Below are 69,755 nucleotides of genomic sequence, written 5' to 3'. Positions count from 1 at the left end.
GACATATAATCTTAACACAGCTTTAATCAGAAAAATATGTTCTACAAATTGGCAGGGAAACCAGCAGTGAATGAGTGATGGCACAGCCACCTTGTGGTCTCAGGTGTTCTGGGGACTGTTGCCTTTGCTGGGATGGAGGTTTCTATGCTTTTGTGCATGTTTTTGTTCACACAACACAGGTTTAGGTTAGTCATACCTCTGACTCAGGAGACTCTCCCCTTCCTGGAAGTGAGTTCACCTTCAGTAATTCTGTACTTCCCAAAGCCACAATTTCACAACCGGCACCGTGTCCAGTTTTAGGTCTGCAGAGACGGGCTGTATGCACTCTTAAACCCAGAAAAGGAGGCCCGGAGTTCAGAGTTTGCTCAGAGTTCCAGAACCAACTCCATAGAAAAGGGAAGTGTGGGTCCAGTGCCTGGCTCTTCGGCCAGTAGTTTTGTGGTTTTTGTTGTTCTTGTTCAGTTCATAAGGTAGACATGAGTCCACTGTGTGCACTGATCCCCTAGGTTACTCCACCACGTGGGGCACTGATGCAAAGTGATGACTCAAGAGATGTCCCCTGTGACTCTCTCTCCACTGACAGCTCTCCAGGACACTCTCCTGGTCGTGACTCACGGCCACTCTTCTCGTGGACCACGTGCCATCCTGGACCTATCCTGATGGTTAAACATTTCATGCACTCACAGAATCCTGGTCCCCTGACTTACTTCCAATATGTGTAAAATCTAATTATTTAATGAAATTAAATGTTGAAAATATAAGTTAAATACTCTCTTGGGATGGTCAGGGTTTTTTTTAAACAAAGTCCTCATAGCCTTGAGAAGACCATATAATCCCATCTGCTTTCTCAGGGAGGGGTGTTTGTACCAACAATCCCTAATAACTAAATGGAAGTCAGACAATGCAGGCATATTCTTAGTAATTCATAAATGATGAATTTCCCTGGGAAATCCTGGAGCTTTGGCCCAGGGTCTGCATCAGGAGATCTCATTTATGTGGAGAAACATGATAATAGAGCAGAAAGAACCAGTTCATTCTGGAAATGAGTGTTCTTCATACAAAACTCTTAATGGTGAGAATTAGAATTTATATATATTATAGAAAGGCATATAACTTAAAGGAACTTGTCACCTCTAAGTTAAATACTCTATGAAGTCTGCTTAAAAAAAAAAAGAAAAGAAAATTCAACCAAGTAAACTTGAAAATCTAATTGGCTTTACTAAATGCTTCATGAATCAGGCAGTTTCCCATTTGACAACCAGGTCACTCCAAAGACTGTGACAAAGATGTTAAAAGGGTGAATTTTTTCAGACAATGTGACCTTCACTTAGGGGAAGTCAGGGGTCTTATCACACAAATTAGTTTCCTAGTGCTGACCAGGAATTCCTAACTGGTGAGAAAAGAGTGAAGATGTGAAGTATGTAAAATAGAGTCACTTTAACCAAGCTGCTGGAATTAACATTAGGAGGGTGGAGACACAAGGAACGACCCTGGGAAGCTAAGCTTTTGGAGGTTTCTGGTCCTGTGTCAGTGCCTGAATGTTCACCTGGATGTGGGTCAGATTTCCAGATAACCTCGGCTCAGCCTGAAGGATCCAGACCATGTGAAGCCACTCGATAGCCATCACCCCAACTACAGGATGTGACGAGATACCCTGGCATCTGTCATCAGCCCCTTAACATCTGACTGATGAGCCTCCTGGACCAGGGCTAGTGCTGAAAAAGCAGGACTTTGAACTATAAGAACTCTTAAATTTTCCATCTTTTAAGAACACTTCTAGGTTTTTGTCCAGCTTTGTTCCCAGTTCGCAAATTCTAAGACTCTTGAATAAATCTTTAACATGTATTCATAGCACAGACTCTTTGAATTAGTTCAACGTTGGTTTAAAATTACATTCCTGGGAGAGGCTGAAACTGCAATTAGTTTAGTTATTATTCTTGGTGGGACTTAACAAAAGTGACTCCATTTTGGGTCTGTTGTTTCTTTAACATGTCAAACCAAAAAATTTACCTCACAGCTGCAAAGTGCTGAAGCCTAAAGCTGTCAGAGTCCATGACATATTTTGAGGATTTATTTGAAGTTACTAAATATGTTTCTTAAGGTTTTCAGCCTCTCACATGTCCACTGCATATATGTTTTTAATTACAGGAATATTTGAGAATCTCACTGATGTTACAGAATGTATTGCAGGAATGTAAAGATGAATGAAATGGATAAACGATTAAATTGAGCATGTATATTTCTGCCAATTGGATATCAGTTTCAACACTCATTAGGGTGAGAAGAGCTAAATTCAGAGAAAGACATTTCAGAGTTTTGATAAACTCTTCAATGCAAATTGCTCTGTAATGCTACATTAGCCCAGAAGAATACTTTATTGCTATTACCAGTTCTGATAAAAATTGCTGCAGGGGCAGTGACTCCTTCTGCCTTTAGCTTCACAGGTTTGATTCTTGGAAAAAGTCAGTAGGAGTTACACCCACGTCCCTGCAGACACTGTTTCCTGGGGCTGTGATGCTCCCCAGGATGTGAGGCAATTCTAGGAAGAGCCGCTGGCCTCTGAGAAGATGCCCCACGGACAGCATGGCTCAGAGGCCGACCACGGTAAGTGATCACAGGATAAAAAGGGTTTGGCCACAGGCCCTACAAAGTGTAAAGAGGAGTGTTTACTGAAGTTAGAAAAAAAAATCTCTTTTGGAGAATTGGCAATTTTCGTATGAAGTGGAGTATGACATCAGAATGAGTCACTTTCTGTGAGCACCTGACCTCCGCCCTGTTGGGCAATATCCCTGACTGCACTGTGAGCAAGAAGCCCGGCACACACTTAAACTCTCTTATTTTGTTTTGAACAGGAATATATAATTTATCAAGTGTCAAGGTCGACAGCTCCCTTTGAAGAATGTCCCGGAACTTTCTTGCTGTTTTGAACCATGAATGTAACGGGACACCCCGGGATTGGGCAACAGGAGAGGAGGAGGCGTTCTGATGAAGACGCTCCAAACCAAGGCTGAGCTGTGTGGACCTAAGGCTCCTGCATGATGACAAAAATAAGATTTCATACGAAGATTCTCATGACTGAGAAGAATGCGCATTTGCAGTTGTCTATTATGATTAAAAAAAACACACATATATACACACACACAAAAAAAAAAACCAAGTTCATCGTGAACATTTTAAAATTCAACTATTTTGAGTTCCTAGTAGGTCTTCTTATTTTAAAACGTTTGATTAAAACCAAAGCCTCCGTAATCAGCAGCAGCAGCAGTATATTACTGAGAGCTCACTGCAGAGCTGGCCCTTTGCTTCATACCCAACATAAGCGATTCCATTTCCCGTGGCTGCTCCCTGATGAGACCCATTTCCAGGCAGCACAGCAGTGATGAGCAGCACAGAGCACTCACATTCTGTCCTTCACTTGCTTACAGTCTAGGAGCACAGTAAGTTAGGGCTAATAACGGCCATGACCTCGAAGAATAAGTGAGTGGAAAAGTAAAACACTTGGAAAATGCTCACTACTGTTAATGAAAACTGAGGCTGAGACCAGGTAAGTAACTTGCTCAAAGCAACATTGATAAGAGGAGGAAATACGAGAATTTAAACCCCCTAGGCAGTCCAATTTCAGAGAACTCTCTCAGCTACTCCATTATCCTATAAGAAACATTTAACAGTTTACATTAAATTACTTGAAGTCATGTTCTCTTCCTGAGCACACAGCCAGATCAAATTTGCAAGCATTTTTTGCAGGTAGATGAGAATATGAGAAAAAATGGATAGGAGGATTTTTTTTGGGGGGGGGAAACAAAAACCAAACATAGAAACAACAACAACAACAAACCATGTTTGAGCTGGGTATTAAAGCTTCAGAGGTAGTTGAGTTGGCAAGTCTGAAATGCAAGGCACACTCTGCTTCTCTGTGAACTTGGGTCTTCTGGGTGATGCTGAATAAAAACTGTTTTATTCCTTTTATGGCTTTCTAGTTTTATAGAATTCTTCTTCTGAATATAATCAGAATTTGAATGTTATGCATGTTAGTCATCCAAGCTCTATTTCTAGTGTTATCAAGTTCTTTCTGGCCTGTTTATTGCAAAATTAAGTCCAAAAGCAGAAATTTCCTTATCATCAGCAGGATAAATCTTCCTTTAAGACAAACACCAGTTTATACTCATTGCACAGCAAGCTTACTCAGTAGCTACATCTAGTGGGTTTCCTGAAAATTGTTTTCTATTTTTGCCCATAGTAGATAGGCTGAAGGATCGCACATAACACAGTGCAGTTTATTAATTCAGTGTTTGAAATTTTCACTGCACAAGTCCTTGACAGCTTCATTTACTCTGTGTGTGTGTGTGTGTGTGTATGTGTGTAGGTAGGTTCCCATGTTCAAAACATTATTTTGTAACAAAAATTTTAAAAGAAATCTTGAGCCCAGCCTGTGGCTCATTGTTTGAGTGTTGTCCCATGAACCAGGAAGTCAGGATGCCATTCCGTCAGGACAGGTGCCAGGTGTCAGGTTCCCCAGCAGGAAGCAGCCGACTGATATTTCTCATGGATATTTCTCTCTTTCCCTCTCCCTTCCTCTCTCTGAAATCAATTATAACCTACTTTTTAAAAAAAATATTGATACTATGTTGTGAGTGATATTTAAATTTCAATCTTGCCTGTAAAAGGTCTTCATAATCTTGATTTGGTGAAATTGTTAAATCTTTCATTCATTTCTTCAGCTATACCAATAGCTAGCATTCACTGAAAATTTAATATGTCAAACAATGTGCTAGGTGCTTTCACCTGATTACCTTGTGTACCTTTCACAATAACACCAGGACAGAAGTGCACGTGTTCCATTTTGCTGTTGGGGAGGCTGAAGCTCCCAGGGCTGCAAGCTCCCTGGAGGCCAGTAGATGCTGTGGGGACCCGGCGTGGAGACGCCTGTCAGAGTGTCTCATCTGGAGTCTGTCTGGGTCAGAGACACAGATAACATGGGACACGGTGTCATGCTCCATGGAGCCACAAAGAGCTGGGAGGGACAGAGAAACTTTAATGTGAGACAGTGGGTGGTAATGTAGAATTGATGACATTTTCCTGAGGCGGCCAACATACCGGGAGCTGTGTGGTCCATGAGGGCTCAGGTGGGAGGACGGAGCCACACTGACCACAGGCAGCATCTCCACCAGAACACCGTCCAGGGTGATGACGAGGAGATGGGATCAGCCTGGCCTGTGCCCAAAGGGGTGACCAAACATATTTGCCTTAATTTAGAACTTTGGTTTTGAGGAATGAGGGAATTTGAACCAGACTGATCAAGGGTTATAAACTAGAAGGCAGAAGGCTGATCATAGCCCACAGATGTGTTTGTTATGGTCAAAACAATCTGCATAAGCGACTGGGCCAGCAGGACGCCCTCTGCTGATGAGACCAGGGCACTGTGCCCAGCCGGGCCAGCAGGCAGCCTGTTAGGAGGAGGTGTATTGAATATTGCCCCCCTCTCCACACACACACACACACACACACACAGAGAGAGAGAGAGAGAGAGAGCTACAGCCTTGTGTAACTCTCTGTGCCCCAGTCTGTGGGGTCATCCTTGATTCCCAGGGAGTGACCAGGGGAGGCCAAACAGGAAGCCGGAAATCAAGAGAGGGCGCCCAGCTCGGGTTCCAGGGCTGGCTAGGAAGAGCTATGATCCCTGCCTGTTCTGCCTCCCCCCTCCCTACTGACCTGAGTGAGGCCCTGCCCCAACCTTGCTCCCTCCTTTGTAAGCAGCTTCTTCCTTACCCCCTTCCCAGCCATCCTGAGGCCATGCCAGGAGTTGGGGGTCTCTCCACCCCTGGGATTTGGGAGCTGCTGGTCCTCCTGCTCTGCACAGGCTCAGCCCCAGGCCCTGCTGCTCACAGCATCCCAGTGGGTCTCACTTGTCAGCACTTTCTCTCTCCTTTTCCACTGAGCCCTTTCTTTTTGCCCAGAGCCAATAGAATCCATGCTCTACAAATCATCAAACTGCAATATAGAAATAAACCACTTCTTTTGCGTTATAGCAGCCACAGGATATACTTTACTGCCTCACAATGATGGGAACCCTTCCCGGTCAGAAGAAATTCCCTGGACAATAAATAAGCCTGCTTTTCCCACTTTACGCTCTGGCTGCTCTCCATGCTGTGGGCCTTCGGTGAGTACAAGCAGTAAATCAAATCTTGATTTGTGTGAGGATATGGAACTTTCCCCCATGATAAATGCAGAGGAAATTTGGAAGTGACTATTTGCTGGAGCATCCAGAAGCGATGATGACATTTTCCTTTCGTTTTCCATTTTACAAACACTGATTATTCGTTTTCCATGTGTGATCCCACACCTGTGACTGGTGGTGTTGAATATCCAGTTCAACTGTTAAACAGCTGCATATCAACACACCAAACCCTTAGTTTGAATCTGATTTCAACACTTTCCCACCTGGAATGGACACTTGATAATATAATTATCTGACTTCTGAAGCACAAACAAATGACCTTCTTCCTGCAGGGCACGTGGCTGTGCAAAGGCTTGGCGTGAAGTCACGTAGGAAAGGTGTGTGGCTCCAGTGGGTAAAAACACACACGTGGGTGCATGTTGAAGGGAGCACAAGTCACCAGCACCTCACAGACAACCTCCTGAAATGAGATTGGACAGAGGCCATGAGCTGCCTCCACTGTGTGTTCCCTCCCACTGGACCTGCCTTGGGTTTTAAGCTGACAACCCCCAGCAGGTACTGGATGAAGTTCTAGTTACACATGGTTGATCTTGGTTTTGAGACAAAAGAAAAGGCCACATGATATTTGCAAGGGTGCCTATTATGCTAATATCACACCGCCTGCTACATAAAGACCCCAAATGAAATGTCTTGTTCTTAGTACGCAGAGAGTATGTTTTTCTGAATGAAAACCCAAGCACTTTAGAATTATAATTCAGTTTTCATAGTTCAGGGCTCTAACACTGGGATATTTTCCAAAAGTAAAGATTTTATGACTTACTTAAATCTAAAATTACCATTAAACACTTCTATTCTGGAAATACTATTTAAAAAATAAAAGGGCAAGCTACAGACTAGGAGAAAGTATTTGCAGAACATGTGATAAAGGATTTGTATCCAAAATATACGAAGAACTCTTAAAATGACAGTAAGAAAACAACCCAATTCAAAATGGGCAGAAGATCTGAACAGACACCTCACCAAAGATGTAAAAAGATCCACAGATGACCAATAGTTACATGAAAAGGTAACATCATAGCTCATTAGGGAGAAAGGGGTTTGCATGTATGACTGTCACCAGGTGCAGCGACCAGCAGGAGGTAAAAGGTGACTTGAAACTAACACAACAGGTAAGGGAGCCAGTGTGGCGCCTCCTGGGGCTCACGCAGCAGTGAGGCACCTGGAGAACCACAGCCATCCAGAATCAGAGGAGTTAATTCTCATCGTGGATCAGCCTCACTCCCACCTCAACTCCTTGCAGGAGCCAAGCCTGGACCTTCCAGAGGGGAGGAGAGATGTTCTCTAGAGAAAGGAAATCGTGGGGGCAGGGGCGAGGTGGGGGGGGAGGGGTGGCAGGCAGAGCGGTGGTCACAGACACCGCCTTCTAATATGGGGAAATCTTCAGCATACTGACGGACTCCCATCCAATTACCCAAGAAAGCCCCTCAACAAGCCTCACAAAGGATAACACAGCCCTGCTCACCTAACTGTGAACTGGAAATGAGGCACTGCCAGACGTTTAAGGGAACCTGCCCCAATAAAACATTGGCCAAGATGAAACCTTGGGACAGCATGAGCCAGAGGTAGTGGGTAAGAGAAAGCCTTACACACAAGAACATGTGGCCATGAACCCATGTAACCAGGGAACATCATGTTGACAGCAGGCTCTTCAATTGACCCGGGGAAAACATTCACGACACGAATTCCAAGAAGGATAAACTTGAAATATTCCAGATGTGAAACATTTAAACCCTCACTCAGAAGGAATGACCCAGATAACTGCACAAAATATCCATGTCAAGAAATTAAAATGAATTTATACTCACATAAAAAATGTAGGAAAGACTTGTCAGATTTCTGGAGACTAAAATAAGCAAATGTGCCACAACACACATGCATGCACACACACACAGAAATATGTGTGCATGCACACACAAGCCATGTACACATGTACGCACACACATGCACCCATGTTCACACACACACACAAGCCACCCAGGCAAAGGACAAACACGTTACTTGGAGGCTGGGCTGTGCTTCTAACCTGGGCACCTTTGTACTCTGAGTCCCTCTTCCTTTCTCACAGCCTCTGGGACTAGGGCACTTCCTGCACGGAGGACGTGCACCGAGGATAGATGGAGACAGTGCAGAGAGTCCTTCCCAGCATATCCTGCCTCAGCAGTTTATAAGTATCCGTGTGGAGATGAAGACATGCTGACACTGGGACACACCTGCATCACAGCCTTGCTGATGGAACCTTTTGCTGTGATCTCAAAGCAACGAGAGCCAAACTGTCTTCCGAAAAGATGGAGGACCAGCCTGAAGCTTGTGCAGACAGACGTCGCACCTCCATTCACACAGCCGCTGCGGCTCACTCGTGTTTCCATTTGTGCCACCTGGAAACTGCTCCAAGGACAGGCACCCCCATACAGAAAGCGCAGGGCGGCCAGATTGCTCTTGTTCTGGACGGGAAGGGTGCCATGGCGCCGGAATCGGGGTCTGCATGGGTGCAGCGCCAGGCGAATGCTGCGCAGCCCTGGGATTGGAGCTGATTGTGTGTCATGACCTTGTCTTTATCGTTACCTTATGCTAAGCAGAGGCCACTTGCCAAGGGCCAGAGGACACAGACTGCCCAGCCAGCCGTGGAAGTTCCCGTGAGCAGAGACTTCGAGGAGCACACTGGAGACACATGGGAAACTAGTGACATCCCATAGCTGAGCCCTGAAAGTCAGGCCTGCACATTCACAGGGCACCACCCTTTCTCTTAGACGTGTGTTTAGATTTTACAGATTCCTGCTAGATTTTGTTATGTAAGCTTCATGTACTGAAAGGTCCTAATTAAATATTTTTAAATGCTGAGTAAAATGTTCACTAGTCTAGTTTGTAATACATATAATGAAACTGTCATATAATTTATTTTCCTTTAAAAGCAGACTTCTCATACAAATTGTCCATGGAACTTTTATTTAGAATTTAAGGTCATTTGGGGCTTGGTGTCATGTAAACAAAATTCTCCAAAATGCGAGGGTCCTTTTTTGGGGTGTTGCGTTCCTACAGGCCCCGGTCAGCCAGGCTGCCAGCTGTGGCAAAACAAACCTCCCTGGTCTGGGAGCTCAGCTCCTGGGGCTGTGCCCGATGCCAGTCCTGAGTCATGGACTCTGAATGCGGTGTGACAGGCAATCAGACACACCTTCCACTTCGGCGTTTTGATCTGACAAAGGCCTCACGTATTTCTACTGCAATACAATGGCCCAGACACTGTCTGGGCAGAGGGCTCCGGCCTGGCTCCCGCTCTGGCTCCAGCTCCCACTCCAGCTCCAGCTCTGAGAGAAACATGCTCTCTCAGGGCCCTGAGTTTACTGGGTTTGGAAACAGCATATCTGGGGAAGGATCATCTGCAAGCCCTTTCCCCGGGCATGGGTTTCAAAGCCTGGATGTGTGATTCTGAGCTTCAGTTCTCTTCTAGTGAAAAGAAACACAATAATATCCACTTAGGTTGGATGAGTTGCCCAGGCAATGCCTGGAACAATGTTTGACACAGAAAGATGGGTCACTACGAGGCAGGACAGTAAGAAGCTGGGAGAATGTCTTGGCAGGTGGGATGGGGAAACTGAGACAGAGCTGAACAAACTGGCCAAGCAGTGTACAGCAGGTGCATAAGGTCACCAGGTACCTGGCAACAGGCAGAGCGGGTGCCGGGCCTCGCCCCAGGGTGGCCTTTCCTTCCTGGCGCACAGCGGTCATGCGGTTTGGACCTTTCCTCTCGGAGATAACATCGAGGCCCCAGTTCTCTTTCAGGTCCAGACCCAGAGAAGCAGCAAAACCAGGCTGGTGACCAGAACGGGCTGCAATGACTAACGAGCCCTGTCCTGGTGCTGACTCATCAGTGGGGACCATGACCCTGGAAAGCATACCTGGAAAGATGATGACTGTTCTACTGAGATCTTCCCTGAGACCTCCCCAAGCTCCCAGCCTTTAAAACCCTCTCCCTCACTACCCCCTGCCCCAGGTTCCAGCAGGAGCCCTCTCCCAGGAGCTCCCACCCTGCTCCCACCCCTCCCGTCCCCTCTCCTTCCCCCACAGGGGTACATCTCTTGGTCTTTAAGGGGCCCCATGGGACTTACAATCAGGGGAGCAATAGGCAGTGACAGCTCGTCCCAGCTCAACCCCTGAACCTGTCCCCAAGTAGATTTATTTAGAGAGACTCCAGGAAATGAATTCCATAATTGATATGACAGTCAGCTCTGTGTTGGGCTCAATACTCTCTAAGCTACAAATCAAATAATTCTATGTACAATCAATAAAACATCACTGCTTTGATTTCACTGAAGCTAAATTTGGGGGCTTATAAAATACACACAATCTGAGAAATGTGACATGACAGGTGTGGAAAATTAGAATGAAGATTGGCCTTTCTGGGCCTATTCCTACTAAAAATTGTCATTAGCATGCTGAGTTTCACTATAGAGGTTCTCATGATGCTATTCTTAGATTAAGCAAGTTTTTCAGCAATTATAAATATGTAAAACAGCAGATCCGTATCTAAATATCTTCATAAACTAGAGCAAAGCAAGTCTAACATGATCCCATTTAACTGGGATAAATATGAGTCAGCATTTTCTCCCGGTCCCACAACCTGTTTCCCAAGTTGAATAAATACAAGTGGCAAAGGAATCGTTTTAAAAGGCAATCGTGATGATTTAAGAATTTCCAGACTCTTAACTCACAGTCAGCCTTCAGTGAAATATCTATTTTAGGGCAAGGAAAGGAAAAATATTATGAAGGCTAGTGATTAACAAAAAGGCAAAGTAAGGAGCTCAGCAACTCTCTCTCCAAAAAGCAATGTAGAAAGCTTGTCAAAACTGTAAAAAATAGCCATTAACCATTTCTGAACTCTAAACACTAACCAAAGGTTAAAAAAAAAAGCATTTACTCAGGAAAATTAGCAAACTTTGGGGGAAACAAAACCAAAACCAAAAACCGAGAATCTGAGTGTTTTCATGCAACCTTACATTCATCCTGCCTTACCCCGACACCACTGCTGTAGCCGACACTGGAAGCCTCAGAAAGCCCCTGGACAAGAGCATCCCACAAGAGTCATGTCCACACAGCCAGGAAGGTCACGTGACAGCTGCTTGAGGGCTTGATGGCACCCAGCACAACATGGGAGCCTGGGGTTCAAAGGGACACTGGGACCAGCAGACCCTGGCTGAGCCCCACAGGGTCCTACAGATCTGAAACTGTCTTCACGAGACACTTCATCTCCTCAGGACCCGAGAGAACTGAGCCCGCCTGGCACTCTCTCCAGGCATTTCCCCTCCAGTGCAAAGGGGAAGCTGCAGCTGTGTTGTGACTAATGGACCATCGAGGCAGCACTAACGAAATGCACCACAGATCACAGTGCATGCGGCACCACAGACGTGTCTGGTGCCAGCAGAAGGCGGGCTGGGTCTGACTCGGGTGCTCTGGAGCTGGACTGGGCGCCTGTCTGGAACCTGGCTTCTCACACAGCGTCTGTGCCTCTACAGCTCAACAGACAGCTGAGGGGCTGGGATGTTCGCACTCACCTCCAAAGAGCCATTTTCCACGAAACTGACGGCCAGTCTTCAGAGAGCCACCCTGCAAAAAAAAACCATATTTTAAACAGTATCAAAGAACATAAAAGTGCCAAAACCAGTTTGGCTCAGTGGATAGAGCATCAGCCTGTGGACTGAAAAGTCCCAGGTTCGATTCCGGTCAAGGGCATGTACCTTGGTTGTGGGCACATCCCCAGTAGGGGGTGTGCAAGAGGCAGCTGGTCGATGATTCTCTCTCATTGATGTTTCTAACTCTCTATCCCTCTCTCTTCCTCTCTGTAAAAAATCAATAAAATATGTATTTAAAAAGAAAAAAAAGAACATAAAAGTGACAAAGAACAAGAAAAAAACAAACAAAAAAAAAACACCCAGACTGGAGTTCAACTGCGGTTGAACAAGCAGAAAACACACCTCAGAGAAGTCCATGATTCCCATGACCAGCGAGATCAATTAGAGTGGCAGCAACATGAACTCGTGGTTTTGAAAATATGTACACAGATAGGCAGATGCAGGAATTGTGCACATAGGTGAGCCGACAAATACATTTCCAGCTCCAGCTGCTGGGAGGCTCTGAAGCAACGGTACCCCAGACGCTGTGAGCTCATCCAGTCCCTGATCTGGTTCCTAAATAACATTGAGATATTGAGATGCCGTCTAAACATCAGTAAGAAGGAACTGGGGTGCCTTGGAGAACATGTGGAAACGTGGAGAGGGGCACACCTGAGAGAGCTCCCAATGCCCAGAGCTGGAATCATTTAGGCAACAAAATAAATAATGAAAATTCTATTTTATAATAAAATAACATAAACATCCATGAGTTAACCCTGATATAAATAATCCTATATAATAAAATATAGGATTTATTTATAATCCTATATAATAAAAGGGTAATATGCAAATTGACCCTAACAGCAGAATGTCGCTATGTCATGCACTGACCACCAGGGGGCAGACACTCAATGCAGGAGCTGCCCCCTGATTGTCAATGCACTCCTACAGGGGGAGCTCGGCTCAGCCACAAGCCAAGCTGCTAGGTGGCCGGAGCCTCTCCTGCCTTCTTGGCAGTGCTAAGGATGTCCACCTGCAGGCTTAGGCCCACTCCCTGGGAATTGGGCCTAAGCTGGAAGCCAGACATCCCTCTGGCAGCACAGGAGACCTCGAGGGATGTTCAATTGATACCTCAGGCAGATATCCCCCGAGGAGTCCAGACTGTGAGAGGGGTCAGACTGCAGACCAGGCTGAGGGACCCCCCTCCCACAAGCGCATAAATTTTTGTACACTGGGCCTCTAGCTGAATAAATAAATGAGTAAAGAGGAGGCAGCTTTTTCTCACAGAAGTACAGAGAATAAATGTAAAAAGAATCAGGAAAATGTAAAACTGTTATTCCAACCCTACAGTAATAGTTCTTGGTGGCAAGGTCCACTATGCATGCAAAATTCATGGTCAAAGGATCTATATGTAGCATCAGAGTATCTCTGGAAGACGATTATTAACTACACAAAAAAAGGTGACCTGAGGATGGAGAATCCAGTGGATGGCACTTTAGCCAAATGGTCAGTGTGATGTCGTGCCTATGAGATACTGAGACAGTCTGCAAAGTACCTGCCAGCACCACCCAGGGGGTCTCACATGACATGCACGGGACTGAAGGCCGTCAGCTGCAGGCAAGACCAAGAAGGCACAGCTAAGCGCACAGGGACCTTCTCCTAGATCCTGGGCCTGGGATTTAATCATGGCATTGGAACATGTATTGAGGACATTTATGGGGAAACGTGAAATCCAAATAAATTGTAGTTTAATGAGTAGTTTTGAAAATTGTAGTATGATTACATAAGAGTAACATTAGAGCAAGGGTGAAAGGTGTGTGGGAAATTTATGTGTTATTTTTGCAAATTATCTGTAAGTCTAAAATTATTTCAAAATAAAAAACACAAAATTGCAATTGAATTTGGTGCATAAAGATTTTTTTTTTAAGGTTTGCATGTTTGTTTAAGCATTGCTTGAACCTGCCTCTGGGGACTGAGTTCTCCACTTGGATTCTCAGGGTCGTGGCTGAACTGCTGAGCTTGGCTGGGCCACTATTGTGGTTGGCTTTCCTGGATGTTTTTATATGCACGTTTACGTTATTTCATGACTGTGTGTTTATTATCATGCAGAGAAAACAAAGCTGTCCATCTTGGGCCCAAGTTCCTGTGGGATGACTCAGTGAAGAGGGAAGGGGAAACCAAGGAAGGAGACTGCCTGAGGCCAGGGGGCCTTCTCTGGGCTGAGGGTCACCTGAAGAGCCGGACGCAGGCTACTGGCTCAGAGAAACGGTATTTCTGGGAAAGCAACCGACCTGGACATAAATCTGAAGCAAAAAGAAACCAGTCTTGAGAGATTTCTCTCCCTTTTCTTGGTCTGGACAAGCTGGCCCGGCCCCGACCCGCTGGTTCCACGTGTGAAAGCTGGCGCCCCTGTTTAACAGGAATCACTCACGTTATACAAAGAAGAACAGTTCAGTTTAAGACAGTAAGACACAAATTTAAAGCTCCTAAAATTATCTTATGTTAAAATGGTGATTAATGTTTTTTCTTGAACATGTAAAATGTTTGCACTTTAAATCATATAAAAATACTGCATGTGTTTCAGGCCCCAGGTTAACCAGGTACTTTCAAAAACATTTCTCATTCAATCCTCCAATTCTTCTTAAAAGAAGGCAAACCGGGAAAGTGTAATTGAGAAAATCGAGGACAGCCTGGTCCTGCGCTGAGCGACACCCGGGTTCAGTCTGTTCACAGGTGGCCTGTGCGTCGCACCTGCATCCGACGGCTCGGCGTCACACACCGGAAGTCCGGGGGGAAGGCGTGTGCGGAGGAAGCCCCGTGCTCCCAGGCCGGACGTTCCTGCCGAGAAGGAAGCAGCAGCGACGTGATGGCTTCGGCGCCCCGTGGAGCCCACACAGCCCGTGGGCCCCAGAGAGGCCCGTGTGCTCCCCGCCCAGGAGCACCGGGCGCCCTGAAGGCACCCGCGGGGCCGCTGCAGGGGGAGGGGGGAAATGGCGTCTCCACGCCCAGCCCTCACCCACCAGCACAGCTTCCGGCCCCCGTGACCGTCACCCCCAGCCCGCAGGTCACGTCTGCTTCCTCCCTGCTTCCTCCAAACGCTCACCCTGTCCATTAGGTGTTCGCACGCACTCACGCAGGTACTCACAGGCACTCACACACGCATGCAGGCAGGCACTCACAGGCACGCACTCACACAGGCAGACACAGGCACGCACGCATTCACAGGCACGCACGCACGCAGGCACTCACACACGCAGACACACATGCAGGCACACACAGGCAGGCACTCACGCACTCACACAGGCAGACACACAGGCAGACACACAGGCACGCACGCAGGCACTCACACACGCAGACACACATGCAGGCACACACAGGCAGGCACTCACGCACTCACACAGGCAGACACACAGGCAGACACACAGGCACGCACGCAGGCACTCACACACGCAGACACACGTGCAGGCACACACTCACAGGCAGGCACTCACACACGCGCTCACGCATGCAGGCACGCACTCACAGGCACGTACTCACACAGGCACTCACGCATTCACGCACGCAGGCACGCACACAATCATTCACTCATGCAGGGACGGCAGGTAAGTTTATTAACCGGGACACACGGTGGTTACTGACTCTTTGCTAAATGGAAGTGGGTCCTGGTACAGGTCTTTCTTCATCCGTGTCATCTTCAAGCATAGCAGGGGGAATGGAAGGGGAGGGGAGGGGGGAGAGGAGTGGAGGGGGATTTTTGTTTCTCTAATTATTCTAAAATAACCACATCACTGTATTCCCACAAAATAAGCACAGAGAAAGGTGCCTCCTTCCACAGACCAAGTCATTCTGTGATGCACCCATCTCTCCAAAAGGCAGCCTTGATCTGAATTTATTTTCACAATTACATACATGCTATCTAAAGGAAACAAAGAACATGATAAAAATAAAGTTTGAAATAAACTTTAAACTGTGGGAATGCAGGGGACCCGGCTGAGAACAGAGAACAGGGAGAGGGAGCTTAATATCTGTTTGATATTCTAAGCCCAGCAAGATGACCCATGCAATGGAGAGTTTATATCTACTGACTAGGAATTATGGATTCAGAGATGAGATAAACTTATTTTAGTCTAAAGTATTTAATGAGTTTCAAAGTATATAAAGCACAAAGAGAAAAATGGCTATTGGTTTGGTCATGCAAGTAATACCCGTATTTTTCGGACCATAAGACGCCCTTTTCCCCCCCCAGAAGTGGGGGGGAAAAGTCCCTGCGTCTTATGGTCCAAATATAGCCTACACATATACTTTTAAAAAAAAGTTTTTTTACTTGCCCTGCTCTGTGTGGTCTCTGTGTGCTTGCCCGGCTCTAAAATAGTTCTAAATGCTGCTGTTTACTTTACAGGGTTGATTACATGTGTTTATGACTGTGATGTTGGGTTTTAATGCACATAAAATATTTTAGGACACTATTTGTTTCAGAATCTTTTTTTCTTCATTTCCCTTCTCTAAAAACTGGTGCGTCTTATGGTCCGAAAAATACGGTAATACATAACTTTTTTAAAAACTTGTTTTTATTGATTTCAAAGAGGAAGGAAGAGGAAGAGACAGAAACATCAATGATGAGAAACAATCATTGATTGTCTGCCTCCTGCATGCCCCCTACCAGGGATCAAGCCCACAACCTGGGCATGTGCCCTGACTAGAAATTGAACCTGTGACTTCCTAGTTCATGGGATGATGCTCAACCACTGAGCCACACCAGGCAGGGCAACATATAAAAAATTTTTTTTAATATATTTTATTGATTTTTACAGAGAGGAAGGGAAAGAGACAGAGAGCTAGAAACGTCGATGAGAGGGAAACATCGACCAGCTGCCTCTTGTACACCCCCTACTGAGGATGTGCCCGCAACCAATGTACATGCCCCTGACCGGAATCGAACCCGGGACCTTTCAGTCCGCAGACCGACGCTCTACCACTGAGCCAAACCGGTTTCGGCAACATATAAATTTTTAAATGCCTACAGCTTAAGGTTGTATTTTTTCCATAATGTTACAGTACTATTTTATTTATCAATATCAATATACTTTGAAATGCTACTCAACCATTAAAATTATGATGACAACTAAATAACACAAAAAGTGTTTATGATGTATTGTTCAGAGAAAATTCAGGATACACAATTGTATGGACATTTGACGAAAGCTGACTAAAATTTGTATACTTTTAGAGACTGGAATGGAAAATATTTTGCATGTTAGGGTGCTGAGATTGTGTAGTGAGAAATTTCCTTGTCCAAAATTTTATATTATGTCTTATTAATAATAACAGCTAAAAAAGAATTCAAGTAGAAATTAATTTTCCTCAAAGGTCAAAAATAAACATAATCAAACTTTTGCTCTTGCTTTATTCTCACTTAGATTTGCCAAACTAGTGGGAACTTCTCTCTTAGATTCTCCTAGATTATAATTGTAACATAAAAATGCTGAAAAAGAGACCTTCCCACAAGATACCTCTGGTGATTCCTCAGCTGCACGGTCAGGTCCTTGCAATGCGGAAAGGTTAATACATCACTTAGGTACTGAAATAGTTACCTGGAAGCCACTCCCATCAGCCCACACCTAGAGAAGAGTGCTGCTGAAGCACATGTCGATAGACAGTTCTTGTTTGAAGTCATTAACATGAATTTTCCTCTGTTTAGTACAAGTAACGTGTTCCCGGGGTGTGTGAGGACTGGAGGGAGTCATGTCCTCCTGGTCCTGCATCCTGCCGCCACGGCCCGGGCTGTTCCAGGGGCTGTGGGAACGAGGCGAGGCCCGCAAGGCCAGGTTTTTTATTTTCTGGGATGCTTGAAGGGCTTATTAGCTACAAGACTTCAATGCTGTAAAACATTTAGTTTTAAAAGATTGACTTCAATACACCGGCACAATCACGTAATTCTAGAAATGAGATGATAAAGTCCTTAAGCTTTTGTGTCCCAGGAGAATATAGGGGATTCGCTGAGCATTCTGGGTTCTACAGAACAGCGTGCTGTTCTCAGGTTAGACCCGAGGAGGAGTGTTTTCCCACAAAGACAGAGGCTCTCCCCTCTATTTAAATTTATTTTTAAAATATTTTTATTGCTTTCAGAGAGGAAGGGAGAGGGAGAGAGAGAGGAACATCAATGATGAGAAAGAATCATTGATGGGCTGCCTCCTGCACAGCCCACATTGGGGATTGAGCCCGCAACACGGGCCTGTGCCCTGACCAGGAATTGAACCCTGACCTACTGGTTCATAGGTGGATGCTCAACCACTGAGCCACGCTGGCTGGGCAAGGCTCTTCCCCTCTACAGAGAGCAGTGTCTGGCCCTGCAGAGACCGAGCACCCAGGAGCTGGTTAGACTCATGGGCTCAATCCTGCTGTGGTTGGTAAGGGTCTGAAGTAAGAATTCAATGAAACGATAGCATAGAGAACTCCATAAAAATTACGTTTGGACACAGAAGGAAATCCATCTTGGACAGAAATCCTTTCTTCTGGGACTGCTGACCTTTGCCCCAGCCCCAGGATCCCAGAGAACAGCGAACGTTGGGCATTTCCCCCTGTGGTCCAATCAAGAGCTGCCTGCAGAGAACACCTTCCTGACTCGCTCAGGTTAAGACTCCTAGAGGCCATCCACCTGCCCGTCCACCCCCTGCAAGGCCAGCTGCGGACCCTCAAACTCCCACTCGCTGTCCCATGAATGATTAGCTAAACTCCTTTGTTTCCATTGACCTAAGGAACGAAACTCTCGTTAGCCAAGGTCTGGCTAAGCTTCTCTCCTCCCCAGGCCCCTGAACCTTGGCCCTCACTCACTCAAGCATTAGAATGAGGAGCACAGCGCCCCCCCCCCCCCCCCCGCCCCGCTTCTCCAGCAAAGGCTGACCTTGGTCTAAACAGCGTCTCACCCTGCATCTGGGCTCCTCCACTGCCCACAGGTTCTTCCCACCCTTTTGACTCCTGAGAAGGAGAGCCTGCCCTGCCCAGCTGGGGGCACTGGGGCTCAGGGCCAGGGAAGCCCTATTGCTACCAGCCCCTCTTCATCTTGAGATCATCTCCTCAAAGTCAGCCCCGGCGTGGTGTTTGACTTCACGTGGTGGAGAATTGCACCAAAGCCTTAAATACAATCAGCAACAAGCCCTAGAGCAGGCTCTCTGCAACATGCCAACCAGTGCACCGGGGACCCTGCAGAGTACGCCAGGAAGTAGGAAAATGAAAACAAAGAAAGCATCTTACAACGGACAGGTGAGCCCAGGAGTCTGACCTGCAGGGACAGGCACAGGAATGTCAGTCCTTGTTTCCTTTGTTTCCACTTGGTTCAAAACAAATGTGATGAGGACATGGGAACATCTCATTGGCTTCATCGTCCAGCAACTGGGGCTGCACAAATGGGAGGGACTCGTGGGAAGTCAGTGGGCAAAGGGTTTCAGTGAAAGAAAAAAGGATCATTTGGGTGGTACCTGTTTTCTGTGGGGGAAGAGATGGGGCAGGGGCCTTATGCAGATTGCCTCTTCCTCCTGGAGAGGTGCAGAGAGTGAACTCCACTGACCCAAACCTGACCTGATGCCTGACCCACTGCAGGGAACACCGAGCTGGCTTTGTGTGTGGTCAGCAGTAGTGAGGTGGTGGTTGAAGCTCCTCAGTGTGTGCTCTGGTCCATAAAGGTGCGCGGAGGGCAGCGCAGTCATAAGGAGCCGTGGAGACAGGCTGTAGGGATGTTTAGAGACCTGCATGTGCCTGTGTACACCTCACAGGAGTCTTCCATCTGCAACTGGGAGCTGCAAGACCTCTGCACAGGTGGTGAGAGGCAATCCAGGCACTAGGAGGCTCTGCTCGGCTGCTGTCGGAGATAATGACCTGCTTGGCCTAGTTCCAGCCTCTGAAACCGACAGCAAGGGTTGGCCCTGTCCTCCTGTCTCCTGCCTCTCCGAGCCAATCAAAATACCCACAGGGCCCAGTTAAGAATTAACTTCTATTTATTTTGTTATCCATTAAACACAGGTTGTGAGCTAGGAAGAAAAGATATATTTAAGGCTGGCTAATTTTTTAAAAATCGACCTTCTTTGAGGCTTATGGAATGTTACTAGTTATGGGAAAATACCTGCATAGACCACTGAAGGGCCAAGACAGTGTAAAACTGGAAAGTTAAAAAATTCTACAGTAACCCTTTCTTTGCTTCCCCAAAGCTGGAAGTCGTGAGGAGGCAGAGTTTTCTGAAGCAGCTGACATCTCGGGGACTGATTCTGAGGGGCAGGTCTTCGCCTCTGGGCCCTGAGCTTTGGTAGAGAGAGAAGTCATTGGTGTCTCTATCTCCCTCTCCCTTCCTTTCTCTGAAATAAATAAAAACATATATTTTTTTTAAAAAAAAACTAAATTTACCAATCGGAAGACATTAGATGACTGAATGGAATTTTAAAAAGAACCAACTACATCTGAAATATTTTAAACGAAGGTAAACGTGTGAGATGATGGATGTGTTGACTCAGTGGGAGTCCTTTCCAGTGTAGGTGTGGGTCAGATTATCATGTCGTCTCCTTTACATAGTTTATATTTTATGTGTCAGTTAAATGTTAATAAAGATGAAAGGAAAGTCAGGAATTCCAATCATTGAGGTGGGTGTTAAACTGAAGACCAGGACCAGTGCTTACTTTACAAACAGAAAATAAGAAGAAAAAAAATCATCAAGACATTAATTTAGCATTTGAAAACATTTATTTAGGGACAACTAAACCATGTCAACAGAAGTTGCTTTTGCTCCTGATGGAAATGAACAAACATGACCTTATGAAGAGAAAAGTTAATAGATATTTTTAATGCATAGTGGCTGAACTTTTTGTAATAGATTTTCTACTATAAATGTTTACACACAATTTTTACAGCTATAAAGATAAATTTTAAGGATTCACATTCTAGTTAATACCTACAACTCTAACTATTACTACCACTTGCCAGGGTAGGCTGATTTCTTTTTTCTATTCACTCAAGATTCTCAAACTAAAAGAAAGTTACCATATACATTACCAAATCATTTATGATGTTTGAAAATAAACACAAAAGAACTGCAACCATATAAATTGAGGATCTTAACTATTAAATAGTATATGAAGATAAAATTAGTATAAAGCATTAAAGATATATAAGTTAATCATTTATAGGTGGAAAAATAAATCCTTCTACATAAAGGATACATGTTTATCCTTTCCAATTTGGATGTCTTCTGTTTCTTATTCTTGCCAAATTTTTAAACTTACGCTCAACATTGCTTAACTGGATAGTTTATTTCTGTCAGTGAGGAAACAATTATTTTTTGTAATTCTCCAAGAAGAGGATAGTATGAAGCTTAATTCATGGTAACATAGTTGGCTGGAAAAATGCCAGTCTGACCCCGAAGCCTTCCTTCCCACCAATCAAAATGCGAATCCGTGTTTGATGTCACTGTGATTCTGTCTCCAGCTTTAAAACTCAGATCCCCCGGCTGTTGTCCTTCAAAAGAATAAAGTGCTGTCACTTCTGTGGGTCGACTGGAATTGCCTAAAACAAGAAAAAATACTTAAATGAGTCACATTTTTATAGGAAAAACTGGGAGTATATGTAGGTGAGATAGAAATGAATGGCTTAGGGCACATGTGTCAAACACAAGGCCCGCGGGCCAAATCCGTCCCGCCAGGCCTTGCAATGTGGCCCGCACCGTGCTGTCATCACTGCACTCCGCTGCGTTTCCATCACAATGACAGTTTATGACTGTTCAGTAAACCATTCGGCCCGCGATTTAGGCTGGATTTTAGATTTTGGCCCCTTCTCTGATTGAGTTCAACACCCCTAGCTTAGGGTATTCTGAGGCCTGAAGGCCTGTGAAACCTACAGAGATGGCCTGGGTGATTGTCATCATTAGTATGCTCACTAGAGGTTTGGTACATGGACCCCGGTTTCGGCCCAATCCTTGCAGGGCAGGCCGAGGGACCCCACTAGTGCATGAACCTGTGTGCCAGGCCTCTAGTATGCATATAAGACCTTTGGTTAATCTCTTCCTGCCCTCCCCACTTCCCTCTGAGATTCGTCAGTCTGTTCCATGTTTCCATGCCTGTGCATTGAGCATCTTGCCCCCTGTGGTCAGTGCACATCATAACTACCAGTTGAATGGTTGAACGGTCACTTAGGCTTTTATAGATATAGACTGGAGGCCTGGTGCCTGGGATTCGTGCACTGGTGGTGGGTGTGGCCTGCAGGGATCGGCCCACTGTGGGAGCACCACTCATCCCAGTCAGCTGAGCGGCGCTCCCACTGTAAGAGCACACTGACCACCAGGAGGAAGCTCCTGCATTGAGCATCTGCTCCCTGGTGGTCAGTGCGCATCATAGCAACTGGTCAACCAGTCATTCTGGTTGTTCCACCATTTGGTTGCTGAGCTTTTATTATATAGGATGACTTTCCTTTTTGCAAAGAGCCAATGTTTGGTAATAACACTAAATTCACATGAGTCAAATTGCACATTATTTTATAATAGCTCCTCCTTCTGGTTCCAAGACACCTGGGATGACAGAAGGAGACAGGGAAGCGAGTACCTGTGACCATCAGGCCATCCTAGCTGCCCACACACACACACTGTGGTCACAGAAGTCAAAGTGTGCAGGAAAGAGGCATACGAAGATAGCAGCAGCAGTCACTGTTCCTGAGTTGGGCAAGGACAGGCACAGACATGACCCACTTAGCCTGCACCTCCACTGGGACAGCTCCACGGGGGAGACCTGCCCAAGGCAGTGGTTTGAACCCGAAGTCTGTTCCTGGCTCTCTGAACGACATGAGCCCCTAGTCCTCAGCAACTACATTGTGTTCCAGACAGAACACACACGCATCTGAGCATTTTACGTTTGTTAGGCACGTTTCCAAGAACTGGTGCGTTTTTCTGCATCACTGCTTTACCGAGACGACACAAGTAACTGAGCTAGTTCTTACCGGTCCTAGGAGCATAGTTTATGATGAACAATTCAAAGAAGAAAGATATTCTGAACTAGAGAGGAGGAAAGAGAGAGAATGGCAGTCTGGCCCCATGCCTGCCCGCCCTCAGGTTTTGTCTACTTCCCTCTGAGTCGCAGTTTCCAGGTGAAGCCAGGATGAAGCAGTGATGGGAAGGTGGGTAAGGCAGGGCAGGTGTTTGAGCTGCCTTAGAGAGCAAGGTAGTTCTGCTGGGCTGAGGAGGTTGATGTTTGCGACCGTGTGTCTGAGCTGAGATGGGGGGACAGGGGGTCACAGACAGGAAGACACAGGCCTGCCTGAAGCCACCCAACCCCCCAGCCAGGGGCTGGGAAAACCTGAGGCTACACCGGAGTGAGTCTGTGCCCAGGCCACTTGATGCCACGGCCTACTGTGAGCTTTTTTTTTTAATAAGCTCGAAATGCCCTAAAGTTCCTCTTTCCTGTAAACAGTAGGGAAATTTCCGCTAGAAAAAGTTTAATGCCCACAAAATAATTCCTTAAAAAAATAGGTGAGTCCAGCAGGTCCGTCCTTCCAGGAAGGGAGACCTGGGACCCTGGGCCTCGAGCTGTGGGTGTTCATCGGTGCCTTCCCTTCTGAGGAACGCGGGCCTGGTGAGTCACATTCCTGTGCTTAGCAGAGATCTGCAGGATCTGAAGCAATGGGCCATTTTCATCCTAAGATTCGAGTTTAATTCAAATAGGGGTCATTTTTCTTTCCCAAATCAGGGCTACACTGAACAGGAAACAGGTTACAGCCTTAGTGATTGGCAGCTGCCCTGAGGCTACCAATTAGCCCAGGTCTTCTCAGCAGGTAACTGGCCTTCATGTCACTCTCACTACCTCCAATTCAAGCAAGTAAGAGAACAAAAGCATCACATTTTTAAAAAAATGAAGTATTTCTGCAATCATGTGAATTCCTGTGCATCTAATAAGGGTGTCGAATACTGTCCCTCAGATTTTATACAACCGCCAGAGAAATTAGAGAGCTTGTGGTTACCGATGGAGATGAATCACTTTATGTGGATATTTTTATTTACCAAGTCTCTCTGGATAGCTGGGTAGTTCAGGGTAGAGCTTATATTCGTTTCTGTTATCTGCAAAAAAATAAAATAAAAGATGGGGGGGGGGCATTTAGAAAACTAGTTTATAGTATATAAAGTATACAAGAAGCCAAACCTTGCCCTTGCTAAGCAAATATTGTAAATCACAATAGATAGAAATGCCATTATTTTATCATGCTTTAAATCAAGGAATGCCTGAATAAATCCAGAGCGTACACCAGGTTTAAGGCAGATGGCACACATCTGATACTCTAGTACATGAGCCACAATGCAGGCCTCGTTGTGACACACCCATGGCAAATACAGACATGTCTTTTTACAGACATGATCCTAAAACGCCTGAATTTAAAAACTCATGACTCCCAAGCCAGAGATTTTGGAACATCCTTGCTTGCATAACCCGGGAACAGTTTTTAAATAGCACGAACTTGGACACCCAGGCTCTTCCCCAAACATCATAAGCTTCCTTCCAGGGGCCTCGGCACACTTCCATGGGGGCATCTCCTAGCCCCGTGGCTGGCAAACTCATTATCAACAGAGCCAAATGTACAAAGATTGACATTTCTTTTGAGAGCCAAAAACTGACTTCTGCGCATGGGCCACGAAGTTTCAATCGCACTGTACGTGCGTGCCCACATGTGGTATTTTGTGGAAGAGTCACACTCAAGGGGCCAAAGAGCCGCATGTGGCTCGAGAGCTACAGTTTGCTGACCACTGTCCTAGCCTGAAAGCGCTGGCAGGATGCAAGTGAGCCTCGTCTTTGTTCTCCGAAGCCCAGCACGGCCTCCCTGACAATAGAGATTACATGCTTTAATGCTGAGGTCAGCAAACTGTGGCTCGCGAGCCACATGCGGCTCTTTGGCCCCTTGAGTGTGGCTCTTCCACAAAATACCATGGCCTGGGCGAGCCTATTTTGAAGAAGTGGCTTTAGAAGAAGTTTAAGTTTAAAAAATTTGGCTCTCAAAAGAAATGTCAGTTGTCATACTGTTGATATTTTGCTCTGGGGACTAATGAGTTTGCCGACCACTGCTTTAATGCACTGTCGTTCATTGGTGGCCTCTTTGTGTGAAAAGCAGAATTCTAAGAGTGAACATCAGAGAGATCGATGGGAAAGGGGCAAAGGGCAGGACATGCTGCTGCATCATCCAGTCTATTTTAAAACGGCCTTACGAAACCCTGAGGTCCCAACATGGAGGATAAAGTTGATATTCAGAATAAGAATCTGTGAATATATAACAAAACAGGCTTTATTTTGTTCCTATTTTAAATCAGCTTCTTCTGAACAAGAATAGAAACCCTAACAAAGTATAGCCATGAGAATGTGACTTGGGCATTTAGAAGAGGCTTGAGCATTGGCTTTGCTCCCTTTAATACCCAATAGCTCTTTTATTCAACTGTAAAGTTCAACAATGTGGCTCTATTTCCTAATAATATTTAATAACTGCTTAATTCTCATTGTATTTGAATGGCAAAAAAATACTTACTCTGCGAGCCGGAGCTCAGCTGGCCTTGTGGAGATGAAGGCTGTGGTCTTGACAGGGGTTTTGGAGGTAATTCTTGAGCCTTGGGAGGAATAAAAAAGATGCATGTAATAAAAGCCCAATTTTTACCTAGGAGCACACAGGTCTTTTTTCCTCATGAGTACACATGGCAAAGTCTATCAAATGAAACCCCTAATGCTCACAGGGGCTGCTCTGGGGCAAGCTTAGCTGAACTGGACCTCAACACACACGGGTGCCCCTGGAACAGGAAGTGCCCCTGGCCCCAGTGCCTCCGACCACCTGCAGGCACAGTCAGTGGTGGCTGGGAGAGGCAGTGACAGCTCTAACTATGCGTCAGTTTTCATTCTTTAAGGCGGATTAAGTGACTGGAAGCGGTTGTGGAATTGGGTAACGAAGGCCCACAGACCTGTCCCCCCACACCTCAGTGTGGGTACCGAAATGACCAAGCCCTACCCTTGGAGGAACATGATCGTGGGAAAGGACTGTATTTCCCTTGGAAGCCTGTGCAGGGGGCATGTGAAGGCTGTAGGCCATTCTCACACCACTTTAGGTGAATGAGGTCACCAGGGAGTTCAAGGTTATTAGGAATCTGATTCAAGGGCAGAGGACTCTGTGTGGAGAGGTGTCCTGTGGCTACAGAGAAAGAAAACCAACAGCACCGAAGCCTTCCTGCGCTCCCGGGCGGCTCTCCTCGCGTTGATCCGCTGTCCTTCGCTCTCATACTTCTCCGTGAACGCATCAAGAACTTCATAGAGATCCTCTGCCTGAGCAGGCCCAGGCATGTCTCCAAATAAAATGTCGTACGCTCGAACATCTTGACAATAAAACCTAGAAAGAAATGTCAAATCAAGAACATTTCTTTAATAGACATGGATCCTTTCCAGAGGAAGGCCTGTGTGTGTGCGTGTGCGTGTGTGTGTGTGTGTGTGTGTGTGTGTGTGTGTTGTGCGTGTGTGTGTGTGTTGTGTGTGTGTGTATACTTCTTTTCAAACTAGTTAAAGCCACACTCACATTAACCGGAATGCACCCCATGCTCACCTCTGGAGCACCATCAGTCCTCTGATACGCACAAAATACAAAACGCACATCACATATACACATAGACACTTGTCTATACAAACATATGTGACCGTGTACTTCTGAAAACACACCTCCAAACAGACATTTTACAGGTTTTATTTTAGCGTTGCTCAGTTGCCCCAGCCTCAGGCTTTTTTCAACAGAGATGCCTTAGCAACGTCTTTAAATAGATGTTTGCTTCACATCAGACGAGGATTTGCCTCATGTTGGAAGGCCTGCAGTGACTACATGTGTTTTAGTTTGCCCAGAATGTAGGTGAGCTTGAGTGGTAAAGTCTTCCAAAGGCCTCAAGTCATAAGTCCCTAAAAGCTTTCCTACCCTGTATTTCTCAAAATTATAAAACCGGAGGTGAAACACCTCCACTTCCTGATGGAGCACTCTGTAACCCTGCACTTCCCCCCTATCCTCCCTGCTGTCTGCCTTGGTGTTTACATGGAATGCGATCCAGCGCCCCTGAATCGTGAGTGACCTGGCACTGACTTTGCGTGGGTTCCTCTCTCTGGGGGGAGGGAGGGTCTGTCTGCTGTGAACCACCTGGTCAGCTCAGTTAGCTCCCAGGAGGAATCTCTGCCAGGTTCTGGAAGCAGTGCTTCTGTGGGTCTTAGCACTTTACCTTTTTCTGGGCAAGCAGACATATTTTAGAGAAGATTTTAAAGAGCTGCTTTGGGAAAAATTGGCCAGATACCTGTTTAGAGTAGAAGTTCCTCTTGGCCTGTAAGTACATCCAGATCCATTTTTTTAAGTGTAAAGTGGTCTCTCTTTTATGGAAGAATGAGTGTGATAACAGGAAACTTTCACAACAAGACACATTCTGATTGACCTACAAGTCAGAACTGGCCTGGGCCTCTAAAAACGCTAAAAAAGATATACCTAATAGGGTATATCTACCTCATAAAATACCACGGAACCATTAATTTACGTTTATGATTCTTATATTATGATGCTAAGTGAAAAAATAAGACTTACAACAGAACCTTGGCCTAGCTCGTTTGGCTCAGTGAAGAGAGCACCAGCCTGTAGACTGAAGGGTCCTAGGTTCAATTCTGGGCAAGGGCACATATCCAGGTTGTGGGGCATGCAGGAGGCAGCCAATTAATGATTCTCTCTCATCACTTGTGTTTCAGTCTCTCACTCCCTTTCCCTTCCTCTCTGACATCAATAAAAATATATTTTTAAAAAAAGGACTTATGCTGTTATCACATGTGGCAAAACAAAAGAAAAGTATGCTTAGAAAAATATTAGGAGACAACAAAACAAAAGGTGAATAATCTTTAAAGGGGTAAAATGTTTTCCCCCTTTTAACTTTTTGTGTTTTCTTAGATTTCTATCCTATATAATAAAAGCATAATGTGCTAATCAACCAATGGGTGGAATAACAGGTCACTATAACATGCACTGACCACCAGGGGGCAGACACTCAATGCAGGAGATGCCCCCTGGTGGTCAGTGCACTCCCAACTCAGCCAGAAGTCGGGCTCACAGCTGGCGAGTGTAGTAGCAGTGATGGAAGCTTCTCCCGCCTCTGCTGCACGTGGGTGGTAAGGATCCGGATTGCAAGAGTCCCAGACTGTGAGAGGGATGTCCCGGACTGTGAGAGGGCGAAGGCCAGGCTGAGGGCCCTCCTCCAGTGCACAAATATCATGCACCGGGCCTCTAGTAGGTACATATTATCTCACATTGAATTTTTAAATGAAGAAACACCCACTCAGAGTCATAAGTTGTTGATTTAAGAAAGGAATAGACAAAGGAATTAGTGCTGTATACATTTACCCAACATTCTTTACATCAATGACAATTACTAGCCTTGAACTTACTTCCGATTGGTCTCTTTCCTTTCTATCAAGCAGCTGCCTTCCAAACTGACACCAGCAAAGAGCCCCCGGGACTTGCAGTACGTGAAGACGGCGGCCGAGCTCCGCAGGGCGACGTTTCCCTCCAAATTCCTGCAAAACAGAGGGGGACTCACACCTGAGAGCGGCTCTGCCCCAACAGGCAGTGCTAGAGCAGCATGACCTCTGACCCAAGTCTGGCCTGTCTTCCTCAGGCCTTTACATGCTTGCTTCCTGTGGGCCTGGCCTGTGTGAGCTAGAGTGGTGCAGGGAAGGGGGGTCATGGGGCAGGACACAGGGCAGCGTTCATCGTCCCGTCTTCCTTTCCCCGATAGGAAGTACTCTCCGGTGCCAAGGACTGGGTTCTGTTCACACGGAGGGTTTTCATGAAACTTAGACATCGTTTCCGATGATTTTACCATGTAACTTCTTTAAACAGTCTGGGTTTAAAAGGTCCCTAAACTGCTCAGTAAGCACAGCAGCCCTTCACTAACAGAGAAGGAAAATCCACCGTGTTTTAAACACTCAAGCAAGACCCTTCCTCTCCCGTTTTTCGTAATTCAGTTTGGAAAGAGAGCCTTTTCGTTTCCAATCCCCATGGCCCTTTACCAAAGTTTAACTTGCTTTGGCTCCTCCAACGTTTAATGTGAAATTTGTGTTCAATTCCAGAAAATACAAGGGCTGGGATTTCAAAAATGTTTAGTGTATTGTGTGTGCAAATTTTCTCATTTTATCACACTGGCCATGTTCCATAAATTCCTTATCTGTAAGCAACCCCTAACCTTCTGTGAGATGTAGAAAGTTTAACTTTGCTTCAGGTTAATTCAGTTTTCTCTTAACACACGTCACTATATAGTTTTTAACACTTTTCTACCCCACAGCTGTCCCAACGTATTTTACAGAACTCACCTTCCCAAAGGTCCAACTGCCACAGTCAAATTACCTCCGAGGGTTAGGTTACCGCCTTTTGCAAAAGCTTCTACCGCTCGGTCATAATTCAAAATTATAACCAAATCCGACACCTAAAATTTAGAAACCCATTTATTTTTAAAAGAATTATGTTTATTATTTAAAATATGGGCTGAAAGAGAAAAACACACACACACAGAGAAACATTGATTTGTTGTCCACCCATCTATACATTCATTGGTTGATTCTTTTTTAATATATTTTTATTAATTTCAGAGAGGAAGGGAGAGAGAGAGAGAGAGAAAAATCAATGATGAGAGAGAATCATGGATTGGCTGCCTCCTGCAGGCCCCACACTGGGGATTAAGCAGCAACCCGGGCCTGTGCCCTTGACCAGAATCAAACCCAGGATCCTTCAGTCCACAGGCTGCCACTCTATCCACTGAGCCACACCAGCTAGGGCCATTGCTTGATTCTTATATGTGCCATGACCACGCATAGAACCCACAACCTTGGCGTATTGGGGAGTCACTCTAACCAACTGAGCTCCCGGCCAGGGCTTCTCATTGTCTTCTAAATAAATGCTATTTGAGAGAGACCCCAAAGCAGGCCCCAGCGCTGCGTGGAGGCCGAGAGTGCAGAAAGAGTGGCCGTAACCTGGCTCAAGGAGTCACTGACACATTCCCCGCATGGCCAGCCTGAGACATATCTGTTCTACAGACGCGCCAAAGATGGAAATACGGCAAATGAAAATAATTCTACTATCAATGACAGAAAAGGAAGACTATGGCCAGGTGAGATAGGTGTGGGGAGAGGTTCATCCAGAGGATAAGAGGGGGCTATTTCCACAAGTTACATATACAGATGGAAATCTCACTTCCACGTGTTAGGGTTCAGTTGCTTTTGGAGGATTTGCAATCGTGTGCGTACCATGGGTCCCTTACCTCGATTCCGATTTCAAATCCTCCACCGAGCCCCGCAATTCCGATGGCGGAAGGTGCAGACCACTCTAACAAAAACAAGCACATGTCACTCCAGAGTCAGACCATCATGCAAGTGTCAGGGGAAATGCTAACATGAGAATGAATACTGTTTCTTCTTAAAAGAAGAATCTGACATTTTCCTCTATGTTTTTAAATGTTGTGTATATATAATTTTAATTTAAAAATATTAGCTATTTATTGAGTCTCAGACTCACAAATATATGTTGTCTAATCTTTCTCAATAAACATGCCTAATACCAAACAATTGAATTCTCATCAACTAAACTTACTTAGAATTTGACAACTTCAACAATTAACATTTCATGTTTTACAAAATAATTGAGCAGTAATTCTAGTCATTAGTGAGAATTTTATCATAGATCTGAGAGCAAAAAGATTGAGAGTTTACCAGTATTATAACCACTCCTGAGGGTAACACAATACCACACGGTTTCTATTTTACATTTCCAAGGGCAAAAACTGTTTGACACCCTTTCTTCCTAGGAAAAGCACAAGGAATAGGCTATGCATTCCAGATGATTAAAATTCTAGTAAAATATATTTCTTTACATTTGGACACTAAGCACAGTAATTGCATTTGCTTGAGTGTTTTATGCTTATTTTGTCTGATATAGAAACAGGTTAAACAAGTCTGGAAAAAACATTACTTTGGTTGTGGGAGGGTGGAATGGTCCAGATAAAGTCATTTCTTGAAATGCTTGTTAGATTCTAAACCAGACTTTCCTTCCTGCATGCATTCCAGATGATAACTATTGAGTTTACCAAGAACTAATCTGTCTGGACTTAGAGGTGTTTTGATGACAGAAATTAGTGTCTTCAATACCAACATTATTTTCCATTTCCTATGTTAGGAACTGCCTCTGTCCCCATCTGGCAGGGTTCGGGAATTCTCTGTGCCTCATTTGGGCAGCTTTTAAATTATCCTGAGCAGCCACTACTGGGCAAGATGGGAGAGAAATGCAAGGGCTCAGAGTGAAACGCCGGAGGCCGACAGCACATCCACCTTCCGCACAGTCACCTGCCAGCGACCAAAGGGACCTACAGCACCGAGGCCTTCTTAGATACTTGGGGCTCACCCAGCGTGGACTCTCTCGGAACGTGCCCTCACTTTGGTTATGCTACTTACTGGGAAATCTGGCCATAAAAATTGGGGTGATGCTTGAGAAAAGAGAATGTTGTCGCTTTTTAGGCATGTTAATTAATAAAGATTGGACAACATGTATTCATGAGTCTGTTTTGAGCTCTGAAAGCCGAGCCACAGCTCGGAGGACTCTCATTTTGGGGGGATGCTTCACAGGAAGCAGGGGTCCAGTGACTAAGGTTCAAAAGCTGTGTGCTCCACAGATGCCTAGATGTACCTATTGTCGGTGAATATCCTACTAATTATCCACACGAAAAAATAACTATTTACACAAAAATGTGCCCACTTATAGGGCTGAACAGCGATGTTCTAATGGTCTAAGAAGCATTTAGTTGGTCCTGGCAGGCCTGCACACACCCTAAGTCTTACTATCCACACTGGTTCTTGGGGTTCAAGGCAAACACGCTTCGATTTCACCTCTGAGGAATCAAGTATTAGGTTTCATTGCAGAGAGTGAAACCAAATTATATTGATGTTAATAGCATGATGGGGATATTCGTTCAAATGACTTCCCACAGGAGCCACAGATGGCTCCCATTTTCTCACAAAGTTCTACAAAACAAAACCATTGTGGCATGAAACTGAGGAACAAGAACTCATACTTAACAGCAAATGCAAATGTTGTCATATTTAATATTTGCTCCAAGAAAGAACTACAAAATGTATACAAGACAAAGCCAGGACTACCCGGCTCTCACCCAACATTTTAGGAAGAGAACCATGGTGGCCCGTGGCCCGGGCTGTTTGACACCCAGGACGCACCCCTGGGAGCCCTCAGGATGGCAGGTTTGGGGCGTGGGAGGCCGCCACACTTCCTGTGGAATGTGATCACATGGAAACAGAACAGTGAATATGCAGGATTCTCTCCTCCCCGCATGAAGAAACACCACTTACTTCCGTCCGGACGACGAGCCAGCACGATCCCGCTGCCTCCTCGTGCCGTCACCAGAAACCCAGCTTTTATCACAGACAGAACCGCCAGGCCCTTGGCCTTGGCAATCACATGGGCTGCAAAGGTCAGAGACAACAGGTGAGCAACACTGAAGTTAGAAAGCAAAGCAAAGCTAGAAATAACAGCACCGTTTTATTTACCTACCAGGAATGATCTTATCAGGTCCATTTCTGGAAGTTATTTCTGTGAATTCTCTTAGAATTTTAGCAGCCTTTTTTGCTTCCGATTTCAAATTGGAAGGTATAGGGTTATTCACTAAAACAAAAAGAAGTTACAGATTTATTCTCATTTAATTTTTTTCTCATACATAATTAAGCCTTAACAAATAATACCCTACCAGACAAAGAAAATTAACTGGAAATACTCAATTACTAATTGTTTCATCTCTATTTTTCTAGTAAATTAAATTCACTAGGAGATTGGGAAACTCTAAACATCTCAGATATTATAAAATCATGGGATTCTAAAGGATATTAACAAAATCTGGTTCAATCTCCCAATTACATATGTTATGTTCTCCCTGTAACCTTTAAATCACCTCAATACTAATAAAAACATTAAAATAGTAGAGGCCTGCTGCATGAATTCATGCACAGCCAGGGGAGGGGACGTGGGTGGTTGGCCAGCCCCAAACTCTGGTCGAACTCCTGGTGGAGGGTACAATTTGCATATTAGCCTTTTATTATATAGGAATTTTAAAAAGATGTGCGTGCTGTCTACGCTAGCTAATGTAAAATTTAACATAGTTGGCTATTTTTGTCAAAAAATGTTTGAGTAGTTTGTACAGATTTTCCTTATTGATAGTAAAATTCCAGGAGACTTGGGAATTGAGTGATTACTTTAAGTAACGAAGGCTAGCATTTGTACAGCATTTTGCACTCCAGTGTTACTTGTGTGGGGGCTAAAGAAAATAATAATCCTTTTCCTCCCACCTTCAGGGCTAATAACCAAATTAATAGAGACAGATTAACAGGAGAACATCAAAGTTTAATATGTGCGCATGGGGAATTCACACTGGCATAACAATTCCATGGGAATTCCAAAGACCATGAGGCAACATTGGGTGTAGATGGCATTTGTGGACAAAGATCATCCCTGTTTTCAGACAGGGAACCAGAAAAGCCAAATAAATCAAGAGGTTTAGTCCTAGCTGTTTTTGCTCAGTGGGTAGAGCATCAGCCTGCAGACTGAGAGGTCCCGGGTTCGATTCCAGTCAAGGGCACACGCCTGAGTTGCGAGCTTGATCCTCAGTGTGGGGCATGCAGGAGGCAGCCTAATGATGATTCTCTCTCATCATGGATGTTTCTATCTCTCTTTCCCTCTCTGAAATATATATATATTTAAAATCAAGAGGTTCAATGTGAAATCTGCTGTGCAGGCCACCAAGTCAATGTTTCATTTGAAGACTGTATTTCTGGATCTGAAAGCTCCCCTGGTGGTTTTCTGTTTCTGTGCTCCTTGTGTCTATGCTGCTCTTTGAATCCTCAAGCACATTGTAAAAGGTGCTTTTACGTCCTCCTCTGTCACTGCAGCACCTCTGTTCCTCCTGGGCCTGCTTCTGATGGTTTTTTTCTCCTAGCTATGAATTACATTTTTCTGTTTCTACCCATTTCTAGTAAAAGTGGTGGTTGCTGGAAGTTGTGAGCAGGTAGAGAGTCAAGGCTTGCTTTTGTTACTGGTGGAAATAGAGTTCTTGCACAGAATTGCAAGAAAAGCATTTCAGGGACCCACAGACTTGAAGCACAGGGGCAAGGTTTACTGGAGGGAAAACAAGGGGCTGTCCCCAAGTCCTAGCGTCTCATCCATGACCAGGGGCTCAGCTCCGTCCAGTGTGGGGGAAGTCCAGCCTGGGCTGCAAGCCCCCAACCATGGCTATCAGGCCCAGGAGGGCGGGACCCAGGGGTGCAGAACTTCACTCTGTCATTCACCCATGGGAAGGTCCTCTGCTGAGGCTGCATTTGGGCCCACACTGCCACTACCGAGAGGAAGCACAGGAAGCTCTGAGGGCTGTGATGGGCCCTCCCCCTACCCAACCCCCTCCTTTTCCCAGGCTAGACTCCTCCCCTTTTGGGGGCCATCTAGGTTCTTACTACACATGCCTCAGCAGAGGAATTTCTCTCTCACTGGTTCCCCCACTTCTGGAATCTGGGGAACTGCCAATTGTCCCCTGGGGGGGATTGGAAAACCAATCCTTCTCCCTCCTGGGGATTAGCATCTGTTTGGCAGGTAATGTGCTATCCCCTAGGACTTCTGGAGGACCTAGCATCATAGTAGACCTGGCTTAATGCTTAATTAGATGTCTGGCTTCATCTGCTCCCTTTCTTTTTTCTTTTTCTTTTTTTAAATATATTTTATTGGTTTTTTACAGAGAGGAAGGGAGAGGGATAGAGAGTTAGAAACATCAGACAGCTGCTTCTTGCACACACACACACACACACACACACACACACACACCACTGAGGATGTGCTCATAACCAAGATACATGCCCTTGACCGGGATCGAATCTGGGACCTTTCAGTCTGCAGGTCGATGCTCTATCCACTGAGCCAAACAAGTTTCGGCTCCTCCCTTTCTTTTTTATTTTCATTTATTGATCTGATAGAGAGAGAGGCCAATTTTGTTATTCCACTTATTTATGCATTCATTGGTTGATTCTTGTACTAGTATGTGCCTTGACCAGGGATTGAACCCAAAACCTTGGCATATCAGAATGATGCTCTAGCCAACTGAACTACCTGGCCAGGGCCCCCATTTGCTCCCTTTCTTTGTCAGCAACCAACTAGCTGCTGAGGCAAACTCTTTGAAGTGTGGCTCAGGTGTGTACATAGTCTTTAGCTCACTGTTAGCCCTACAATTAGGGTGGGACTCTCTCTTCCAGGTTCTCAGAGCTTAATGAGCTCTTTCACCCTTGGCTGGATGGAACTGCTATTCCCACCTGGTGTCAGCCCAGGGCTGTTCCCCTCACAACTGCTGGCAGTTATCCTGCCTGCCTTCTAAGTCCCCCAATAATGCCTCCCATCCAGCCAAGGACTCCAGGGACCCCTCTGAGATTCCCTGAGTTCTCTCTCTAACACCCTCTCTCTGCTCTGCAAGTGCCATGGGCCTGAGCCTCTCCAAGCTCACGATCTCTACATCCAACAAGAACACACACTCTGAGCCTCCTTCTTCTCTGGGAACCACTCGCCAGTTGTCCAAAATGTGAAAACATGCATTCCTTATAGTTTGCCCAGTTTCTAGTTGTTTGTAGAAATGGCAAACCCAGTACCCTTTTCTTCATCATGAAATTCTCAGTGTGCTTTTAATCTGTTGTTCCCCAAGTTATGTTGAATATTTTTCCAGTTCTGTAAAAATCTTTTTAATATTTCTTGTACATTTACAGGGCACTTCTCTCTTTCTTACTACTTTATACATTGAAGGAATTAACCTTTATTCTACAATATGGCCTCAATGTTGCCGCTTGGCCCACAAAGCCCAATGTGTGCCCCCTCTTTCCCTTTAGGGGAAAAACTGCCAACCTCTGACTTCTTCAAAGTCTTCAAATCCTTTCCCATGCTGCTCCTCAGGGAACCATCAGAACATTTCTGTAAGGGGCTGTGCTGACGGCTTCCTGCAGGGGCAGCATGGGAAAGGGTCCTGAAGACTTTCACGGGAGCAAATGGGGGCCCTGACCTCCATGCCGGGCAATCTTGGCAGGGCTGACCTCCATGCTGGGCATTTGTGGGGGGTGACAGGGTCTTAATGATGGCCCGCCTCCTACTGGCTCAGGGCTCCCTATTCCGAGGTCCCTGGGAAGTTTCTCCTCTTTTGCCCTCACAGAACAACTAGTGACTTGAGGCGCAGGGACAAACCTGTCCATGTCCGGTCTGAGTGGGGAGAGACTCAGTAGCCATGCTTTTAAAAAGATGTCACCACGTTGCTACCATGGACTGGAGCTGCCTCCAGGAAGAGCGATGAGGCCGTGACTGGCCTTCCTCCTCCGCCTCCTCCCAGATCCTCTTGTCTTCCTAAGCCTCTTCCTTCTCTGCACTCAAATCTCAGGGCCAGAGACTTCAAGCACCATCTATGGCAGGTCATTCTCCAAGTTTCATCTACTCTTTAATCTTCCCTTGCATTCCAAACTCACAATATCAATTATCTGCTTGGCCCAAGTATCAGGCAAGCATCTCAAATTAAACACATCCAAACATAACCTGCGACGTCCTGCCTCCTCCCCAACCTGTTCTCCCAGCTTCCTCTCCAGGTAGGTCTCCTCCAGCTGGGTGCTCCCGCTCCACACCTGGGTCAGCTGTGACTCCCATTGCTCATGCCCATCAGCACCTCCACCCTCTCAGAACCTGAACCTTCCATGCACACTCAGCATCTGATGGCATCACCCCCTCCCAGCCACCAGCCCAGAGAATATGGGCTCTTGTGTTGTCTATTCAGCAGCCTCCTCCCTGGTTTCCCAGTCTTAAATTTATGGTCATTTTTCCAAAGAAATTCTCCATCTAAGTAATATTTCAGGTAATATTACTCCACTGCTTACAGCCCAGGAAGTTGTCTCATCATAGTTGGTCTATGTCATGGCTAATATGTCTGTTATCTGTCTATCTATCTACCGATCTGCCTATCTATCATATCTGCCAATATGTATATCTGTCTAGCCATCCTGTCTATCTGTTTGCCTTTCTGTATCTGATCTTTCTTGAACATGCCCTTCACTGGAATGTAAGTGCCATGGGAAAAGCACATTGACTATTGTATTAGCTGTAGTATCTCCAGCACATGCCATAATGACATATAGTAACTGCCCAATACATACTTGTTAAATGAATACAGTATTTGCAAGGCTTTGGGGAATTAAAGGTTCATTTCATATGAAATTGGTGGCTTTAAAAGAGAATATACTAACAGCAAAATGTGCCTGCCTCTCAGACTCAGTAGCACTTCTAGACCTTCAGAAAAGCAGGTCAGAGAGAAGCAAGTTACAACTTGATAGCCCTCTGCCCTAAAATAGTCCTTTTATCTGTCTACCTACAGATAAAATGTGAAAACATGCCCTTGACCAGAAAAGTCCTTTTATTTGTCCTCCAGAAAAGGGAGGCCAGAACAATACAAACACGGAAGGAGACCCGAGTGCACCGAGACCAGCACGCGGATGCTCCAAGGGGCTCAGGCACCTCGGGCTGAGTTGAGAGGCTCACCCGCCATATCCCTCCAGCCAGGAAGGTGGGAACTGAGTCTGTAGCTAGTGAACTTAGTTCCTTCTGCTAAACACCTGTGTCTTTCATTCTGGAATCAGCACCAGCTTGTCGCCCTTGATGCTGCACCTCAAGTGAAGCAGGTGATCCCAATGTGCCTCCTGGGCCACTTGGATTTCCTAACCAGAGCTGGTCCACAATGGGCACCGCCCAGGGCTGGTGTGGGCGCTGCCAGGAGAACCTTTCTCCAGGTACTTGCTGCAAGATGTTACACCCCACCCCTCCACTTGGGGTGTAAGGGGAGAGCCTGAGGACAAAACCAGGCAGAGGAACCCAGGACAAGAGCTGGAGGGAGAGAGCTGGGCTCGGCCGGTCCACATTTCTGGCCTGTCCAACTAAAGCATAGTAACCAATGCATACATCTTAGCCCCACCAAAGCCTTTCCACTTGATCTCCATGCCCAAGCAGAATCAAGCCATCAAATAAGCAAATTTCATAGCTGAGAGCTGCTGCTGCAAACATTCTGCTGCAGGGGCAGGTCCCACCTCTTCTGTAAACATTCGGGGGTCCAGATGCAGCCCAGGAGGCCTGCGGATGCAGTGCTCCATCTGCAAGCCTGAGTTCTGTGTAGGCACAGTCCCGTGTCACTGCGAACTGGTCACGGTGAGGATACCGCTGTGTCCAGCTCAACTATAGAAGGGCCTAGCTGCTTTGTTTCAACAATACAGGTTCTGTTAAATTTCTGATAAAATTACACTGCCTGTCCACAGTTTACATATAGTGACATCCTGTCAGAACCAACAAATAATGACGTAGCGATCCGCTGCAATTCCTGTTCTCAACATCAACCCAGGGCTCACCAGCCCCTAGACTGCGCATAGAGTGTGCAGAGCCTGTCTGATCACAATGTTGCTGAGGTTTTGGAGACAGAGGTCATATTAAAGAAGCCCCTTCCATGCTGAACCACGGTAGGCATCTGGATGATCGTGAAAGTCTCAAGTCTCTTGAATCCAAAGCAAAGCAAATTCTCTATAAACATTTGAGTTCCTCCTGACAGGGGGATGGCTGCCAAACCTCAAGCTAAGAAACTTAGATGTAAAGTTTTCTTTTAAAAGTACTTAACATAATTGAAAAATTTCATACTCAGACACTGTTTTAATGAAGAAGAGTTTATAGAAGGCTGGGGAGAAAAATTTTACTTTGGAACCGCAAAAGCTCTGAATGAGCTTACGATGTGGAAGTGGTTTACATACTGATCGGAGGCAATAAACTCAGGCTGGATATGGGGGAAAGAGGGACATTAGGGTCCTTCTTAAAGGGCATTGCCACGAGGGTGAGGAGAAGGACTAGTCTCCGATCTGCCGTCCACCAAGGTCTGGAATGGAGGCAAGGGACGCCAGGGTTTCCCAAACTTTTCTTCCATCAACAAGATCATTATCTTTCTCAATGGTTTCTCTAGGAAAAGTTTAGAAACAGTTTTTCAATTTTTCCATTCATTATTAAGCCTTAAAATTTACATGAAATAGAGGTTAGTCACTAAATTGATAAAATCTCAACCAAATTCAAAGAAACAATAGTTAGAAATATTTCTAATTGATTAAACCTTAGCCAAAATAAAAGAGACCTCACCTATCTATGTAAGCTTTTACAAGTACCTTTAGCCCAGAACCTTTGCTGGGACACTAACCATGAGCATCTGCCGGTAACATGGGCATTGTTTCTGAAACCACATCTGATGTTTACTCGGCCTTGGTTTAAGCACTTCCTTTGACTTAAGGAGACAAAGTTGTCAGTTCTAGAAATCAAAACCGGTCTCTCCGGCCAGATCGTTAACCTTCCTAATCCAAATTCTAACCCAAACATTAAACAACATGAACCATTTGAATCCAAACATTCGTGGGGCCGGGGCTGCGTTTCTAGTTCCCTGACCCCAGGTGCAGCCAGAGGACAGAGTCGGGAGTGATGAGAAGCATGACTTCCAGCCCAGGACACCTGGACCCTTTCCCTGCTGAAGCTCACAGGATCCTGGCTCGAAGCCGAAGACACATTCCACTCAGGCCAGATCATTTGGTATAAAAAATGGACAGTGTGCTTAGGTCTGAAACTGCACAGGGCTATGTCCTATCAGGATGCATTTGCAAACAGACGGGTGTGGGAGGGCTTTGTGACCCCCACTAGCTTGTGTGACCCTACCAGCCTGGCTCTCAGACACTCTTCCCCTCTGACCTGCATCACTTTCCTTCCTTTGGAAACTCCATCCCCTTAATTCAAAACAGTAGAGTCTCCTGAGAATAAAGATCTCAAAATGGGATAAAAGCCTCAAATAATCGGTGGTTGAGCGTTGGATTTATGAACCAGGAGGTCACAGTGCCATTCCCTATAAGGACACATGCCGGGCTCCATCCCCACTGGGGGCGGGGGGGGGGGGGGGGCGTCAGGAGGCAGCTGATCAATGATTCTCTCTCATCCTCTCTCATCATTGATGTTTCTATCACTCTCTCCCTCTTCCCTCCTCTCTGAAATCAGTAAAAACCTGTATTTTTTTTTAAATGTGGAATTACTCTTGATGAGCAAAGATTTTTCCCCCCCATTATTTTTTTCAATCTTACAAACGATGAGGGGTAGTTTTTACACACTGGACAGAAATTGTGTGTAAATAGAACAGTAAGCCGAGCCACCAGGTCTCCTGAAACATGATAGACAGGGTGGAACTTGTTCTGATTGTTGTAACCTCCAACACAGTGATGTGACACTCCCCGGGCAGTCACCGCAGGTGTTCTGGACAGGAAGCACACAGGAGGCCGATTCTCAGAGGCCCTGCCAAAGACTCCAACTACATCCCAACATGTGACCCCTCAGGTGGTGACCCCGCAATGGGGACCCAGAAATATCTGTTGAAAGGGGATGAAAATGACAGGTTTCCACCAGGAGGGTAAATCTCACTTCCTTATGCTCAGGTACCGATTCAGAGCACTCACACCAGTGCCAATGAGGAAGCCCCGCCTGCCTGAGATCCTCAGGGTCCCAGGAGCAGTCCGTGGGTATCTTTGGCTCTCAGAGACCTCAGACTGTGGGGTGACGGCAGGCAGGGCAGGTGACAGCTGCAGGATGTCACTTCGGGGACCCCCACCAAGCACAGTCACCCTTCTTTCTGCCTCCTGCCTCCACAACTCAAGCATAGCCAAACTCAACCATCACCAAAGTTCTAAATATCACCTATTCAAACAAAATAGAAGGAAAATGATGCAAATCCATGGCCTTTCAAATACTAGATATTTACAAATAACAATTTGGAATCATTAAAATTAAAAACTTCGGAAGAACTTTTCTGTGAACTGCAAAGACTGGGAGTAGCCCTGAATCCAAACCGCTGTGGGGCAGAGTCTTGATGTCATCCCTAACTCCTGTGGGACGCAGGGGACCTCAGCGTCACCCCAACTTCTGCCGGTGAGCAGAGGATCTCCGCGTCAATAGATGCGCTACAGCGAGAACCCTGACAAGCCAGCTCCCTCCAGCAAAGGGTAAAGAGTCGTCCTGACTCCGGGTTCTTGACTCCGTACTCACTTGTGACCCGAGCCTGGTCCGCTCCGGGGCCCCTCGAGGCGGACGCCCAGCCAGGAAGAGGAAGGCGCGCTCCCCGGCCCCGCCTCCGGGCGCAGGGCGGGCCGGCGCACACCTGGGCAGGTACGCGGGGCTGGGACGGCTCTGCCTGGTGGCAGCCAGGGGAGGCTGTGCCCGGCTCTGTTCCCGATGGCCTCTAGGGCACCCCACCTTTTAGAACCGAGGTGACTTGGGTGGCGGTCCCTGTCCCGGAGCGGACGGTTGTGCACGGGGTACGGACCGGGACACTGGGGGTCTCGGGGCCCAGAGGGGCCCCTGGTCGCGTGGGGACCCCGCTCACCCCAGATCGCTGGCCTCAGGTTCCGCCCCCGAGGCCCAGGTGAGGGGGGCTTTCACCTGAGCCGCTCAGGTCCCCGCCCCTCCTGTAAGGCTCTGCAGCCCACCCCCAGCCACGCCTAGTGCCAGGGATCCGGGCGGGCGCCCTCCTCACCCTTAGGTGCTCCCTCTGCAGAACCCTGACCCGAGCCCGCCCCACCCAGCTCTGTCCAGGTGACTCACGACCCGCCTTGCTCTCGGTCCCGCCCCTCCCTCAGGTTTCAGCCCCGCCCTCTCCTCCGCTCCTCCCCTAGACCCCGCCCACCAGTCTGTAGCACCGCCCCCTCTCCACCCCGCCAGAGGCCCTGCCCATCTCCACCTGCCAGAGGCCCCGCCCACCAGGCTATGGCAACGCCCCGCACCGAGGCCCCGCCCACCAGGCTATACCAACGCCCCGCCCAGTACCGCCCCTCTCCGTCCCTCCCCTGAGGCCCATTAGCCCCGCCTCCCGCCGCGTAGTTTACGTCCCACTGCGCAGGCGCGAGTTTCGCAGGCTCGCCCCCGGAGGCTCTAAAGTCGAACGGCGCAGGCGCACGGGGCAGTCCGCTCAGAGTGCGCATGCGCTGCGCCTGTACAGTTCCTACGCGGTCTGTGGGCGCCTCCGTGTTTGCGCGCGAAGATGGCTGAGCAGGCACCGAAGTCGGTGCTCTTCGTGTGTCTGGGTGAGACGTGCGGTTCTAGCCCCGGCCCCACTGCCCTGGGGGTTGGGTGGGCCCTGTGCGCTGGGGGCTGCGCGCTGGGCGAGGACGCGGGTCCCGAGGGTGGGCCGAGCGCCCCGCTTCCCCTCCGAGCAGCGCTGCGCCGCGGCCCGGTCTGTCTGCACGGCTGTCCCCTCGCCTCCCCTCGCCTGTCCTGTCTCCCAGCCTGGTCCTTCCCATGGTCCTGCCGGAACCCCTGTCAGCCCTCGCGGGGGGACCTCCTGCTGCCTCCTCCCAGCACTGCGCGGCCTTAGCTGGTGATGTCCACGCCCAGGCCTAGGAATGAATCTGAGCTGAAGGCAGCGGCACTGCACGGGTTTGGAGTTTCTGTGTAAAAACAGGGGAGACCTAATTCCCAGCTCTCTGCGCAAGCACCCTCCTCTGTACCTTCGCGGGGGCGGGTGACGCTTCTCGCCGCCCCATGGATGCTTACGAGCACCTTCTCGGTGCGGAGGCGGGGTTACTGCCCGGTGTGCATCGAGGGCGTGGGGCCCGGAGTCTGTGAACTGTCTCTGCTTTGCAGGCCCTCCCTCGCCCATAAAGGGTCCAGCATGGCTGGGATCCAGCTGCTTTACTGAAGGACACTGGGATTTGAATTCCGTACCATTTTCTCATGTCACAAGAGGTTCCTCTACTTTTGAGGGTTTTTAGAATGTATTTTAAAATGTAGAAATTATATTTAGCTCCGTGGGCTGTACGCAAAGGTGGTGGCTTTTGGTCCACTGCTCCAGGTCTGAGGAGGACTGGAGAAGCCTTCCTCGGAGGACGTGAGCAGCTGTTGGGCTGAGATTAGACACAGGGCGGGGCCGCAAGGGGGACCAACCGGCTGGGAGGGAGGATGCATCGAGCCCGATGAGGATGTGGGGTGATGAACCCCATCTCACCTGGGACCTGTGCCTGGGACAGTGGGCGCTGTTTCTAAAGCGTACAGATCTCCTTCCTTCAGAGCCTCTACTTGGACCTTTTTCAGACTAAAGTAAAGAGTGTCACATGCTTTTCACTGAATCGAACTCCTTCGTTTGGCAAGAATATTAAATGTTTTTATGTTTTTGTAAGATAGCTGTGCCACAGCCCGCACGGTTGCAGATGATACCATATTCACCATATTCGTGGTGTCAGAGGACTTTTTCTGACAACAACTCAATGTGTGTGTCACACACTGTGCTGGGTGCTGGGGCCTCCCTGGGTGGGACAGATGCAGCGCCTGCCCTTGGAGAATTTAAAATTTTTTGAGTCTCTTACCTTGAAATGAAGGTATTGAATAAGTACATATTATGCTTCTAATTTGGAAAAAGCAAATTTGAGACTTTGTAGATTGAAATTTTTTTTCTAGCCAAAACCGGTTTGGCTCAGTGGATAGAGCGTCGACCTGCGGACTGAAAGGTCCCAGGTTCGATTCCAGTCAAGGGCACATACATTGGTTGCATGTACATCCCTGGTAGGGAGTGTGCAGGAGGCAACTGGTTGATGATTCTCTCTCATCGATGTTTCTGGCTCTCTATCCCTCTCCCTTTCTCTCTGTAAAAAATCTATAATATATATATATATATATATATATATATATATATATATATATATAATAGAAAATTTATATATATATATATATATATATATATATATATATATAAATTTTCTAGAGGAATCTGAAGATGACATAACTTTCCCAACTTTCTTGAAGGTGGACCTTGTGCTGTGTTTTCCCGACAAGCTCTCCCTTACATGACATGTCAGTTTAGTGATGTCAGTTGAGGGAGGTATAAGCAAGCATCTCGTATCTGTTGCTCTCTTAGGTAGGACTTTGACGTCTAATCTTTACAGTGGTGATCTTTTTTCTACCTACACTTACACAGATACCTTCTTGCTGTAAAAGTAGCCATCTGGGGGGAAAGTGTGGAAAAAGCCCATTCATCCAGTCGCCTCACTCAAGTGCCCTTTCCAGACGGTGTCCATTAAGGTCCTCTTCAGTCTTTAAAGATCCGCTCTCATCTTCCTTGTTTTCTGATAACCAGGTTTTTTCTGAGGTTGTTTGTTCTCTTTAGAATTCTTTCCTGTGCTCCCATCACCAGCACTGATTTTTCTGTTTTATTGTAGCTAACTGTATCTCTGTGAATACATTGAATACACATGGTGGAGATAATTTGAGAGAAAATTTTTTCTTTTATCTTTTTCCCCTGTGACTGAGAAAAGGGATGGCTTTGTCCTGGCTCCTGGGAGGAGTGTCTGTTCTCAGGGAGCACCCTGCCCTGCATGGGGGACAGAGGCGATAACTCAGCCCTCAGGCTGATAATCTAGAGGTCATGGCTCCTTAACGAGAACCCAGCGCACCCTCTGCATCCAAGCCTGGCGAGCATCCTGGGCTCACGCTGATGACGGGGGCGATGTGTCCCTGAGACCAGAAAGCTTTCTGCTGGGAACCCTCCAAGGATCTGCTGTATGCTCCTTAACTTTGCCTGGTTCTGCTTTAACTTTTTATTAAAATAAAAGTGCAGTTATAAGTATAGCATTTTCTGGAATGCTAATAAGTCCTCTTAAAGGGTTATTTAACCTGTGGGACTCCCACAATTGTGGACAGCTGTTCTGAGTGAGGGTGGCCCTGGAGGTCCCCACGTGGTGCCTAGAAGCCGTGTCTGTGGCTCAGGCCGACTCCTGGGTCCAGCCCTTCAGCAAGGACTCCACACACACACACACACACACACACACACACACACACACACACAGGGTGCAATGAAAGTCTGTGCTGACCCTCATGCTTAAGCACATCAGTGTGTCTTTCATGAAATAGTAGTCATCCTTGTTAAGTGCAATATACTTGAAAATGCTTTATTTTTTAGCTGTTGCATTTCATTTTAACATTAATTGGTTACTACCCACTAAGTTGATTTCATGACCCACTCCAGGGTCATTGATAGCAACCTGGAAGACTGACTTTGGTTATGACTGTCTTTGTCATTGGTGCTTTGAGTGCTTGAACCGTGGGTGTCAGACCCTTGAACTTGGGCTTGGCCAGCTGATGCTCACAGGTTCTGCCTCCACGGGCAGGGCGATGGCCTCCAAACAGATGCTCTCCCGGGAAGGCGCGCCCTGGGCAGGTGTGATGAGGCCTACCGGGCCCTGTGCTGGCAGTCAGCACCTGTCCTCCCTCCAACCTGACCTTCACTTCTGTCCTCCCGTTTTTTTTAAGGTAACATCTGTCGATCACCCATCGCTGAGGCCGTTTTCAGGAAACTTGTAACTGATCAAAACGTTTCAGATAAGGTAAGAGCTGTTTGCTGTCTTAGAGAGGCCAACCTGAATGCCTTTGGGGCAGGAAATGGCGAAAAAAATTTTTTTTCTCCTGCAGTGGAGGATAGACAGTGCAGCGACCTCCACGTACGAAGTAGGAAACCCTCCTGATTATCGAGGGCAGAATTGCATGAAGAAGCATGGTGTCCCCATGAGTCACGTTGCCCGGCAGGTACCGTACCTGAACCTGAAGGTTCACGCGTGTGTTTTGTGTTACAGTGGGTCATTGACAGCAGTGCTGTTTCTGCCTGGAACGTGGGCCGGGCACCAGATCCCAGAGCTGTGAGCTGCCTAAGAAATCATGGCATCGACACAGCCCACAGAGCAAGACAGGTAGAAGAGATCTCCCTTAACTTCCATGTCTGTCACGCAGAGGCCCGTAGCTTTGGAGGCTGTGAGAGCTTAACCAGACTTCCCTGTTGATGTGTTTATTCATGGTCTTTCGATTGCAGCAGTACACCCATTCCATCTCACTGCTGGTCCACAGACCTGGGGTCTTGGACTTTACTTAGTGAACAGAATTAGTGACTGATTTGTCCCGAGGAGGGCCTAGGCAGGAGCCACTGAGACACTTGCTCCCTTCACAGGGGTGTTGCTGGAGTGCAGTCCTTCAGTCTATACCCGGCGCTTTGATCTGAGAGGCACCTCAGCAGCCTCAGGCCATGCTGACGCTGTGGGTGCACAGCCTGCACGCCAGCACTGGGTTGTCTGGGTTCAGGTTCCCAGTGCTGCCCAGTAGAACCTGTGGTGATGGGGATGGTACGCTGTGTCTGCCCCTCCGGGGAGGCAGGTGACCGCCGCTCACTTGACGTGATGCCGTGTGGCCCATTTAACTAACGTAATCACCCCTGGGATCAGTGGACAGCTTACTGGACTGCAGGGTCCTAGGTTTACGTACCACGGGGGGGAGCTCCTAGAGAGGTTGGTCCTTCAGAATGTCTCACACCTTACTCAGCAGGAACTGATTATTTTATGGAGATTCAGTGGATTTTTAAAAATCTGGCTAAAATCTTCTTCCTTTTGTAACCAACCTAAGGGAATGTCAGGCCCCGCAGGCCAACAGGACTGCAGGTTAGCATCTGAGGACAGGAGGCCCTGTCCCGAGATGGGCTTCGGGGCAAGGAGCTGAATGCTTTGAAAATCAGTCATCAAATATGTTACATTTCAAAAAGTATGGATGGCAATGCAAGAATTATGAATTAGTATTAGTGCTTGAATCAGAACTTTAATCCTTGTTATACTAAATCTTGAAAAGCTTTTCAGTTTGCTTTCCCACACTACACTGTGGTTTTAATTTGATCATCACAATTTTTATCCTCTTCATTGCCCTTAGGGAAGGGACTAGTTGGTAAACCCATTTTGCAGATCAAGAAAGTGAGTTCTGGAGAGAAAATAAACTATCTAAAGTTACCTAGCTTCACATGGAGAGCTGGGATTTATTTCATCATCACTTTAATAAAAACATTAAGGTTGTGAGCTAGAAAATTCACAAAACAGAATTGTCTTAGAAACACTTTTAATATATTAATGATGCCTCACAGCTGATCGATGTTTCTCTATCATCGATGTTTCTAAGACTATCCCTCTCCCTCCTCCCTGTAAAAAAATCAATAAAAAATGTATGTTTTAAAAAACGATGCCTCAGGAATTAGTCAGACATTATTTTTGGCTTAGAGAGGTTTAGGCAGATCTGTGAACTCAGTTTCCGGCTGTTTCATATGACTCTGTATTAGCAATTTACTGTTTAAATTACCTGTCTTAAGGACCGTACTCTTTCCTAACAGGAATTTTCATTGGACAGAGGGGTGAATTTTCTCATTTGCCCATCTGATCTGGTCAGGCTTTCGCACACTTTGCTCTTTAAAGAATGTAGACATATTTTGAGGAGTTCTTCAGAATTATGAGCAATCATACTTTCATATTTCCTATTTTTCACTGAGATCTGATGGTTTTTCATGCATTGTTATATACTAACAGTGGGTACAAAGAATGTATTTTAAATATATAAGGTATTTTGGTTTTTAAGAAATCAAAGCTAGAAATTTTATTTTTTTAAAAATACCAACAGTTACCAGTTTGAGAAATAGTATTCCCATATACCCTGTTTTTGCTTTTTTCTTTTCTTGTTATTAAATTTTTTTCCTCAAATTTTTAAAACTTTGCTGCTAGTTTAAAAGCTAGTGGTAGTAAATATGTTTTATAAGTCAGTGGCACATTAGATCTTTAATTTTAGGATCTCGCTAATGTTTATAGGTTTTCTCTTCAGTCATTATCACCACTTGTGTGAGAACTGTTGTTTTCTGCTGCTTAGAAGGTTCATTTCCCTGGGCGGGTTTAATAAAGAGAATGCTCGTAGATGGTTTTTCTTTGTAATGGGCGCAGGCAGTGCTCCTGAGCGAGCGGAGACTCACATCCGGTTCGCGCTGTGGAGATGTTTACGTTACTGGACATTCTTTCCTCTTTTTAGTAAACTTCTCTGACATGAGCACCAGAGTCAGTACGTTTCTACAGCATGACCAGGCCTCTGCTCCCCTCCTCCAGAGTCACCGGGAAAGTGGGTCCTGTCTTGGACTCCTGTGGCTCATGCCTGACTCCCACTGCGCCCCTGTGGCAGGTGGCCCCCGTGGCTGGTCTCGTGGTCACGCTGGGCCTGGCACCTGACAGCTGGACGCAGCTCAGGTCTGCCTCTGCTTGACACGGTGGCTCCAGTGATGCTCTGTGCTGTGGGTGTGTGTGCGTGTGTTCCAGGGAACACCAGTGTGCGTTCTCTTGGACACACACCCAGAATCAGTGTGACCAGGTTGGATATACCCAGACTTGGGAATTTGGGGGGGGGATTGTTTGTTTTATTGATGTTGAGCTGTATGAGTTCATCCTGTATTTTGGATAGTAACCTCTCATTGGATAGATCATGTATAAATACCTTATCATTCAGTAGGTTGCTTTTTTGTTGTTGTTGTTGTTGACGGTTTATTTGTGGCACAAAAGCTTTTTAATTCGATGGAATCCCCTGTGTTTACTTTGCCTTTTGTTGTCTTTTCCCTGGGGACATACTGCTGAGACCCATGTCAGCGTTCACTGCCTGTTTTCTTCTAGAATCTTGTGGTTTTAACTATCTTACAGTGAAAACATTTAGTCCAGTCCATTTTGAGTTTATTCTTGTACCTGCCATCAGAAGGTGGTCTGTTGTCATTGTTGTGCATGTGTCTGTCTCATTTTCCCAGCACCATTTATTGACTCATCTGTCTTTACCCCATTGCATGTTCCTGTCTTCTCTGTCAAATGTTAACTTACCTATAGGCATGGGTTTATTTCTTGGCTCTCAATTCCATTCCATTGATCTGTGTCTGTACCATGCTGTTTTAATTACTAAGGCCTTGTTGATAGTTTGAAATCAGGTGGTGTGATACCTCCAATTTTGTTCTTTCTCAAGATTGCTGTGGCTATTTAGGGTCTTTTGTGTTCCGTATTAATTTTAGGATTATTTGTTCTAGTTCTGTTAAAAATGCTATTGGTATTTTGATACGGGTTGAATTTTTAGATTGCTTTGGGTAATATACATGTTAATTCTTCCAATCCATGAACATGGAGTATTATTCTGTCTTCTTCAGCAGTGTTTTTTCATTTTCCAAGTACACGTCTTTTACCTCCGTAGTTAAATTCATATATACAGAGTGGCCAGATTATGATCTCTGAACACATAATCTAGCCACTCTGTGTGTGTGTGTGTGTGTGTGTGTGTGTTGATGTTAGCTGTAGGTTTGTCATATATGGCCCTCTTTATGTTCCCTCTATTCCCACTTTGCTGAGTTTTTTTTTTTATCATAAATGAGTGCTAGATTTTGTCAATAGTTTTTCTGCATCTGTTGATATGACTGTGATTGTTATCTTTCATTTTGTTTATGATGTATCACATTTATTAATTTGTGAATATCACATCAACCTTGCATCCCAGAATAAATCCCACTTGATCACCGGGCATGCTCTTTTTAATGTATTGCTGAATGTGGATTGCAAATGTTTTGTTAAAGATTTTTTTGCCTGTGTTCATTGGGGATATTAGCTTGCATTTTTCTTTTTTAGAAATGTTTCTTTCTGGTTTTGGAATAAGGGTAAGGCTGACCTTGTAAATGAGTTTTTAGGGCCTTCTCTGCTCTTGAAATTTTTGGAATAATTTGAGAAGAATAGGTGATTTGAAGCCATGTCTCGGACTTTTGTTTGTTGGGAGCTTTAGATTACTTTGATTTTGTTACTAGTTTAGATTTTCTGATTTTTTTCTGACTGAATCTTAGAAAATTGTATGTTCCTAGGAATTTATCCATTTCCTCCAGATTGTCCTATTTGTTGACATATAGTTGTTCATAATATTTTCTTACAATTCTTGGTATTTCTTTGGTGTAAGTTGCTACTTCTCTCCTTTCCTTTCTGATTGTATTTATTTGGGTCCTCTCTTTTAACCTTGGGTGAGTCTGAATAAAGGTTTGTCAATCTTGATTATCTTTTCAAAGAACCAACTCTTGGTTTTATTTCTATTATTTTTTGGCCTCTACTTTTATTTCTTCTTTAATCTTTATTATTTTCTTACTTCTATTCACTTTGGGCTTTGTTTGCTCTTTTTTTAGTTCTTTAGGTGTGAGGTTAGGTTGTTACTTGAGATTTTTATTATTTCTTGAGGTAGGCCAGTAATACTATGAATCTCTCTTAAGACTGATTTCACTGTGTCCCATAGATTTTTGGGTCATTGTGTTTTCATTTTCATTTGTGCGTGTATGACATTTTGATGTTAACTGAATTCTGCATTGTTACTAAGAAATTGAAGATGAAGTATAAACTCTTGGTCTACATATTATACTTGTTCATATTTATTCGGGAACTTTATAATATAACTAGAGGCCTGAGACACAAAATTAGTGCCCGGGTGGGGTCCCTAGGCCTGGATGGTGATCTGATAGGGCCGGCTGCTGGCCAGAGCCTTCCTTCGTTCCATGCCGCCCTCTGGTGGTCAACACACATCATAGTGGGTGGCCAAACTCCCAAGGAGATAATTTGCATATTAGCCTTTTATTATAAGGGATATTTTTTTGCAATATAATTTTAGGAAATAAGTTAACTCTATTTTCATTTAAAATTGCCCTAAATTTAATTTTTGAGTAATAGATTTTAATATAGCAAATTTTTTTTACTGCTCTGTAATCTCTAGGCTTGATTGGTATAAATATAAGTACTATGTTTTTGACTTCTTATGTAATTTCAGGTTACTAAAGAAGACTTTGTCACGTTCGATTATATTCTGTGTATGGATGAGAGCAATCTGAGGTAATCAACTTTCTGAAGGATATTTCTGTTCAGCCCCCACCCCAGTAACAGGCCAAGTAGTGTGCTGTCCAAGTGACTTTTCTATTATCTTAAATTTTTTATTAGATAGTGATGGCCACCGTTTACAGAATTACCTTATTCAGAATAGTAAGGAATTCAGAGAGGAACTTAGAGTTGTCTTGTGGGCATATTTACAGAGACACTGCTCAGATGGGGACAGCTGAGTTAGCGCCTGTAACTCGGAGGGCAGCTGGTGTGTGGGCAGTTTTCCCAGCGGTGCGGTTCCATGCTCGCGAGGAGTGGCTTTGCTGTGGCTGCAATCACTCCTGGACAGTGTGGTGTTTTATTGTTTCTCATCTCACACCCCCCACCCCTGTGCAAAAAAAACTGAGGCTGACAGAAAACATCTTACTCTATTTAAATTGTTGATTGCCTTAATTGGTTTTAAAAAACAACCACCTGAAGCCGTAAGGTATTTGATGAAAATGGCTGACCCTGATGTAATATGTTGTCAGCTCTGGGTGTGAAAGCCGAAACCGGTAGGTGTACATATTTGCCCCATCTTAGCGGGGACTCCGTGCATAGGGCGCTGAGGGCCCAGGCTCACAAATTCGGTGGGTGTGTCCTCCGCTCAGGAAAGCAGAGTCCTGCCATGTGCCTCACATGAGCCTGGGTCGCTTTAGGGAGATGGTCTGTTAAGACACTAACACGTTGCCGAAACCGGTTTGACTCAGCGGTAGAGCATCGGTCTACGGACTGAAAGGTCCCGGGTTCAATTCCAGTCAAGGGCATATACATTGGTTGCGGGCATGTCCCCAGTAGGGGGTGTGCAAGAGGCAGCTGGTCGATGTTTCTCTCTCATCGACGTTTCTAGCTCTCTATCTCTCTCCCTTCCTCTATGTAAAAAATCAATAAAATATATTTAAAAAAAAAAAAAAAGACACTAACACGCCCCATGACAGCTCCACGCTCAGGCGAGATGTGTTGCCATGTAGCCCAGCGAAGTTGATTTTCCTCCTGCAGCAGGTGAGGGCTAAGGGGGGGTGCCAAGTTCTGTCCCAGCTCAGGTGCAGCCCAGGCCCAGGAGTGAGCAGTGAGGCCAAGACCCCCGAGGGAGCAGTGAGGCTGACAGGGACCCAGCATCTCCGGGGCTGACAGCCCTCAGGGCTTAGCTCCCATGGATGTCTCTGTTTAATCCCTGAGGCAAGTGTCTGATGGGATTCACGGGGAGTCCTGGGCTGTGCTCGGATTTGAGGATGAGGTTTGGTGTGAAAGGTCCGGAGACAGTGCTGCTGTGCCGCTGACAGATGGCTGCCTGAGGTCGTGGTCCCATGCCTTACGAGCTGTGCGGATCAGGCTGCCGCTGCTGGTGTTCCATAAAACCCTGGCTCATGTCCCTGCTTAACCGGAGACCACTGGTCAGAAAGCTAAGTTACCGCTTCTATTTTACAGAGATTTGACTCGAAAAAGTCATCAAGTCAATAACAGCAAAGCTAAAATTGAACTACTTGGGAGCTACGATCCTCAGAAACAGCTCATTATTGAAGACCCCTATTACGTGAGTACGGGCCTTGCCCACACGGGGCCAGTGTGAGGACCACCAGCTTTGTGTCCAGCCACACAAGTGACATGCTGAGGTTCTCGGGCATTTTGTTCCCCAGGTTTAGTTATTTGTCTTTCCTCCTAGGGAAATGAGTCTGACTTTGAGACCGTGTACCAGCAGTGTCTGAGGTGCTGCAGGGCCTTCCTGGAGAAGGCCCACTAGTGCGTCCGTCCCTGCGCCTGCTGGTGCCCGGCCCCGCGTCCCAGCCGAGGGCCACGTCCGTAGCTCAAGGCCAGTGCTGGTACTTCCGTCCACTTACTGTTTCTTACTTTAAAAATAATTGTAGATGGAAATCAGTGGTTCTGTTTGCAAAAGAATAAATACCTTTGACTCAGACAGTTTATGGGGCACATGAAGTGTTCTTACACCAGTGGGGCCTCCCACTTGGCTCCCGTTACAGATGATCTAGTAGAACAACCTAATCCGTCTGTCAGCATGTGAGCCTCGTAAGTCACCTGCCCTCCCTCTTCCCCGAGTCTGGACGACATGAGGAGGAGCGCCCTGTCCCGGCACTCCCTTCCCGGGCAGCAGGGCCCTCCCGAGGGCTCACAGCCAAGGAGGGTGTCCATTTACACTTGTAGGAAAGAGGCTCATGGAACAGCAATCCTTCCTAGTTTCTGTCTAGCTTGTAGCATAAGGGAGTCCGCTTATTTGTCCCATTTGAGCCACAGTTACATCCAGAAAGGACACTTGTTAGCTGCTTTATCTGTGGTTGGTAAGAGTTGGAAAAATTTTATGTTGGCATGCTTAAATATTGATGTGGTGATACGTATTCTTCAGTGCTTAATTTATAGGTAATTTCTATGTTCTTTCAGATAACTAATCTAAAATTCATATGGCTACATGTTAGAGAAGACTTCAAAATAAATTGGGGAAGTTATAAAAATACAACTAAGATGTAAGTCTGCTGTCTGCCTGCTTTTTTATTGACAAGTGAAGAATTGGAAAGGATGCTCTGATTCTCCCTTCCACATGGTCTGTGATGCCATAGACAGTTACCTCTGGTGTTAGGAAGGACAAGGGTGAAAATGACAGTTATGTCTGTTGGTGGAAAAAGTTCAAGGCCCCTACAGCCCAAGTGTCCTCACCTGACCCTTTGAGTGGCTGTTACGGTTTCCTGGGCGGCAGTTCACTTTGTCCACACACTCCTAGCTCTGTCTCCGTCACAGGGCAGTCCCCCACCAGAGTCTGGGGTCGCTTCCTGGAGGAGTAATAGAGGAAGGCTGCCTACTTCTCCTGGGTGTTGGGAGCCTTCTGTCGGCAGCGTCATGAGGGTCCCAGGCCAGGTGCTTCGTCCTGAACCCCCCTTGTGCCTGAGGATGAGCAGGTGGTTGTCCCACCATGCACCAGGGTTGCAGAGGCTGGGAGAGGGGAGGCCAGGGCAGGAGACGGCGGGATTCCTCTCGAGTCACCATGAAAGCTTTTCCTAGGCCATCCAGGCCCTTGAGAGGGTAGACTGAGAGTTTGATAAGATCCCTAAAAAGTGAAGACTGGAGAAGTTCTGTAATTAACCAGTAAGAACTTATGATTAAGCGAGCACTTCAAACAATGTACCGGTCTTCCAGAAATCGCTTCTGAAGCTGGAAGCAGAGCTTTCTTTCCCTCTCCTGTCCCTCGATGTTCACAATGAATGCCTATCGTTTGTTTTTAATGTTTAACATCAGGTGCGGTACTCAAACTCCAGGACTTTCCACATCGTTGTCCCTAGACTGGGGTTCATAAAGAGAAATTTCCCCAAATTCACTTGTCTTTTTAAATTGACCCAGTCAGATTTGTGCCTATAAAAACTTGGAGCTGCTTGGCAGTCAAGCTTAGTCACACGGGAGCTACAGGTACAGCAGACATTGAAACGTTCACTGTAACTATGATAACTGTGGATTACAAAAATGCACAGCCTTTCCGTTTTGCTTGTTTATGCCTTTTATGCCTCTGGCATGCAGCCAATATCGATTTGTACACCATCATTCCCAGCGATGGATGTGTTAGAAAGTAAAAGTCACTTTTAAGATTTTATTATAACAAACACTTTATTACTGGCCTTATTTACAGTATGTACATACTGCACAGTAGGCAGATCCTATCTTACATTTATCACACAAAGGGCAGGTGAATTGACATCGCTGTGCACACGATTACACGTCACTGTCTCCAAAGCATGGCTGAAGTCATCTTTTTAAAAAAATTTTCCATGCAATTCCAAATAATATCTGGGAATTTAATTGTAAAACTAACAAAAATATTAAATCATACCATATGCTATATGAAAATATAGTTTCAAATCTATATTTGAAATCTAAAGAAATACTCTGTGATTTCACCCAACCAGGAGAGTGAGGTGCCTTTGTCCATGCGTGGTATGGCTGGCAAATGCGTGCTCGCTTCCTAAGGGAAAGGCGGGCTCACTGTCAGGTGTCGCAAACAGTGTCAACATACGAAACTGAAGGAATCACGGGAGTCTGCAAAAATAACTCTTGTTCGGGGCGTGTGTGTGAAGGTAGTAGGATCTGTGTCCCTGTTGGTCTCCAAGGCACTTCTCTGGTTTCCCTTGTGTTCCGCTCGCTGCTGAAACAAACATGGGGCTGTCACTCTCGTTACCAGCCCCAGAAGACCTGTGTTCTAAGTCATGTAACATGACATCTGTAAACATGAGGAATCTGTGCACACACGGTTCTCTGCCCCTCACGTGGGAGCTAACTCAGGTACGGTGACTGCACACCTGCCCAGCTGAAGGTGCGAGGACTGCCGAGAGCACGGTGGATGTCTGGTCCTGCCATCACTGTCAGGTCCTCAGAGCTCAGGGGGCATCCTGGGCAAGACTGAGCGGCCCGGACCTCAGTGTGAGCATCTGCAAGGCTACCAAGAAGCAGCACTTGACCTCCGCTTGGTCCTGAGCCGCCGGCATGGCATCGTTTTAGGGATGACAAGCCAGCGTTACTGGGCCAGGTATTCCAGGTCCTGTGCCCGGTGTGAGTGTGTGCCGATTGAAGGAGTGAGCAGGTGTGACTTCATATGTGCACCCTACTGTGCACACTGACTCGTGTGCTGAAATAGCTTCACATAAACACTGCGCCAACCATGGCATCACATGAGTACTTGATGGGCGGCCTGGGACTGGGCCAGGACGGGCACCTTTTACTGACGTTCTGAGTGTTCCTGAAGCCCCACGAATTGTTTCCAGGCCCCAGCCGAGTGTGTGGAGCTTACCTCATCCGTCCATGCACACGGGGCTCACAGCCAGCCGGGTCAGCAGCCGGGCACACCTCTTGTAGTCTGAGTGGAGAGAAACCCCGGATTCATCAGTCCCCAGGTAGCCCCAGTGAATGGCATTTACAACAACCACACAACTGCTAAGGCCATTGAACTCCCTTAAGTCTCCTGAGTTCCCTGGGAGCAATGGACCCCCTCACTGCAGCCATGGGCCCCTAGCTGTGATGTAATAACTCGGCGTCCGGCGGCAGAGGGGAGGTGATGTAACCAGGAGGCTGTGTGGGGCTCCTGGGAATAATCAGTTTCACTCCCTAGCAGATGGCTTCCTGTGCTGTTGTTACCTAACGTTTAGATCCTGTGCAGACTGAGTCCCATCGACTTCATAGCATAGTGCCTCCTGCATGAAATTCTAAAGTGGGTCACATTAGGTAGCGGAGCACAAAGACCCAGGTAGAGTGCGGCCATCGGCAAATCAGGTGCAGACTAAAGCCCTGGTCCTTCCCACTGCCCTGTCATCCCTAACTCAGGTGCTGCCTCCCTCCCCCCAGCAGCCAGCCGGACCCTGCACAGGGGGCTGGCTGCTCAAGCTACAGAGTCCCACTAGACGTGGGAGAATCTACTCCTAACTGGAAACTGAAGGAATGAATCAAGGACAACACGTCACACCAGCAGGTAACTCAGACCCCAAAGGTGCCCTGAGAAGCCAGAGGAGGAGGTAACTGGGTTCGGAGGACACGATGGTCTCCATGGAGGCTGGGCCCTCGGTTCCTGGAGACTCCCACCAGCAGTAGTTTTTACAGGCGGTTCTAGCATCACCTGTGCATGCGTTTCCACTCCATCCACAGGTTCTCCAACCTGTGTGTCCACCTGGGACCTTATTGAAGCGCAGACTGCCCTGGTCTGGGTAGGACCTGAAGCCCTCCCATTCCGGGAGCTCTGGGACCAGGACACACCAAGGACAGAGGCCTCAGTCCCTCAGCACAACCTCCCAGGTGCCCAGAGCAGCGGGATGTGGTCCAGCTGCAGGCATTGGCTGGGAGTGGACCCAGGTAGGGACCTTTAGGCAGTGCACAGGTGTTGGCCTCCCACCTCCGACACCCAGGAGAGCGAGGTTGGGTCTGACAGACAGGCCTCTGCCTGTGGGGGACCAGGAGCCGTGGTGGCTGCGGTGATGCCCAGTGAAGGGTCTGCAGTGAGTGTGTGGTCTGTGCACAAGCAGCCCAAGTATGGGGCCTCTTTCCTCATCCCAATTGGAAGGATAGAAATAATGGCCCAAAGGCCACTTCCAACTTTAGGTCTTTGGTCCTGTTACTGTGAGGCAGCCTTTAACATAAAAGTAGGCACACACTTAAACAATAAAGGGAGGGCCTCTGGTTAATAATTCTCAAACAGCAGGTGACTGTCTCAGAGGAAGGAAATGCAGGGGTGAGGTGTACCAGACCATATGGCAGGGTGTGAGGTGTGCTGTTTGCCTGGGGGTCACCCCGTCAGCTGCAGGAGCTGGGGTGCTCTCGGCCTCCTGGGGGTTTTGTGAATGTGTCTGAACAAGGAGCTCCTTAAGTGACACCTGTTATTCAGATAACTGCTGCCTAGCTGGAAAAACTCACTTCCTGTCACATGCTTATTTTTTTAAGGCAGGACAGGCAGGTCTCCTCTGCCCCCTGGTCACGCTGAAAGCAGCTGGTAAAATATGGGGTATCTGTGAACTGCCCTGCTTCCCCCAGCCAATGAAAGCTGTACTCCCTCCAAAGAAAACGGCTTAGGGCTCTAGTGCATGTCCTGCTACCTAATAGTGACTGCTTTGTGGACAGCACAGGAGCCGCTGTGGGGAAATGAAGTGCCTGCTGTCCCGGATAAATACCAGCACGCACGGCAGCTCAGGACCGGGAAGGGCAGGCCTGCGTGTCTGAGTTAGTGACGAAGCCATTGGGAGAGCAGTTGGTTGAAACGGCAGTTTACTCCTGGGTGACGAGGGTATCGCTGCCCAGGGAAGCAGGCACATCACCTCTTCTCACCCAGTGCACAGTAGGCACTTTAGTTACTCCTAACGTTTGTTTGGTTGGCGCAGCTGTGTAGATGAAAATCCGTGAGCAGAATGAGCGGTACCCATTCAAACCCTTGGTGAACTGCAGAGAATGTCACCAGTTTCCAGTTTGGCCCTGACCGCTGAGGGAACAGTGTTAGGAGGCAAGCCAATCTGGGAGGGCGAGGAAACCCCCTACGCCTACCCCCGCTGCCCCAGCAGCTGGGCTGACACTCACATGCTGGGATGGTGCAGTCTCTGGTGTTGTGGTAAAGCCTGTGGAAGTGTTTGCTGCACTTGGGGCTGAAGTAGAGAGGACCTGGGATGGAAGGAGAGAAGGTGTAAGGCTCCTGGGTACCAGGACGGGCACAGGAGGGGTGGGGAGGAAACCTACCTGTGAGATGCTTTAAAAACTTGTCCTTCATCCTTAGATCTCGAGGAACGATTTCTGTTGGAGGGGAAATAAGTTGGTTATTGTGTTGCCTGAAAGAAGCATCTCTCAAGTGACCTGACACATGCTGAAGGAACTTACCGGAACATCTGCATCACCTGTCACCTGACCAAACAAAACAGGCCTGAGCCTCCTGCCATGTTCAAATGTACATGCTACATGTGAACACCTGGCATCACGTTTCTCTAAACAGCATTTACCACCCACACAGCTCAGTGTCACCTGCAGTGTCACCTGGTCACCACAGGACGGGGTGTGACCGTCAAGTTAAAAGGGGAGAAAATCACGTGTCTAGTTGGTTTTGAGATTTAGCTTCCAGTGAATAAGTCACTTCCAGGCATGCTCATCTTGGAAGAGCTTAGGAATCAATTCTCCACAACCTCCCCAAGTCGTAGAAAGAAATCCTCATCCTTCAAACAAAAAGGGGACGATAGAATTTTGTTTTTTCTTAGAATATATTTAGAGAACGGATGAAATGCCTTCAAATCACCTGTTTAAAAGCTGCGCACATGCACAGTTTATCTGGGAAAGCAGGATGTGAGCCTGGTTTCTGAGGTAAAAGAATTCCTGGGGACCGATACTGGTTTGGCTCAGTGGATAGAGCATTGGCCTGAGGACTGAAAGGTCCCAGGCACATCCCCAGTAGGGGTTGTGCAAGAGGCAGCTTATCGATGATTCTCTCTCATTGATGTTTCTAACTTTCTATCCCTCTCTCTTCCTCTCTGTAAAAAATCAATAAAAAGTATTTTTTTTTAAAAATAAGAATTCCTGGGGAAGCCCCCTTCCAACCGGTTCCTGGCCCAGCCTATGGCTGCTCTCAGTCAGGCATGCACCTGCACTCACCTGTCCTGCACTGGTCAGGGCTGATCACGGGTCCCCCTTTATTTCAGCAGGAATGTGGGCCACACGGGGCTCAGACAACCCCCGTCAGTCTTCATTGGCTCCCAACCTGAGCCAGGCTAGCACTGACCTTTCCCGTTTGACCTAATTGTGTCAGAGGAACGTGCAAGCCGCCTGCTTCCTGGGAACCCTCCCGGGCAGGCGCTCTGTGGGCTCTGCACGGGGCAGGCTGGGCCATTTCCTCTGTTAAAATCGCTGGAAACATGTCTTTTTCCAAAACGAGAGGCCGGTCTGGGCGGAAATCACCGCCCAGGTGACAACCCGCGTGGGAAGTGGGCTCTGGATGGTTGTCCGTGAGGCACCATGCACGGGCTCCCTACTTTCTTCCTATGTTAACAATCGACACGCATTTGCCTTTCTAAAACTCGTTTTCCCCAAGACCCTTCCGCTGGAGCCGCACCGTCTCCGTCTGCCGCTCGCACTCACCCGCATGCTGCTCCTCCGGGTCCAGCGCGTAGTCGGCGGCCTCCCTGCGGCCGGGAGCAGCGTCCCGCGGGCCCGGGGGGTGCAGGCGCTTGGCCTCCCCCGCGTGGAACCTCTTCAGCTCCTGCATGATCTCCAGCAGCAGCCGCAGCAGCGTCTGCGGGTCCTCCCCGCGGGGCTCGGGGCCGCCCCGGCCGGGCCCCGCCGCGCCCAGAAGCAGCAGCAGCGCCAGGAGGAGGGGGCGCCCGGGCCCGCGCATCGTGCGCTCCGCGGCGGAGGTCCGTGCGCCCGGCTCGCCGGCGGGAGGGAAGGGCTGTGGGGGGATCGGGAAAAAGTCGGGGGTCCGGCGGCTCCAGGAGAGGCCGCCGACCAGAACCCCCAGGACTCCTCTGACCTCCACGGACCCACGCCCCGTATTGTCCCGGCCCCGCGGGCGGAGGAGGGCCCGACGGCGGGCGCAGGGTGAGGTCTCCCGGGAGCCCGGACTGAGGTCCACCCGCGGGGATGCGAGACCGGGGCCTCCTCCGAGCGCCCGCCCCGGCCCCGGCCCGGGCCCCGCGGAACTTGCCCGAAGGCGCCTCCGCACGAGAGCTCGGGCGTCGCCAAACTTTCTTCCTCTTCGGGCCGCCGCTGCGCCGCCCCTTTGTGCGGCGGGCACCCCACCCCAGGCCCCCGATCCCCCGGCCCCCGACCTCCGCCCGCCAAGTCCCCTACCCCAGGTCCCCGACCTCCGCCCGCCAGGACCTCGCTGCGTCCCCCCGGCCAGGACCCGGGACCCCTGGGCGCTGGGCGGCGCCGGCCCGGACTTTCCCGGGACCACTGCCCGGAGCCGGCCGCCTACCTGCCCGGACCACTGCCTGGAGCCGGCCGCCTACCTGCCCGGACCACTGCCCGGAGCCGGCCGCCTACCTGCGGGGCCGCCGGTGCTCGCGGCGATGCCGAGGTCCGCCGCTCCTCCTACTCCATGCCCGGCCCGGCCGGGAGCGCAGCACCGGGACCGCACGCGCCCTGCCCGCTCGGCGCTGCCCCACGGCTCGGACCCGACGCTCTTATTCCCGCGCCGCGGCGTCAGGCCGGTCCCAGGGCTCCGCGCTTTAATTAGAAGCCGGCGGAGCGCGTCCCCCCCGCGCGGATCTTCGTCAGACACCCCACGCCCACCTCCACCCCCAGCGCCCGCATCCTCCCTGCCCTCCATCCTTCCCCTCCCTCTTCTCCTCCCCCTCCTCCTCCTCTCCCTCCTCCTCCTCTCCCTTTTTCCTCCCCTCTGCTCCCCACCCCCATGTACCTCCGTTCCTGTCACTGCGAGCGGAGGGACCGCCTCTACCAGGAACTGGATCTGTTTTTGTCTCAATGTGGATCTCGGAGCGATTCAAAGAGGAGCTGATTGCCTGACATTTAATAAGTCAATTAGCGTCTGTGGGTTTGGAGGGGTCGGACGGGGGGCGGGGGCTGCGGGGCAGGGGGCTCGGGGCGCACAGTCGCCCACACCCCGTCTCCCCGGAGTCCCCTCGGACCGGACACGCCCGCAGGAGCCCCCCTTCCCCTCCCCGCGCAGCCGCGTCTCCCCGAAGTTTGGGGTCTGAAGATGCGGGCGGACTCCGGGGGAGCTCAGCCACGTGCCGCTTCCCTTTTTCCTGTAAAACGTGGCCCGGCTGCGCTTCCCATTCCCTGGCGCTTTCTGGGCAGGAGCGGCCGCCCTCCCGGTCCGATGGGAGGCGGGGGGCGCTGGAAGGGGAGGGGGTGGACCGGGGGCAGGCGGGTCATCACCCCCTCCCCTTCCCCCTCTGAGACCCCGCAGGGCCAGGGCCCTCGGCCTCCCCCTGCCCGTCTCCCCGTCTCCCCGTCTCCGTCCCTCCCGAAGGCCGTTACTGAGTCAGAGTTGGGCCGGAGGGTGGGCCGTGGGGGGCGAGGGAGGAAGCGGCCCTGACCCTCCCGACGACGCCGCTGCTCCTGGAAAGCAAATGTCTGATTTCCCGGAGCGTTTCTTTCCCAGCGACAGACCGAGAGGGGACCGTTCCCGCCAGGACGTATCAAGAAAAAGTAAAAATTCCCATCAGACCGATCTTAGGAGATAGGACGAATGCTTTTCCCTTCCCAGCGCCTCTGGGGGGGTAAGACCTGTAGGGGCCTCTTTGCAGAGCGCCGCCTAGTGACCAGCCTCACCGCCCCCGCACCCCCTCCACCTCCCCCCCCACTCCCCATCACCCCTCTCCACCCCCATCACCCCCTTCGACCCCTATCATACCCCTCCCCCCATCACCTCCTCCCCCCATCACCCCCTTCCCCCTTCCATCCCCTATTACCCCCCTCCACCCCTCATCACCCCCCTCCACCGGCCTTCACCCCCCATCACCCCTCTCCACCCCCGTCACCCCCTTCGACCCCTATCATACCCCTCCCCCATCACCCCCTCCCCCCTTCCATCCCCTATTATCCCCCCTCCACCCTTCATCACCCCCCTCCACCGACCTTCACCCCCCATCACCCCTCCACCCCCCATCACCCCTCTCCATCCTCCGCCACCCCCCATCACCCCCCTCCACCCCCATTACCCCCTCCACCCCTCATCCCCACCCCGGGGTGAGCATTCAGCATCCCTAGGTAGCCGGGCTATAGGAGGGGCGAATGGCTCCAGCCAGTTGAGTTTCTATTGTAAAATATTTTGGTGTAAAACTGTTTTTAGGGGAAATATTGCTGCAGCGAAAAATAAATTATCCCAAATTAATTATTGTAAGTTTACATGCAATATTTTCTTTTAAATAGTATTCGACACAATCAAAAGCCACTTTTCCCCCCTAAAATATCCTGGTAAGAAAGATCTCCCCTCGCTGGTGGTTCGTAGGACCCTCTCCCTGTGCGCAGTTTGTGAGGGGCCGAGCCTGGTCCTGGGTGCCATGTGCATAGGCGTCAGCAACTCGCGGGCGCTGTGCTGGGGCTTACATATAATTGATTGCTTAATTTTCTCTCATCTTTTTTGGAGCCTTCATAGTAGAAAATTGTTCACTTGCTAAAGAAGGAAATGAAATTATTTAATATAAATATATTACCTCTTAATATAAATATATTATCAGAGAATCTGCGAGCAGGACCAGACCATCCTGTGTAAAGTCACTCATTTCCACAGAGCTCTGTGCTGAAAAGACCGCCTGGGTATCCTTCCTTTTGTAGAAATAATTTTTATAGACTTTTCTACTTAATAAGGAGTGCACTGATTAAGAATCTCCACCGAGCCTCTCCTTGCAGGGTGCTGCCAGGGTGGCTCCTGGGAGCCCTCCAGTCAGCTGAGCCATGGGTATTGTTCCCACAGCTGATTGGCTAAATTGATCGTCTGTGCTGGTTAAGGCAAAGCCAACTACATGCAGACTGGCTTAGACGAAAATTTACCCAATCGCGTACTCTCCGCTTCCTTTTGGGTTGTCTGTTAAGTCTAAAGCGATGTAATTCTGTGATTGTCACCAAAACAACAAAGCGCAATGTTCCCATAAAAAGCTGGAGCTAGTGAGTCACTTGAAGCAATCACCATGAATCTCACCATCTATTTTCAGGCAACAAGAGGTAATATACTTATATTAAATAATTTAATTTCCTTCTTTAGCAAGTGAACAATTTTCTACTATGCAGGCTCCAAAAAAGATGAGAGAAAATTAAGCAATCAATTATATTTTAACATTATTGGCAAAAAATAACTAATAACTTATTTTGCTAGATATGACTTAGCTTTGCTGTCTTTTGAGAAAACTATATGGGATCAAGGAAGGAAAACTCAGCAGAGAGAGGAAAGTTGTGTTTAATCTACTGTAGATTTGTGTTGTGAGATGGGAAAGGGTTTTTGGTGTGTGTTTTTCTTTCTTTCAGTTTATAAACAGTAGAAAGCTCTAATGTTTTAACTACAAATCACTTTCTCTTTTCCATAAGGTATCTATTTTATTTGAGATGAATATTAACTACCCCCAAAGATTCTAAAATAGATGCATATTCTCTACATGTTTGATTCATTACATTTGTTTATCCACTCTGCTCCTTACCGATGTAAGTAAACTCTTACTGGCGAGAACAGTTACCTTTCATAAAGGGAGACATTCTGCGCTATACAGAAATATTGTTTAATGTTTAACTTGTATCGGTTACGGATTTTCACCATTAATACGTTACTGGTATGTTAGGAATGTGCTAGGATCTGTGCAGAGCATCGGGGAAGGCAGCTCCCGCACTGCTCCCGTCATCCCGGTGTCCGCGGAGCCGCTGCACGTTAGACCTGTGGTCTGTTCTGGTTCAAGGAGACACAGCCCCAGCAGGGGCTTCCCACAGACAGCCAGCACCGCCCCTCCCGCGCTCGGGAGGGCCTGGGGGGCGTGGACTTGGCGCTCCTCGTGGAGCCTGGTTCGTCATAAAATCCTGAGAACATGCTGACGGTGTGGTGACCCTTCTCTGCCCCCCAGGCCACCTCTGACGCCACCCAGACGCGAAATACAGTGTCTGTGCCCCGCCCCTTGTCCTGAAGGCACCCGGGGTCCCGTTGTGTGCGGTCCCACCCCATGCACACTGGGGAACAACACCGCTGTGTACAGGCCATGTGTGTGCTGGACTGCTCCTCAGGAGGTCGTTCCAGCAGAGCTTGTTTCTGTCGTGAACGGTCCCCGCGCAGCCCACAGCCTTTCCCGCTGACCCCGTGCGGCCAGTCACACGGAGAAGGTGTGGGTGTGAGCAGTTCACACCATCAACAGCTCGGGAGACTGTGCGGTGAACGTTTTCATGGTTTTGTTTTGCTTTTGTGGCTGCTTATCATTATCGTTGGAAGCATACGTGTAAAGTAGGTGTACACACGTGTGTACACACATGGAGCATGTCCGTGGCTCCAGCTCGTTAGACCCAGCACCTCCTTTACTTATTGGCCATCGCCTCGCGGTCACGAGCCGCCCCGGACTGAGGGCCTGTTTTTCTGGTTTTCAGTAGCATGTTCTCGGTGGCATGTTCTTGGTGGTGTGTTCTCCGCCGTGTGTCCGTGGGGGATCCTCCCTGGGCCCTGCGCCAGGTCTGCAGGGTCTCGGTCTGCCCTGAAGGACTCGGGGACACGGTGGGGCGTGGGGCGGGTTCTGTTTCCTCTCCACCCTCTGGGGGGCACTTCCCACCTGAACCTGCCGTTTCGGGCAGCAGCGTGCAGGCGGGGATTCCGTGGGGCAGGGAAGAGGAACGTGTGGTGCTAGTTGTTCTGCAGAGGATGCTGTGCTGAGGCCGCTACGTACACACTCATTGTCCTAGGAATGAGCAGGAACGTATGGTGTGGTTTACAGTTATGGGTGAGCTGCAGGGAAACCAGGGGGATGTTGGCCTCCCCCTGCGGGCTGGGAAGCCGGGGAAGGGTGGGGGGTGGTCTATATTTAGCCTGAGCGGCAGGCACATCTGGAGCGCCTGGCGGTCAGCAGGAGAGACTCGGCAGCTGCGGGGCCTGTACTTGCCTCCCCCTGATTGAGACCCACCACACACCCTCCTCGTCCTGCCGCGGAGACGCACGCTGAAGCCACCAGACGGAGCTGCGCGCGGGGCGTGGGGCAGTGAGCAGGGCCCCGGGACTCCTGGGCATGCTGAGGGGGTGGTCTGACCACGGCGGCGTCTGCGCAGAAACGAGTTCTTCCCGGTCCACGGAAACAGCAAACTCATCCCTCCCCCAGGCCACGGTCAGGCATCGGTGAGACCACCGCTCTCTCCGCCAGTCCCTGGCTCCCCGTTATTCCTCGTGAAAACGCAGCGGACCCGCTGGCTGAGCTGTGGTCTCGCAGAGCTGTGACCTCCGCCCACAGGCGGGAGAGGGTGAGGCTCCTGCGGAGGCAGAGCCCAGAGGCGGGCGCCGAGGTGTCAGCGCCAGGTCCCCGCGCTCCGGAGCGGAATCTCGGGCCGTGACATAAACCCCAGCCCAGGTGACGGCCGTGTAACGGATGTCAGGACTGAGAATTCTAAACGGAGACTCACCAGGCCAGTTCACGGCGGAGCTGAAGCCAGAAACGTGGTTCTTCCGCTCAGCAAGCCGGTGCCCAGTGCCTGGCAGGTCCTGGAACAAGGCACTGAGCAAAGGGGCAAAACCCTGCTCCCGGAACGTGCACTTGAAGGCGAGGAGAGGATGGGACACGAGGGCCTCCGGGGCAGAACCCTGGACTCCATCGAGGAGCAAGGGGCAGAATCGAAACGCTATCCTGCAAGTCCAACAAGAATCCCCAGTAACACCCTGGCCGGGGGGCTCACTGGTTAGAGCACCATTCCCTGCACCGTTGACCCCCGTCAGGGCACATGCCCAGTTGCAGGCTCCATCCCCAGTGGGGGCAAGAGGCAGTTGGTCCATGAGTCTCTCTCATCATTGATGTTTTTCTCTCTCTCCTCCTCTCCCTTCCTCTCTCTCTAAAAACCAATACAAACATTTTAAAACACACACACACACAAAACAACAAAACCCCGACTAACAAGCCTCCATCCAAGTGAGTTCAGTAAATACAGAAGGTGAGAAAGTGCTGGCAGGACTGGGGGACAACCCCCTCCCCCGCTTCTCACCAGGCTAGGGCCCCCCTGCAGGCTGTTAGTTGCTGGTTGGGAACTAGGGTCAACCGGTTCCTCCTCGAAATCTCCTAAACAACCCCTGTTTACACGAGAGGTGTCCAGAGACGCCCACACCTCACCTCGGGGTCCAGGCCACGTGTATTTACAGCCTCGAGGGCATTTCCGTTCCCAAATTGAAAGCACATGGGGCTCTGTCCACAGCCCACCCACACTGCTGCCCGGCCGGCCCGGGTCCCTGGTCCTGGTCCAGGCCCTCAGCCCCTTGCCCACCACGAGCCCCTGGTGCGGCTGCCCTGGGGTGCCTGTGCCGGGCCGAGATGTGGCCCTGGGTTTGCATTTGGCCCTTTTCCGAGTGCGTTTGGTCAGCCCTGACGTGATTTTCCCCGTGGGCTCGACAAAATCAGTGTGCTTGCACTGAGGAAGGAGAAACAAGGAAAATAATCACTTTTTGCACATAAAATTGAGGTCATTCAACATCTTCCAAAGTGGACCTTGTTACACGTTTCCGGATCAAGCTGCGAAAAGGAGGCGGCTGCAGCTGGTGTGGGGCCGGCTGTGAGCGCTGACCCCCGTCTGGCCGGGCCCCCCGCCTGCGGGACGGTGAGCTGAGCCGGGGGGGTGGGGGGCCCTCCATGTTCTGTCCTGGGTTCCTGCCCAGGTGCCCACGCCGCCTCCGCAGCACCTCCTGTGGCGGCTGTGCCTCTTTGTCGTGTGGGAGCGAGAGCTGTGCGTGGACATGGGGCTCTGAGCAGCAGCATCGCACGTGAATCGAGTCAGGGCAAAGGCTCTGTCGTCTGCTTCTCACCCAGGACTTGGGCCTCCTGTGGCCATTTATCAGCTTGAAAACATTTTTTAAATATATTTTTTTATTGATTTTTTACAGAGAGGAAGAGAGAGGGATAGAGAGTTAGAAACGTCAGTGAGAGAGAATCATTGATCAGCTGCCTCTTGCACACCCCCTATTGGGGATGTGCCCGCAAACAAGGTACATGCCCTTGACCGGAATTGAACCTGGGACCTTTCAGTCTGCAGGCCGACGCTCTATCCACTGAGCCAAACCAGTTTCGGCTTAAAAACATTTTTATTTATTTTTTAGTCCTCATTCAAGGATATTTTTTCCGTTGATTTCTGGGAAGAGTGGAAGGTAGGGAGGAGGGGAGAGAAACTTTGATGTGAGAGACACGTTGATTGGTTGTCTCTGCATGCACCCCAACTGCAGGTACATGCCCTTGACCTGGAATTGAACCCGAGACTCATCCGTCGGTGGGCCGACGCAGATGCATACATTGGAAATGCCGAAGCCGTGTCCGTAATAATGGTGATTTGAGGGGGAAACCCTCATTTTTGCATTGTTTTCTGAATGGAACAGCCACCAGATGCCTGCTAGTCTGCTCTCGGCCAAACAGAGAGCCTGTTGAAAGGAGCAGAAGCAGAACCCAGGTTCTCAGGAAGAGCGTCCCCCCTTCAAACACAGAGCCACAGTGACGGACAGCATGTGGGCCTGTCTGCTTCCGTGACGGGCCGTGTAAACCGTGTTTGTTCCGTGACAGGTGTGTAAACCGCCACCTCGGGGGAGCCCGCCGGGGACAGCGCAGTGTCTGGTGCCCTTATATGCCCATGTTTAGGGAACACCGATCAACAAGCCCGGCCACCGCACCTCCTCTCGGCACAGGGACGTCGGTGCCCGTGCCAACTGGATGGGGACCCCGTGGGACTCAGGACCCCCGGACTCGGCGAGGCAGGAAGCCCTTTGCCAGCCCAATTCACGCCTGGAAGCGAGTTTGAGTTTTTCCTCCTGAAGGCCCTCCTCAGCCTCCACCGGCCTTCTGTGCTCCCGTCCTTCCTTCCTTCCCCGCTTCCCAAATAAAGGCAGAATTCCAGACCAGCTCTGCCTGCAGACCACTGGCCACTGGCCTGGCGTCCGGCCAAATTACTCCGGCACCACCACATCGAATTCTTCATCCTCCCGCGGTGGCTTAGCGAGTGACAGGAAAAGCACCACGATGTAAACACCACCCGGCCGCCCCACAGCCGCGGTGTGGCTGCCCGGCAGGCGCTCTGCCGCTCGGCCGGGGACACCTGCAGCCCATTCGGCACGCGCTCACGACGGGGGTGACGGGCATGTGGGGTTCTGCGTCAGACGGGACCTGGCACCTCACACACCCGAGGAGGCTGCTCTCCGAGGGCACGGAGCAAGCGGCCGAGCATCAATCACAGGAGGCAAGCGAGGTCCCAGCTCCATCTTGTCTGGAGTCGGAGGAGGAGGCCTCTGAGAAAGAGAGCGTTTACATGTTTCCGTCGAATGCAAGTGGGACCTGCTGGTTCACACTGTCTAGGCCCGTGGTCAGCAAACCGCGGCTCCAGAGCCACAGGCGGCTCTTTGGCCCCTTGAGTGTAGCTCTTCCACAAAATACTACGGCCTGGGCCAGTCTCTTTTGAAGAAGTGGAGTTAGGAAAAGTTTAAATTTTAAAAATTTGGCTCTCCAAAGAAATTTCAATCGTCATATTGTTGATATTTGGCTCTGTGGACTGATGAATTTGCCGACCACTGAGCTAGGTCGTTGGACTTGAGATTCAGCAGACAAGCTGGGAAGAAGGCGAGAGACACAGACCCAGGCCCCGGGGTTTGGGCAGGGCCCGTGGACGGTGTGGGTATGGGGAAAGGGGTCTTGTTAGCACACTGCTTTGTGCCTTTTGAATTCCATGCCATGAACATTCTAAAAGTTTGGTTAAATAGTTTAAAAGAAAGAAAAAGGAATGTACAGGCCTTTGCATAACAGGAATCCTAAATTTTTTTCTGTGAACTTTCTTCTTTTCTGCTTGGCCATTATATAAGAGAAGGAAGCCGAGAAGAAAACAGTTGTTTTAATTTCCTGTGTCTCTGCTCAGCTGTGGGGAGGGGGCAGTACCTGGTCCCCAGCTCAGTACACGGCCCTGGACTTCCCTGAGCAGAGACCTGCGTGCTCACCCCCCGCTGGCTGCTCATGGCTGCCCTTTGGGGCAGGTTCTCCCCGGACTGTGCCTGGCTGTCCTCGGGAGCCACGGGCCCGGGTCCTGCCAGCGTGTGAAGCTGGGTTCTAGTGGGTGGGCGCTGGCCCATCTTTCTCAGGAGTGATCTGGTGCGGGACCATGGAAATGTCGGAGTCTGCAGCATTCTCTTTCTACCCCAGTGGTCCCAGCAGGATGCAATAAACTTAACCTTTCAGGGAGAAGCTGATGAGGTGAGATCCATCCACCTGTGGCCTCTCTGGAGCCTGCCCTGTGGGCGGGTCAGGCCTGACCACACACGCTGAGGGTGTGGCCCCCACGTCTTCCCCAGGTGCTGGTCTCCTGATGCAAATTCCAGAAGGTTCCTCCATTCCGCGGAGGTCACACGCAGATGGCCTGAGCTGCAGGGCGGACGGAGCTCTGAGCCTCTCAGACCCTCTGGTCGCCCGGCCCTGCTCCCACGCAGCCCCTGTCCTGGTGGGTGAACCATCAAGGCTCAGCGTCCAGAGCCCAGGGCCCTGGGACTTACCCGTGGCTGAGGCCCTGGGCGTGCTCATGTGCTGTATCATGCAGTCTTCCACAGGGTGGTCTCACGTGTAGATACAGCACTCAAACAGTGAAGGTAAGTTTCATAAGCGCTTCATTCAGGAGATCCTTGCAAATACTCACCCATCCCTTCCTGTGCCACACGAGGCCTGGCTGTGGGAGACCGGACATGGGCGTCCAAAGTTTGAGCCTCGCTCACAAGTCACGTGTCCTCTGTAACTCCTGGTTTCCATGCGTGAGAGCGGGTGATGTTTCCACGGGCTGTGAGCCCAGGACGGCCGAGATGGGTGGTTCCTGACGGGTCTGTAATTTATCCTCTTTACCACGGAACTCAGGGGCTGTTTCCCAGGC

At 48.5% G+C, this 69,755-nt stretch overlaps 3 protein-coding genes across 7 annotated transcripts; 1 reads left to right on the top strand and 2 right to left on the bottom strand.

Annotated features, from left to right (window-relative positions):
• Positions 1–20,546: 20,546 nt before the first annotated feature.
• On the bottom strand, positions 20,547–41,554 carry SH3YL1 (SH3 and SYLF domain containing 1). 2 transcript variants are annotated; one of them, XM_045582234.1, is made up of 10 exons: positions 41,050–41,554; positions 32,449–32,559; positions 32,247–32,360; positions 30,152–30,216; positions 29,208–29,320; positions 28,284–28,412; positions 26,055–26,217; positions 25,372–25,450; positions 23,864–23,920; positions 20,547–21,384 (listed from the first exon to the last, which is right to left on the bottom strand). In XM_045582234.1, coding segments are annotated over exons 1-10 (1,023 nt in total). In that variant the 5' UTR covers positions 41,051–41,554; the 3' UTR covers positions 20,547–21,193. The 2 variants fall into 2 exon arrangements, with proteins under 2 accessions (XP_045438190.1, XP_036295277.1); XM_036439384.2 differs by having other exon boundaries at positions 26,049–26,217; positions 41,050–41,551.
• Positions 41,555–41,928: 374 nt separating this feature from the next.
• On the top strand, positions 41,929–53,222 carry ACP1 (acid phosphatase 1). Of its 3 annotated transcripts, none has more exons than XM_036439390.2 (6): positions 41,930–42,083; positions 45,301–45,374; positions 45,621–45,734; positions 50,656–50,717; positions 52,170–52,275; positions 52,405–53,222. In XM_036439390.2, the coding sequence occupies exons 1-6, from the start codon at positions 42,041–42,043 to the stop codon at positions 52,480–52,482; spliced, it is 477 nt and encodes a 158-aa protein (XP_036295283.1). In that variant the 5' UTR covers positions 41,930–42,040; the 3' UTR covers positions 52,483–53,222. The 3 variants fall into 3 exon arrangements, 2 of the variants coding, with proteins under 2 accessions (XP_036295283.1, XP_036295282.1); XM_036439389.2 differs by lacking the exon at positions 45,621–45,734 and adding an exon at positions 45,460–45,573 and having other exon boundaries at positions 41,931–42,083; XR_004988231.2 differs by lacking the exon at positions 52,405–53,222 and having other exon boundaries at positions 41,929–42,083; positions 45,460–45,734; positions 52,170–52,244.
• Positions 53,223–54,328: 1,106 nt separating this feature from the next.
• Positions 54,329–59,583, bottom strand: ALKAL2 (ALK and LTK ligand 2). 2 transcript variants are annotated; one of them, XM_036439388.2, is made up of 5 exons: positions 59,328–59,583; positions 57,945–57,998; positions 57,789–57,869; positions 55,525–55,590; positions 54,329–54,882 (listed from the first exon to the last, which is right to left on the bottom strand). In XM_036439388.2, the coding sequence occupies exons 1-4, from the start codon at positions 59,581–59,583 to the stop codon at positions 55,526–55,528; spliced, it is 456 nt and encodes a 151-aa protein (XP_036295281.1). In that variant the 3' UTR covers positions 54,329–54,882; position 55,525. The 2 variants fall into 2 exon arrangements, with proteins under 2 accessions (XP_036295281.1, XP_045438192.1); XM_045582236.1 differs by having other exon boundaries at positions 54,329–54,879.
• Between the last annotated feature and the right edge of the window lie 10,172 nt (positions 59,584–69,755).

This window comes from Pipistrellus kuhlii, unplaced genomic scaffold (genome assembly GCF_014108245.1).
Source record: "Pipistrellus kuhlii isolate mPipKuh1 unplaced genomic scaffold, mPipKuh1.p scaffold_m20_p_150, whole genome shotgun sequence".
NCBI classification, from domain to species: domain Eukaryota; kingdom Metazoa; phylum Chordata; class Mammalia; order Chiroptera; family Vespertilionidae; genus Pipistrellus; species Pipistrellus kuhlii.
The sequence above is the reverse complement of the archived record's forward strand: the minus strand, read 5'-3'. Positions and strand labels throughout refer to the sequence as shown.

Excerpts from the sequence above, each read along its gene's own strand:
- SH3YL1 (XM_036439384.2), bottom strand. Across the intron at positions 29,321-30,151 it reads GATTTGAAATCGGAATCGAG|GTGTCGGATTTGGTTATAAT; the intron begins GTAAGGGACCCA and ends TCTAAATTTTAG. Across the intron at positions 23,921-25,371 it reads GCTGAGCTCCGGCTCGCAGA|ATAACAGAAACGAATATAAG; the intron begins GTAAGTATTTTT and ends ATTTTTTTGCAG.
- ACP1 (XM_036439390.2), top strand. The coding sequence starts at position 42,041 with ATGGCTGAGCAGGCACCGAAGTCGGTGCTCTTCGTGTGTCTGG. Across the intron at positions 45,375-45,620 it reads ATCAAAACGTTTCAGATAAG|TGGGTCATTGACAGCAGTGC; the intron begins GTAAGAGCTGTT and ends TTTGTGTTACAG. Across the intron at positions 50,718-52,169 it reads ATGGATGAGAGCAATCTGAG|AGATTTGACTCGAAAAAGTC; the intron begins GTAATCAACTTT and ends TCTATTTTACAG.
- ALKAL2 (XM_036439388.2), bottom strand. The coding sequence starts at position 59,583 with ATGCGCGGGCCCGGGCGCCCCCTCCTCCTGGCGCTGCTGCTGCTTCTG. Across the intron at positions 57,870-57,944 it reads GTTTTTAAAGCATCTCACAG|GTCCTCTCTACTTCAGCCCC; the intron begins GTAGGTTTCCTC and ends CTTCCATCCCAG. Across the intron at positions 55,591-57,788 it reads AGACTGCACCATCCCAGCAT|ACTACAAGAGGTGTGCCCGG; the intron begins GTGAGTGTCAGC and ends CTCTCCACTCAG.